At 36.8% G+C, this 72,089-nt stretch overlaps 1 long non-coding RNA gene across 3 annotated transcripts; it reads right to left on the bottom strand.

The window, feature by feature from the left end:
- Positions 1–14,584: 14,584 nt before the first annotated feature.
- LOC124247141 (uncharacterized) lies at positions 14,585–69,661 on the bottom strand. 3 transcript variants are annotated; one of them, XR_006890667.1, is made up of 5 exons: positions 69,613–69,661; positions 44,452–44,616; positions 42,067–42,162; positions 33,628–33,688; positions 14,585–16,726 (listed from the first exon to the last, which is right to left on the bottom strand). It is a non-coding gene; the product is annotated as an uncharacterized LOC124247141 (long non-coding RNA). The 3 variants fall into 3 exon arrangements; XR_006890668.1 differs by lacking the exon at positions 33,628–33,688 and having other exon boundaries at positions 44,445–44,616; XR_006890666.1 differs by lacking the exon at positions 33,628–33,688.
- Positions 69,662–72,089: the final 2,428 nt, after the last annotated feature.

The following is a 72,089-nucleotide window of genomic DNA, read 5'->3' as shown; positions in this document are numbered from 1 at the left end:
TTAATCTGTGGTAATTTATGAAACTGTAGTCCCCCAAGGCAAGCAAGCCTGCAGCCAATGATGATGTCATCTGTCATCTATCTTACCCGTAAAGGGCAATTTTTCCACCCAGCTGACTTCTTGATCCAATGACCATACTTTTTCACAGTACATCAAATTCTGGAATTAGCTGACTGACCTATTGGGTAACCCTCGCCTGGAAAATTAGGTCAGTATACTACTATATCTGTTTTTAGGATCTTAAGAAATTGCAAAGATGAGGGTAGACCTTTCCTAACTTCTCCGCCTTTGAAAACAAACAGTGCCTTCCAGTTAATAAATCACCAGGAAGGAGATGACAGCACAGAAATCTGTGTTCGCGTCTCTCAGTTGTTTTTGTCTGGTTCAGAAATCATTAGCACCTGATAGTGGTTTCAATGCTCTCCCAATGGGGAAGAACAATTCCCAGGCCAGGTTTCTGTCAGATAGAAGACAATCTATGGAGACAATACCTCGGAAGCAAAGAGACTTGCAAACTTTCACAGTGGCCTCGTGGATCTTAGACAGAATTACTTCTGTGAGTTTCATAGTAGGAGTTATATAATAACAGGACTCCCAATAAGGATAATTAATTACTTTTTTTTTAATTTAGAGAACATAGATCATACCCAAGAAAAGTAATCATGTTCTAAAGTTTCTATTAAAGAATTGCCTATTACAAGAGGGGTGTATGTTATTTACAATTGCTTTCATTAGCTGAACTAGGAAACAGAAAATCAAAATTGGCTGTAAATTCAAATACCACTTCTGATACAAAATGCAGCTATCACAGTTGGAAATAGATGTTACATTATATTTTCTTAGACAACTGACGCATCTCAGATATGGTTCTTTTTTCAAATACAATATGGACAATATTGAATGTTTTTATGTTGTTTTATGGTTTGCTTACTTGTTTATTTTTTTAAATAAGCCTTCAATCTATCTTTCCTTCCTTTAATATTTTTGTATATTTAATTTTACAAATACTCTGATATGTATGGTGAATACGGAGAGTAATAAATTGCAATCCCAGCAGCCAGCATGGTGGTGTAGTGGTTAAGTTCATGCACTCCATTCAGCAGCCCAGGGTGCACAGGTTCGGATCCTGGGTGTGGACCTACACACTGTTCATCAATGCCATGCTGTGGCAGCATCCCACATACAAAATAGAGGAAGATTGGCACAGATGTTAGCTCAGCAACAATTTTCCTCACCAAAAATTAAATAAATAAATAAATTGCATTCCCGGTTCTTAGGAAACTCAAAGTCCAAAAAGAGAGATAACATGTCACAGAGAAGGACAAAGAGGATGGTAAGTGAAAGCTTGTTATAAAAACAAAACTAAATGGAGAGGCGGGGAAATCTTCACTCAGTTAACACGGTGGTTCTTGAGGGTGAAGGAAGAATTATTTGGGTAGAGAGGGTGCAAGATTTCATTTCAGGTAAAGGGAAACCATGTACGAAAGCACAGAAGTATGAATAACTTTGAGTAGCCAGATTCTGTGGGAACTGTGAGGAAGAGAATTCAAGGAAAGCCTAGAGACATAGAAACATACAATCACAAACAGCTCTATGTGCCAAGATAAGGAGACCGAATTTATCCTCCAGGTAGTGGAAAAAGTTTTTTCTAACATTTTAGAATGTCAATCAGGCATCAGTGTAGAAGACGGATTTGAAAGTTCAGAAGGAGAAGACTTATGGACAGAAACTTGTAGGATACTACTGTGATAATAGAGAAGAGAAAATGGTGAGCACCATGGATGTATAGAGCAGAAGAACAATAATGAGAAATGTTTACAACAAAACTGTCCATTAGAAATGTAGTGACAGCCACACATGTAAGTTTAAATTTTCCAGTAGCCATATTAAAAGAGTAAGACAAAACATATGAAATTAATTTTGATAATACAATCTATTTAGCCCAATATATCAAAAATATTATCATTTTAAGGTATAACCAATATAAAGTTTTTTATGAGATATTTTACATTCTTTTTTGGTACTGTTTTTGAAATCCAGTGTGTGTTTTGAATTTACAGCACATCTCAATTTTGGCTAACCACATTTCAAGCACTCAGTTGCCAAATGCATTAGTGGCTGCCATTTTGGACAGTGAAGGTTTGGGAAATAGAATCTGCAAGACTCAATTGCCAGCTGGACAAATCACAATAATAAAAGAACAATAGCTTCCATTTAATGAGTACTAAATATGAGGCAGGGATAATAGCTATATATTATTTCACTCACACTTAAACAATCCTGTGAGTTGGAATTTTTTTGATACAACAAGCTTAGAGAGGTTAAGTAACTTGACCAAAGTCACACAGCTAGTAAGTGACAAATTTGAACCAAGGTCTGTAGGATGGTATAACCCAGACTCTTAACCATTAGGCTATACTGCCTTGCAAAGCAAAGTGGAAGAGGAATTGAGGTTGATTCTGATGATTCTAACATGAAAAAGCTGATGGATAATTATACCGTTCATGGCTATAGCATTTAAAGGAGGAATGATAGGTATAGAAAGGAAGATAATGAGCTTAGTTTTAGAGTTGTTGATTGAAAAATGCCATTTTCCCCTATTGTTCTTTATTGTTTTTCCCATCAAACTAAAGTGTAAAGTGTTTGAGAACAGATATTTTTGTCTCTTTTTTTATGCTGTATCACAAATGCCTAGACCAGTATCTGACAGGCATTCAGTTGGCACCCAATAAATATTAAATGAATGAATGAATGGATGGATGAATTAATATCCATAAGAAGATATCATTAATGAAGGAATCTAGTGAAAATTTCAAATAGGAGATAAAGATTTAGGAGTGACCATATTTAGGAGATAGTTAAAGATGTGACATTGACTAAGACCTCACAGGAAACAAAATGGAAACCGAGAAGAGGGAAACAAGGAGGAACATAAAAAGCATCAACATTTAAGTGGATTTTGGTGGAAGAGGAGATGGAGAAGCAAACTAAGAAAGAAAAGTCGGAGAAGTAGAAAATAAACAAAAGAATTCTATTGAGACATTCAAGACAGGTGAGAGTTTCAGAAGAAGGGAATACGTATCAACAGTGAATGGGGAATTGATGTCAAATATATAGAGATTAAGGTAAGTTCATTGTGTTTGACAAGATGGAGTTCATTGGTTACCTCCACAAGAGTAGTTTTGTTAGAATAGAGAACAAGAAATAGGTTGCACCAGGTTGAAAAATTAAGGAGGGCCAGCAATGGAGAGAATGAAAGAAGATGCTTGGCTGTGCATTTCTTATAATAATGACTTATTGGAAGCAAAAAAGTTTCCAAAAGTAGGAGATTGGTTAAATAAATTACAGTATACCCTTATCAGTAAAGTAGGCACAACTCTTGTAAGCCATTGCTCAGGTCTGCAAAGGAATCACTTTATTTCTTCAACTCAGTTTTTTTCCTCTTTCCAGAAGAAAGTAATCCGTTCAGGACGTTCTCCACCTTCTCCTTGCAGTGTCTTCTAAGTTGTAGAATATTTCAGTAAAATGGGTGAGAGAGGAGGGGATGGATAGAGGGTAAGGCATAGCTGACCATTGGTTGGCATCTGTCTATAGCATAATCCCTATGTTCTTCATTCAGCCTGACTCTTGGCTGTGCTTGCCCCTTCACCCTGCATCTACTGAGATGTCTACATGCCTATCAGGTCTTGGGTGTTGCCACCCATGCAGTTTTCCCATGTGGTGTGCCCTTGGCTCAAGTCTCTTTCAGTTCTCCCAGCACTTTCTAGCTCATCTAATACCCATAGCCTTTATAAAAGCATGGGTAAATTTGACGCTTCTCCCAAACCAGACTGGGGCTACTTTCAGAAAGCTTTCTGGGCCACATTAGGTCCTTTCTGCCTCACTTCTATTCTGCTCAACTCTTGATGTCATGGTGGTGCTTGGAATTTGGAGACACAGAATATTCTTAGATCATAGAATCTAGGGATTCTCTGCCTCTTCTACCCCTGGGTTTAGTTCAAAAGGGACAGAACACAAGCCTGATCATTTTCAACTCCCCTCTCAAACTTGTCCATGGAAACCCTACTCTTGGTGACCACGGACACTGCCCACAGTTGTGGCATAAACTTCAAAACCAGATTCCTGAAAGACTCCTGAATACAACATTTTTCTTTCTATTATCTCTAGTGCCTCTACCACGAGTTGTGAAAGTCTGCTTTTAAAATTTTGTTCTCATTTCTGCAGTAAAAACCCCAGGTTAGGCATAACTAAGGCTGGTATGCATAGTATCCCTTTGGGGGAAGCACTGGACAAAGGAGGCTGTGATAACCAGGTGCAAGAATATGAGAGGGTGTCAAGGAGGGCGTGCATGGAGAGAAACACACTAGTTACTACTTCAAAATATTATCCAGCTACACCATTCAGCCACTATGGATGGCATTGTAAATTAAAATGCAATGTCATCGAATGTTCTTCAAGACATACAATAATAAAAATGTAGCATTTGGATTATAAGAGTATGAACAGTGAAGATCCATTGTTATGCTTTTAAAGTACTTTTATGAATAGAAATACACTAGTAATATATACAAGTTGGTAATTATCATCTCTAGCTATTGATACTATGATTATGCCTTCTCTTTTCCTCTCTCTCTATGACTATTTTACTACCTCATTTTACAGAATGAGTATGTACCTCTTTTGCAAAAAAAACCAACCACCTTAGTGTTCGTTTTCTCAAAGCTTTGGAGGATAGGAGAGTGATAGGCAGTAGCTGGAGGGATATGTAAGGTCAAAGGAGAGTTTTGTTTGGAATGGCAGAAATTTGCTGGAGTTTGTAACTGAGGGGAAGGAGCCCATTGAGAAGGAAAGGCTGAAGATATGAAGGGAAGGGGGTCGCTGTTGGGGCGATGTCTTAGAGGGAAGCAGAGAGAAAGGAATCTAGGATCGAGGGTGCAATTGGAAGGATCGCCATAATCCAGAACAAGAACTCATTTTCTTTTAAGAAAAAAGATATGAGTGTGTCTAAATGTACAGGAGAGCATAAACAGGCCATGGAGAGAAAGGGGAGGCCATATGAGAGTTCATTTTCCTGGGCACAAGCAGTGCTGCCCCAATACTTTGCCGAATTACTCTTCACCACCCACTCTCCACTTACCCTCCAGACCTGTCTCAAGCCCACCCATTGTGTAAGGCCTCTGCAGTTTCCTGTCTTCAGTGATCAACTGACTTCTTTGGATGATTATAACACGAGCCTGTCAAAAAAAACACATTCTCAGGATCCCACACCTGGTGTGTCTAATTTCCATAGTCCAGACTAGTGCTTCCTCAACTTTGATGTGCATATGAATGGCCCAGGGAACTTATTAAAAATGCAGATTCTGATTCAGTGGGTCTAGGATGGGGTTGGAGGTCCTACGTTTCTAGCAAGTTTCCATGTAATGCGTGAGACCATCCTGAGAAGCAAGGGGCTAGAGTAGGACAAGGAATCTGTATTTTAATTTATTTTCCAAACAATTTTAATGCAACCAATTTAACAACATTTAATTGATAGCTATTCAGGAATTACCACTCACTACTCTTCTGGCTATTAGCATTTGCTCTCCTGTTTTATTGGCGGTTGTTTATCTATAGATGTGCTTGGTTTGTACCTTCCACTAAGCTGCAAATCAGTGAAAAACAATGATATTTAATAGCCCATTGCATCCCTCCATCTAGCCAAGTGTCCTGCAGAGCCAACACACAAGCAATGTATAGAATGAAAGAAAATGAACGACAACGCTGCTTTAATAAAAATGTATCATCGAGAAAGCAGGTCCAAAGTTGATGCTGTAATAAATGTGGAGTGAAAAGAAAGGATGATTTTAATTTTTGAGATTTCATTTGAATGTTAACGTATGTAGTTTCCATTAAGTATGACGGGATACACATTGAAATCCACTGCTCAGCCTCTCTGGTGACACTTCCCCCTGTTTCTCTGCCGTATTTATTATTCATCTGGGCTTGGATTTGCTTTAATTACCAGGTGTCTTGTTTCTTTCTGCCCACACCTGATTTCAGATGCTGAGGGCAGTTGCTCTCCTTTTCAAGTCCCCTGCACCACACGGTACCCTGTTTTGAACACCTGAAGTGTATAAAAATCTAAGGTTAACGTGGGTTTTATGTAGTCCTCTGGGACAGGAAAATATAAAACCTGAGCTCCAGCAATGGCCTATTTCCTGGTTTTATTGGTCATAAGATTTCATAGTGGGAGCAGGTGTCACAGACAGAGACACAGAATCTCCTAACTCCTAACAAGTCTCTTTCCTACATGAGGACTCGCCTCCCTTTCCATACTGAAACCATGCTAGAACACCTGCACGGAAAACCCACTGCAGTGCTCAACCCCATTTTAAGTGTACAATTTAACTATTTTTAGTAAATGTACCTAGTTGTGCATCTGTCACTATAATCCTAATTTAGAACATTTCTATCAGCCCAATAAGATCCCTCATGCCCCTTTATAGTTAATCCTCATTTCTGCCCCAGCCCCAAGGAACAGCTAATCTTTTTTCTGTCTCTATATATTTGTATTTTCTGGACACTCCATATAAGTGGAATCATACTATATGTGGTCTTTTGTGCCTGGCTTACTTTACTTAGCATAATGCTTCCAAGGTTCATCCATCTTGTAGAATGCATTAGTACTTTATCTTATTACTGCCAAGTAGTATTCCATTGTGTAGAAATATCATGTTTTATTTAGTCCTTCATTAGTTAATGGACACTTGAATGTTTCCATGTTTTGCCTATTATGAATAATGCTGCTATGAACATCCTTATATGTGTTTTTGTGTGGTCATAAGTTTTCATTTCTCTTGGGTTGATACCTAGGAGTAGAATTTCTGGGTTATGAGGTAAATTTATGTTTAACTTGTTAAGAAACTGCCCAACTGTTTCCCGAAGTGTTGAACCATCTTACATTTCCACCGGAGATGTATGAGAGTACCCATTTCTCTATATCCTCAACAATTATTATTGTCTATTTTTTTTTTTACTATCACCCTCCTGGGATGTAAAATAGTATCTCACTGTGGCTGAAATTTGCATTTCCCCAGTGAATAATGATATTGAGAATCTTTTCATGTATCTTTTTGGTGAAATGTTTCAATTGAGTTGGTTTCTTTTTAATGTAAAATGGTCTTAATGCTGCTTTTTCTAGACTGATCTCACTAATGCAGGTGACGTCAACGTAAAACTCTCAAAGACCAAGCACTCTGTAAAGAGAAAAAGACTTAATAATATTAATAGTAGATATAGCAACAAATACATTTTTAGGAAATTCAAGCTTCATTTTACAGTGTGTAATAAAAATGCTTTGCTAACTTGAGAATTTTCCATTAGTTAACTTGAATTTCATTTGGCATAGTTCATTTTTTTTTTCTTTTTCTTTACTTTCTTTGCCACCTCCCCCCCCCCCCCCCGGGAAAATTTGTGAGTATTGCTGTAAACCTAAACCCCATGGCAGGCTGTTATGGCATTGGGAACCGGTGGCAACGTTTTCTATAAAACAGAAAGGGCAACAGACCTGTCTAAGTGAAGCAGGTAAACACAGAGCACATGAATGGTGAGAACTGAAATGGAGTGTTAAATACAAATTAAAAATAGAAAGCATGACTACTAAACTTGTTTTGGAAAAAAAAATCTTCTTAGAATATGGCTAATAAAAAGCATGCATAAGCCGAATATTATTTTTATTTCCTTTGGAACATAGCCATACACAATTATTGGGGACAATAGGTAAAACATTCATCAATAGCAAAGTAGAGTAGAAGAGATTATCTGATAATTTAGTAACAATCCCAAGTTTTCTGCAATAATGCCTTTTGTTTTGTAGTGTCTTTATGAAAATAAAAAATGACTGTTTACCTGAACCAAATAAGGAGATAATTATTCTCTTCTCCAATTCTCTTTTTATAGACGGCCACAATAGCTAAAGGGAAGCCAGTGGATGTCCACTTCTTCCTCTTTGCATTTCTTCTATTAATAGAAAGAGTATATATGGAATAATTACCATTGTTACCTATCATACAGGTTACTGCGTTGGATTGAACCAGAAGACTCCTCGTTTTTTTTGTTGCTGTTGCGTTGCTGTGGCTTTTGTTCTTTGCTTCTTGTTTGGTTTCTGATTTAATATCCATATTTTGGAGAAAAAAAAACCTTAAGATTCACTCAAGTCCTCATTTCCTTTTCACAAAATAGAATGTAGAGGAAAATGCGAACTCTTTGTGATGGAAGGAAGTTATTTTTTTCATCTTTAGGGTCATGTGTTGTTTTTGTGCAGAACTTCAAAGTGGCTCCCCCATATGGATGTTCGTAATTACTCACAATGAGTATGACGTAGAAGAAAAGACAGGAGGAAGCAGACATGTCAAATTTGCTCACAAGTGTCTCCAATATGGAACAGTGTCTTGTAAATAGTCAGCAATCTATAAATATTTGTCGATGGATTATATGACGAAATGAGAGATAGATGAAGATAAGTTAGGTTCTTGAAAATTTTAAATAAGTTAGTTCTTGTTTTATTGGAAGGACACTGTTTAATATTAAAAATTAAATTATTAGGGCAAAAAAGAAAAATAATACATCCCAAATTTGAAACATTTAACTAGAACCCATAGAAAATCTCTTCAATGTAATCAATCTCTGTGCTGTGATTCAAGGCCCCTCATGTTGTGAGACAATTGTCCATTAGACAGTAGTCTGCAAAAGTCTTGCACCTCTTCCCTCCAATCCCCAGCCTTACCTCTACACGCACAGTGTAGCACACAGTCAATGTGGAATGCAGAGTAGAGAACATATGGAGGTCAATCAACTGGCAAGTTGCAATTTTTCTGTCTCCCAAGAATAATATTCCCTCTCCAAAATCCATCCTGGTCTGCAAAGCAAATTATTGGTATATATAGTAAAAGATAGTTATAAAAGTTTATATATTACTTTGGCCCACTGTCAAATAATAGCTAACAATGATATATACTAATCGTTTAAATAATTCAGTGCTTACAATACACCCAATATTCTGCTAAATTAGATTTCTAAAGCTCTGATTATCTAGTAAGCTACTATTATGCATCTGATATCCATTCATAGAGGATCAATATGTAATTGCACTAAGAGTGGGAAGAAGAATTAATTAGTGGGAATTAGAATTAATTCTAATTCTGAAAGAAAATAATTTTTTAAAATGTCAATTTGGCTTTGAATTCATATCAAGATGTTTCTTTTGTACTTGGCAAGGCTCCCTAATTATTTAATTAGGCCAATGTCAAGAACAAATTGACAGTATGTCATGTATGAACAGCATTACAATGATGGTTATTATTAACAATACTTTACACTTGTGAGCTTTCCAATGTACAATGTACTTTCATATACATTATCTCATGTAATAATATACACCTCATAGCATAATGATGAGAATTATTATACCCATTTACAGATTAGAAAATGGAGACTTGGCTAACTAGCCAAGGAAATATCACTAGTAAGCGAGGAAGCAAAGGCTTAAACCTTGCTTTATTTGATTCTAAATGCTACACACTTTTGAGATATATCTTTTGGTTCACAGGAGAGTTCTTAAGAAGTCTTTAGATTAATAACTCGATATTAATTAGTCATGTTATGGAAAACATTTACATAAAACAAATAATTGCATCTCTAAGAGGTGCAAATTAAGAAACATTTCTTACAGATGTTTCTCCCTGTTAAAATTCCTTAGCTGTTAACAGAATATTTTGAGACCGAAATCTAAGAGAGGAAGAGAGAGTGAGATTTAATATTTTCATGTCCCAAGACCCAACATGCCTTACTCCAATTCCTTTTTTTATATCAGCATAGTTTTTCCTCTAATAATATGTAAATGAAAAGTGATTAGTGGACACACAGGAAACAGCGATTAATCGTTTTACCTTGAACCTCAGACATGGTATAAATGCCTTGAAATTCCATGGTTTGGCTTATTTATTTTTGTCTTATTGAAGGCAGATTTCTCAATTCCATTCATGGCCACATTACTTCCAGCTATCAATAGGAACCACATGAATGGAGAGACCACAGGATAAGTTAACTTTCTTGGGTGGATGCTTTCTTCTCCAGTACCTAGAAGGTCCAACTCTCACAAATCACTTTAGATTTTCCCCTGTGGCAGTCAACAAAGAAAGTGAGGATCCCATAGCAAAGACTGGAAATGACTAGCAGATAGTCCTGCTGGCTTTATTACATGAGTTTGAGTTCAACCTTTCAGACAGCTTGGAATATAAGGTAAAGTCCACCACACAGTTTTCAGATAAGAGGAAGGAGGGTCCACTTCATCCTTGAGTCAGGGAGCATCTAGCTGGCAACGTGGCAGAGTAGAATGGGCACAGAATTTTTGGCCAAACAGCCCTAAACTGGAATCAGCTCCCCCACTTACTGTGTGACAAGTTAATTAACCTGAGCTCAATCTCAGAAGATAGCTGTAAAGATCAAATGGCAATATTCTTTGTGCAGTGGCTGGCACATTATCAATAAATGTTGGGTCTTTTTCCTTTCTCTGTAAAAAGAAGGTGTAAAAGAAGACCTCAAGCATGGTACCTTTGAAAAAGGAAGGGAAAGGAGAAAAAGAAAGGAGATAGAAGTAGTTGCTACAACATAGAAGTTGGTGACTCAGAGATCTCACGCTTACATACAGAGTATAAACATTTGGAATAAAATCCAGAGATCTAATCAAGGCCAACAGAAGCACATGATCTGGTCCTTGGTAACTTTCTTACCTCATCTTCTACCACTCACTCTCACTGTCTGAGCCCCTTCCCTTCTCTTCAAAGATGATATTCCTTAGGACAGCAAATTCAAAGACTTCTCTGTGTGGAAAATCCTACTCTCACTTGCCCACATGGCCTCTGTCTCACCAAATCTACATCTGACCTCTGATCACATAATATCTCTTCAAAACGATTACCTAGTCACCCATTTCACGTTAAAATCCCTGACCTCACTGGCAGTGTCTTATTCCTCTCCCTGATTCAGGTTTTTCAATGCTTTCATAATGATCTGATATTATATATTTATATTATAACATTTTAGTATTATATATGTATTTGTTCATCTTATTATCCATCTTCTTCTCCATCCTCTCAACATTATCCTAATATCCCGGGACTGAAAAAGAACACTGTTTTGTTCAATTTTATATCTCTAGACCCTAGAACAACATTTTTCACAGAGTAAACACCCAATACATACTTGCTGAATGAATGAACAAATACCCACATCTTCATTTCAAACTCCACACTAGGAAAAGTGTGCATTTCATCACGTGTGCATTTCATCACTATAATGACATATCAGTGAATTTCATACAGGTAGTGCATATTGAAATTCTTACTTGAAAGTGATTTCATGAAGTCATATAAATTTAAGGGAATCCAGTGCCTTTTAATTGGTTGTGGAATCCTGGCACAAAACTGACATTGTGTTTCCATGTTGAAGGCCTTCCTGTGTGGTCACCAGCTTCTATGTTATCAGCTCACAAGAGTCTACACCTTTTTCCTTTGAGTCACTTCCTATGAGCTGCAAACTTGATTACAGTAATTAAAGAAAATGTCTTCCTATGTGAAATAAGGTGTGAAAAAATAATCAAAAAAAGTAAAATGGTGAGAACATTTCTCCAAGCAAAAACAATTTCCCCTTTGAAAAAGCTCGCCTAGTATGATCTCTTTGGAGGCATCTATTTTCGGTCTATTACTTCTCCATGATGAAGAACCCAAACTCATCTCAGGGAACTAAAATACCAGGATAAATCATAATGACCACAATTTCTAGCCCTTGATAATCAAATTCATAAGATCTAATGTCATTAAAGTAAATTTAGAACAGCAACTTCTAGGTGGCTAGTAATGCTCTTTGGGAAGAAGACTGTTCTCCTCCCTCTGCATTGTGTTATATTGGCAGCGTAACGTGTGAATAAATCTCCCAAGTTTCTTAATCTATTTCTTGGTGGAACTTAGCTTATAAGATCCTGAGGACCCTACATTCAGAAACTTATGTAATTTCCAAACGGTTCTTTATCCTCAGAATCATGCTCATTCAACACACATTCTGAGGTTTTTTATCTGTATGGCACTCCATGTTGTTAAATTTTAATTATAGTGTTATATATGATTTTTGAAAGCCTGCTGCATACAAAGCACTACATCAACTACAACTGGAGAAACAAAGATGATCAGGGCATGGTCTCCTTCTGCAAAGCATACCCAACATATGTGGTCTGGACCATCAGAGAATCTGTCATCTAGAAAGAACAAGTGGGTGACAATAGTCAGTGAATGCCCCAGATAGAAGGCTAGAAAAATCAGGAAAAGAGAAAGAGATGTCACTATAGACTGTGATGGTAAGTGGTTTATCTTGGTTATCATTACAATTGTAGGTGGAGGGAAAGAAATTCCTTTTACCTTTTGACCATATTAGGCTCACATTAGCATAAATCATCAATGATTCTAGCTACTGTCTCCAGCAATTTTTCATATCTGACCACATCTTGCTTTGGGCACACAAATAAATGTTGTTACTTAACAGTAGACGCATGTGTGATTAATTTATCTTATAAGACTTTGTATGGGAGGATTTAGTGGTCCATATGTTCTCTACTTTTGTGGCCCATTAATAACAAAATTGCCTATAAATGAGATGAATTGCTTGACTGTGAAGAGAGCCAATCTTTGTACTTAGTTACATTGACATTTTGCTCTCCTCAAAGGGATGAAACTTGAAAGTACCTCAAGAGGTAGTGACACTGAAAAGCATGTCTCCATCCCTGTTGGCTTGGAAAAAATAATAGAGGAACATGGATTTCATTTGGTATCTTGGTGAAAGACAGGGAATATAAAATCTGATTTCCTAGCATCTAATTACCCTTTTAATAGGGGAGAAAATCCTTGGATAGGTAGGGCAAGTATATGGTTTTTCCTCTGTCTTAGTCCATTCAGGCTGCTATCCACAAAATATCATAGAGTGGGTGGCTTAAACAACATTTATTTCTCACAGTTCTAGAGGCTAGAAGTCCAAGATCAAGGTGCTGGTACAATTGGTGTCTGTTGAGAACCCACTTCCCAGTTCATTGAGGGCTGTCTTCTAACTGTGTCCTTACATGGCAGAAGAAAAGAGAAGAGCTCTCTAAGATCTTTTTCAATGGTACTAATCCCATTCATGAGGGCTCCACCCTCATGACCTAATCACCTCCCAAAGACCCCACCTCCTAATACTAACACATTGAGGGTTAGAATTTATATGTATGAATTTTGGGGAGACACAAACATTTATTCTATAACGTCATCCAAACCTGGCTACACTTTAGAATGAGAGGAGCACTATTAATCATTATATCTGAATAACAGGCTTAAATCTTGATTATTCTGGCAAACCAGGACTGTGGTCACCCAAAGATAGGTAGGAGATGGAATTCCACTTTCTACAATGAAGCAAATGGAGCATCAAATATGTCCTGTTCTTTGCCTCTTGGAAGCTAAACTCTAGAAATATTACTTAGCTCAGTCAGTCAGATGCTGTGACCTACATTTGACCTGTGAGTGAAAAAAAAGGAGGAATGGGTAGAAAGTCAGAAAATTTTCAATGTAATATGGGGAATCCAGTGGCATAGCAGTGAATGCCAGAGGCAGCACAGTCCGCAGAGCAGCAGCCAGTGTCCAGTGATATCCCGAAGTCCATTGGAGAGATTTTGGAGGCACATTTTCTTCCTTCTTTTCTGCCTGAGCCTGGTTCTCTGGCTTGAATCTGAGAGCTGCTACAGATCCCATAAACTGCTATTTTTCTGCTTAAGTTACCCAGAGTTGGTGTGTTGGTTTCCATTTCAAACAAGAACTTGGACTAGAACTAGTATATCAGATTCCTTAGATGATGACGATAATGATGATGATGATGATGATTTTACTTGATGACGGTGGTGATGATGATTTTACCTTGAGTGCCTCAGTTATTAACTAGGGATCTCATTGGCAACATAATAGCATTCCCTTTTTCAAAAAAAAATTTCAAAATACATCTTTTGATTTTTAAATACTTTTCTAAAAATAGCCAAGAATTCTGTAATCCAAATCTTTTTTCTTTCTAGTCTCATGAAAAATCAATAAGGGCATTCATATAAGTTCTATGAAAGAAAGAGCCTGAGATATTTTAAGAAGTCATACACTTCTCAGTTGAAAGAACACATTCAAGGCTTTTGAGGTCCTTGTCAAATTATTTACCTTCATTTTTAGACGTTGCAGCTGAAGTATTGAAATAAACAAATATTCATTTAGAAGATTACAGATGGTGAATATTAATTGCTGTGTGTACCAAATTGTGATGGAGCTTTGTAATTATAGTTAATGGATTTCATAATTGCTAGAGGCATAAGGAAGGGGATAAATATAAAAGATGCTAGAAAACCGAGGAAGATAAATATTTATCGGGATGGAGATGTATAAAGCATTTATTAAAGTTTTCTAATTTAGGAGAACATGAAAGAAAAGCACATGGTACCTATATACGAATTACATATACTGTGATAATAAAGCAAAAGTGACAACCTTATACCAAAAGACAATTGCCAGAATGCCTCAGTTGGACCAGTAATCAGAACTTACTTCTATCAATTTGGTTTAGCAGTAAATAAATTATTGGGAATCACCTGATACTACTGCAACAAACATGAGGGAAGCTCTAGCAGTATGAGCAGGCTCTGTTTTTGAGGAGGATAACACTAAAGAGCCTGGACTTGGATTTGAACCACCTTAAGATACCTCTTGCTTATTCAGATGACAGCTTAGGACCCAAATCAACCATTTGGCTTCTGCCTTGCAAATACCTACTGAAGACTAGGAATGAAGCAGCTGCCAAACCATGGTCCAAGATAAATGACCAAACATTCCTCCCATCACATATCAAGTCCAGATCAAGGGAGAAAAACTAGAATGTAGTGAGCATTTGGAACCACTTGTGCTTTCCCAATCCACCAAAGCTACATAAATAGGAATTCTTTTTCTTCTTCTTTTTTTTTAAGAGACTGACGTTAAGAGTGCTGAATTTGACCCATAAGGGTCAGTTAAGAAGTGGAGAAAATTATTTCCTCGCCACTTATTCCTCTAGTTAACTTAAACTTCATTTGAAATAAAAAATCATTGGTTACTACCTTATCACATACATTTCTGGACATAATTAATAGTCATAAGACTTGAATAGTTCACTTCTCTTATATCTTTCCAATGAATAAGAGATACTGTGATATAGTATCTCTGTGATATGGTATACTGTGATATGCTATACTGTGATATGGTGTGGTAGGAAGAAAACTGGATTAGAATATAAAGTCTTGCATTCCTGTCCCTGCTCTGCCCCACACTAGTCAGGCAGCCTCTGTCAGCTGTAGTGTCCATATTTATAAAATGAGGGGTTCATTTGTTTTACAATGACTCCTAATACCCTGCTTTCCTTTGTTTTCCTTATCGAAGATATCAAAAACTCTTCCCATATCTTTATTTTTATTTGCATGTTGCCACTAGACTACAACCCCCTTGAAGTTAGAAATTATGTCTATTTTCTTCATCCCAGATATTCAGTAACTCTCATCTAGTATATAGGAAGCACTCAAATTTTATTAAATGAATGAATGGATTAAAGAATGAAGGAGTATTTTCTAAAAAGAAATATATATTCTTTTCTTTATCTTTAAAAGATACTTTATTGATTTTTTTCCCCTCTTATTGGGTCCTTCCAGAAGGTGATTTTAAGATATGGATTAGAGTTCAAGTAGTTTATTTGGAATGTGATCCCAGGAAACACAGAGAGTGCCAAAGTGAGATAGGGAGGACAAGAAGCTAACTGAGTGTTATCACTGTGGGAAACTGGTTGATCCAAATGGGAAAGTATAGAAAACAGTATGGGGCATGCACCTAGAGTCACCCATCTGAGGAGCAAGGGAGCTGGGGTATTTGTACAGTAACGCTTACCTGTCCTTGGTCAAGGGATGAATAGCCTGGATGACCAAAGAAAGCCCTTTTAGGTAAAGAGATAAAGGTACTGGTTGTTGAAAGATAGAACAGCATGCACTGATATGGTAAAGGCCAAGTGGTTTACATCAACAGTGCCTTCTGGGTCTCAAAACATTGTTATCTCTCTTATGCTTTCCCATGGAGCCCTGTTATAGCAGTTATTTCCCTATAATACAATTGCTCATTTACATATCTTTATTCTTCACTGGCCTATAATCTCCTTGAAGGCAGAGAACATCACTTCTTCAAAACTGTGTCCTCAATATCTAGCTTAGCATGGCTCACTTCTGTTTGGTGGATAAATGATGAATCTACAATAAGAGCATATTACAGCAAGTTTGTACAAGAATCAAATTAGATAATGTAGATGAGATTGTATTGAGAAGTGTAAAATCCCAGCTATATCTAAGATAAGAATTACATGGAGAAGACTGAATACCATCCCCAAGCTAACCATGCAAGATAGGATACTTCCATCCTTGAACACCCACACATCTTATTTAGTTGGCATAGACCAAGATGTAACCAAGCATGCTTGAGAAAAGATCGAGTCCAGCAGTGAAGGGTCAATGGGGAGCCTCTGCCTGGTGAGGCCTTACTGGTTGAGAAGTATGTGAAAAACTGGGACCAGTAAAACGACATCTTCTAGATAGCACTTGAGGGTAAACTGGGCTAGAGTTGACCTGGGAAGAGAGAAAAGAACATTTTTATGTAGAGATTCTTCTCTTAAACACCAACTCCTTCAATTTTAAAGTAGTGAGAATAAAGTAAAACACAATGCTAAGGGAATTTGTGGCTCTGATGCTGTTTTGATCCTTAACAAGCTTATTTATGAAACCAAAGGCCAAAGAACAAGGCGAGTGTTTTTCTCAGTGATACGAAAAGATCATTTCCCAGTTTTCTTTGACCACCAAGAATTGAATTCTTTCCATTTCCCACACCAGATTTAAGAAACCTCTCAATTTCTCATACCACTCCAAACAAGCTAGAAGCTGGTTACAAATGGTTCAGGAGCTGAGAACATTCTGACAGATAGTAAGATTTATAAGTAACAGTGTGTTTTACTAAGAGAGAATGGGCTTTGGGAAATCAGGACTGGAATTTTACATAATTTGTGTAGAATCCATGAAGACTGGCTCTCTGAGACCAAGAACCAGGATCAGCTGGTTCTCAGTACGCCTGAGACAACACTGTAGAAATACTAAGTCATGGATGGCCTTCTCATGAATATGCCTGAGCTTCCAGTGTTACAGATCCCAGAGCCACTTCACCCTTCCTTGACATGCAGCATTAATCAAGGCCATCCATCTTGGTCCAACCTAGCTAGTTTCACTACCAGGGAATTTCAGAGAAGAGATAAGTCCTTAATCCCTTTGACTCTAGGATACCTCTGTGTTTCTCACGTAAATTTTCTACATAGCCCTACCCAACCAGCAGAATTTTATTACACCTATGGTTATGAAAAGGTCATATCTCCAGAGAACTTGGATCCTAATTTAATCAAAATTCAATTGTTTCTTCTCACCAAGAACAGTAGATTGATACCTGTGTGTATCTTAAGCAACGTTCTAGGGAATCTCTCAGATCAATAGGTATCATCCCTAAGGATTGAAACCTGTATAAATTCCAAAAATGATGGTTACCTCACATAAAAATTCCAATCTTCACTCAGTACATCGCCATACATGCTACACTATTTAAATCTTCATGATAATATATCTAATAATTATTATCAACTTCAATTAACGAGAAGTTTGGGGGGAGTAGGGAGGCAGGTACTTAAGTTTGACAAGATACATAATTGTCCAAGATTATACAGCCTATAAATGCAGAAGATAGAATTCAGATATAGGTATGAGCTAAGGCCACAGTCTTTCTACTAGAACATACTGCTCAATCGATTTTTTTTCCTTGGAAGCTTTAAAATAAAGAAGGTTTTAATTTCTCTAAGAGGGGTTAGATGCATATAACCTTGCTCAGGGTGAGGGGATGGATCAGAGAGGCCTTAACCATTCTCTTACTACTGTAATTTCATTACTCAGCTAGGCTGATTAAAAAATGGGAAGTTCTATAAACTCGCATCCTGGGTATTTCCAAGCAAGTCACGTAATTTCATTTGTAATATACAGGTTTTAGCAGTCCTTGCAATTTTTTTCCTATGGAAAATGCCACATAATGAAGCCTTAACTTGATAAAGGGGAACCTACTGAAAGCAAGAACCATTTAAAATGACATGACATTAACAGAATTGTAAACAGACCTATCGGTATGATAACTTTAGTTTAAAGAATGACAAGATATGAATGGAGCAAACCCTATTTTTGTATCAGTGATAGTACACCATATGAGAATGAACCTCATTCTGCTTCCAATCTCTTGTATCTGTCCCGCAAAGGGAGAGGTTGTTTTGTGTGACTCGTTTAGCTTTGGAATTAGTACAGTTTTTGGTTTCTTTTGTTTTTTGAGGAAAGGAAATATATCCGTATTTCTCCCTATGTTATTGTTCTTATTTTCCCCAACTCTAGATAGACAAAGCATACATTATAGAAAAGACAATTGGAACCACCAACATGCCCTAGATAAGAAATGATAATGTCTCTTCGAGATCAAAGCAATTGCACAAGACTGAAAATTAGACTTAGCTAGCATATTGGGAAACCCCAATCCAAAATTACTGTTTATCTTATTCTAAAACAAGTCCTATTTGTTATTTTTGTAGTGAATACAAATAAAAAGTAGCCATTTTGAACATATAGCTTCTCTCTGACAGATTTCTTATCTCACTAGGCTAAGGGTATTACAAGAGTGGTGTATTGTGAGAAATCAGCATGACTGCCCACTGATGTTCAGCAACCTGGGAAAGAAGCACATACTTAACTTAGAAAATAAAGTTTGCCTGGACTCTGCCGAGACCTGCCAGCTCTCTTCCATCACAGATTGTGACAGGGCACTGGAGGCCTGTACTGATGCATGGGACAGTAGAGGTGTTTGAACATCCAACATTGCCTTTGTCATTCTGTGTGCAACATTTGTGCATCTCTCACTCCTTCTCCAGTGTTCTAAAATTGCATATTTCGAGCTGCATTATGAAATCAGATTTGCTACAGATATACCTTCCCAATTATGCAAAAAAACTAATGTTGCAGATAACTCAGGAGATCCCAAGTTTTAAATTGCTGTCTTATATGGACTCTCAATGTTTCTTTATAAATTTATAAGATGTACTTTATAGATGTAAACTTAAAAAGATGATTTTTTTCTCCTATAAAATAGAAAATCATTCAAACAAAAAAGAGTACCTCTATCATTTTCTGTAGCTATACCTCTATCTGCTTACAAATTGAAAATATGATTGAAAGACACAGCTCTAGAAAGGGCATGTTAAGGACTAACTGTTGTCTGAAGGCAATGAAACAGGAAGACCAAGCTGGAAATCCCTGAGTGTTTTTAAATCTGTTCAGTTTGGGGTCAAGTGGATGCTAAAGACCCTGCTTTCAGAGAAGTGGTTATTTCTGCCAAGAATTACACTTCTTGTCTGGCTCACTGCTATCTTTCTCGGAACATTTATGGCAGATGATTATTTTCTGAGGGATTCCAAAACGTTTATGCTTTTAGTGCAGCGTGTAAAGTTCTATAACTACTGCAGGTGATAAAAGGATAATGCAGTTTCTATCGGATAAATTCACCACCTGTGTGGCCACGCATTTTATATAGCATTACTGCATTTTATATAGTATTGCCCTGAAGGCGTACATCAAAAGCTTATCGTTCAAAATTTATACTTTTTAAAAAACTTTAAAATGACTCCTAACTGTCTATTGTTTTAGGACTTGAACCAGCTTGAACAGTTATAAAATAGATTGATCCAGATTGCTTCCTGAATCTTTACATTGAACAATAATTTTTTTAAAGTCTCAGAAGTCATCCAGCCCAAGTTCTTTATTCTACATGTGAGGAAACCAAGACCATGTAGGTCAACTGCCTTGCTCAAGGTCAAAGAGTGAAGCTAAACAGTGGTCACATTACCTCTTATTCACACGGCTCCTGTCAAAATTCAAATGTGATGTGAGATGGGAATAAATGGGAAGAAGAAAGCTCATGCCTTTCTGATGCACAGGCATACCGTTTTTCTCATGTTGGCCATTCTGTACAATTTAGCAACATAAAATCAGTTGTTGTTAGCTTCATACTAATCCTTCAATTTCCTTGAATCCCTCAATTCAAGGAACTGAAATTACGGTTCCTCAACTGAATCTTGGAAGTAGATGTGTAGTAAAAAACCCTCAAATTAGCAAAATGTAGTCAAGATGCTATCAAGGACTCTGGCATGAATACTTGCAGGTAGCTCCCTAAATGTCTTTGTTTGGTGAGGAAGATTCTCCCTGAGCTAACCTCTGCTGCCAATCTTCCTTTTCTTGCTTAAGGAAAATTGTTGCTGAGCTAACATCTGTGATGGTCCTCCTCCATTTTGTATGTGGGACACCACCACAGCATGGTCTGATGAATGATGTAGGTCAGCACCTGGGATCTGAACTTGCAAACCCCGGGTGGCCAAAGCAGAGTGCACGAACTCAGCCACTATGCCACCAGGCCAGCCCCACTTGCTCTTTTTTTTGCTTGAGGAAGATGAGCTCTGAGCTAACATCTGTGCCAGTCTTCCTCTATTTTGTAGGTGGGATGCCACCACAGCATGGCTGATGAGTGGTATAGTTCCACACTAGGGATCTGAACCTGCAAACCCTGCGCAGCTGAAGCAGAGTGTGCAAACTTAACCACTACACCACGGGGCCCGCCCACTTACATGTCATTTTAAGAATCCTAAAATGGGATGAGACTAGAGAAAAATATTTTACAAGAAAACATTCTTCTGGAAGATGTTATTAAGAAGACAAGTTATCAGAAAACTGTGCCAGAAAGAATCAGATTTAAGAAATGGAGGGTCAAATACATTTGCAGCAGAGAGTATTTGTTATCTACAGTAACTACAGGATCAGTACGCAGCAATTTAAAACTAGCTTATGGTTAACTTTTCTAGGCAAATCATAATTAAGTTGTAAAGCTCTTAATGTTAAAACTTGATGGACAAAACTAATGTGAGGAAATTCATCCAATGCTTTGTGAAAGTCAAGATGGATCATATTTATCTTACATCCTTGGCAACCGAGTCTGTCAGTCAGTCACAGAAGATTAGAATCACGCAGTTACAGAAATTTAGAACTGGCAGAAACTTGGAGATTAGTCTGGATGCTTTGAACTTATTCAGTGCAAAGAGACAAGGAAAATGCCATATCTGTCAATGGAGCTGCTGTTGAGCAGGGCTTGGGAATTACTGCACTAAGTTAGAGAACAAGGCAACTATATAAAAGAGAATTAATTATGCCATGATTCATAGTCACTGGCTGTGCTATAAATACTTTTATGGAAGTGTTTTTCTTTTCCTTTTTCCTTCCTTTTTTTCCAAAAAGGTTGAGTGGATGAGCATTGCTTCCAGGACTCACATAATTGTACTTAAAATCATAGAATGTTGGAGCTGGAGGAATCCTTAGAGTTTGCCCAAGATCCTTCAACAGCATTTCACACGTGAGAAGACTGAAGCCCAAAGAGATTAAAGAACTTTCTGGAGGTCACAGAGATAGTGCTTGGCAGGCTTCGAGCTGGACCCCTGGTCTCCTGAATCCCAGAGCAGAGCACATTCCACCACATCTGGTCATTTTTCAGTGCAGGCAAGGGAAGCGCCCCGGACAGGGCACTATTTCCTATAGTTAGACCTTAGCCCCAAAGCCGTATATAGCCAGAGAACCTGAAGAATTTCTCTTCCCAGAGTTCGCTAGTATTTCTGATCATTGCTTTAATGAGAAGGTATTTTTAGCTCTTCTCTTCCCATGAGCATTCTTCCAACCCACTTTCAGAGCTGCTGGGTTCAAGCTTAGAGGCCAGAATAACTTTGGTTATTTTTTTTTTTAATTTAAGAAATTCAATTCAATAATCCTTTAGTGAATGTTTTTAATGCATAAGGCATTGAACTAAATGCTTTGTGTATGTAGACTTTAATAAAACAGATCCCTATTTCTAAGTAGCTTAAAAGTGATGTGGAATGGAAAGAGGTGGGCTTCATCAAGGAAGGTGGTGTTAGAGACACATTGGAAACTAGAAGAACAATGTCCTAGCATCACACCTGATTAAGAGTCAGACAGAGTTAGGTTCCAGGTGTTGCTCTCCCATTTACCAGTTACAGGACAATGAAAAAGTTACTTAAATATGCTATGCCTCAATGTTTTCTCCTGTAAAATAGGGTAACTGGTACCTACTCTCTGGGGTTTTCATGAAGGTTAAATGAGGTGATGCATGAAATCACTTGCACACGACACATAGTAAAAATGCAGTGAGTAGTTATTATTACTGTTGTTATTTACACACATCTAGAATGAAAAGGTAACTGAAGAAAGTCCAAGCAGAGGATTGTGGAGCAGAGTAGATAGGGAAGTTGACTATAACTGTTGGGAAGGCTCAAAAGAGGAGGTGACCTTGAATGATGGTTTGGATGTCAACAGGTAGAGATGTGGGAGAAAGACGTTCCAAACAGATTTAACAGCAGAGTCCAGTACTGAGTCAGGGCATCTCAGGACGCAATTAGAGAATGGAGACTACTGCAGATGCCTGGATCTCAAGGCAAGAGAAGGGAAACAGAAAGAAATGAGGCTGGAAAGGGAGGCTGGGACCAGAATCTGGAGCTATAGAAAGTTTTTGTACTTCTTGCAGATATGAAATTATATTCTTTGTTGTTTCAACGTTAACCAAGTCTAATCAAATGCCGATCATCTAGCATTCTCCTTGTGTACCCACAGAGAGCAAAACTTTGGTTCTTGCTTCTCATCCATAGTCACCATTAGTGCTCTGCCCTGAAGGGTTACCCAACGCCTGTTGATTTAGGAGGCCTGGATTAAAAAGGATGCTACAAACTGTCACAGTCAAGAATTGCCTGAGGACACATGATGACTAAACATAATGTGGTATCCTGATGGGATCCTAGAACAGAAAAGGGACATCAGGAAAAACTAAAGACATCTGAATAAAGTATAGCCTTCAGTTAATAATAAAGTATCAATATAGTTTCATTAATTGTGACAAATGTACCATACAAATGGAAGATTTAATAACAGGGATGACAGAGGGTGTGGTATATGGGAACCATCTGTACTACCTTTGTAATTTTTCTGTAAATCTAAAATTATTCTAAAATTAATAGTTTATTTTGAAAAAAAAGATGTAACATTTGAAAGGGAAAAAGTTCTTCCTGGACAGACATACTATCTTCATTAATTTTCTGGTCCGGTGTACGCTTACCAAAGGAAACATTCTAAAGTACTCTTTAAACTGTTCCTTTTTAAATGAGGAGCATTTTAATGTGGAGAAAAACACGTAAAAAATATTTTTAAACATACTACATTGTAGCAAACTATTTGAGTACTCCCTTTATATTTTTTCAGAAGATTCTTTTATTTAACTGCTCTTAATTGCATCCAGTTGTGTTGGCCCTATCAAGTTGTTTTTAATAGCGCTTCTAGTAAACAGAGCAGCAGAGAAAAATCTTGGTTGGTACAGGTCACTAGGACGGGGTTGTAGCCATAGGTATGAGCTGTTGGTGTGCACAGGCTAGTAGAACAGTCACAGGGGTCAGTGGTTGGGGGTTGAGGAGTAAATGGAAAGGGAAGGTAGGAGAGACATTGCAATTCTATTAGGTCAGTGATTCTCTACTGGGGGCAACGGCCTATCCCCTGGATATATCTAGCAATGTCTGGAGACATTTTCTGTTGTCACAACTTGGGACTAACATGGGATGGTGGTTGGGAGATTGCTACTGGAATTTAGTAGGCAGAAAGTAGAGATACTGCTAAACATGCTACAGTGCACAGGACAGCCCCTTGCACACAAAGAATACATATCTGTCCCAAAATGTGAATAGTGTCAAGGTCGAAAAATTGCTTTAGATAGAAGAGGGAAAATAATGTATTTGAGTCCATTTCCTATCCCCTAAGGAAATTAACAATTATCTGAACTTATAAGCACTTTTATATTCTTTTGAATTCTACTAAAGGATAACTACTAACCCATTGTTATTACTAACCCATTGTCAGGGAAAATGCTTGTAGAAGATTCCTCTTGGGCTCAGCCTCACATCCTCTTGGCCCATCCTTTACTAAGACCATTGCTCAGGCAGCCAGCTGCTAGCTGCCGGCAGTGCAGCCTGACAGCCCCTTGCTTCAGCTTCAATGAGTATCTCTCACTTTCTGTCCTGGGGCCTCTCTGACACCCACTCAGAGGAATGATTACAAGAACCTTCTAGGCATTAATACATGTGCATCCTGGAAGCCCTAAGGAATTACTGCCCCATGGATCAACACTTAAACATTGGAGGATGGAAGCTACTGCATAAATACCCTCTTCTTCCTTCTTTCTGATGGGCAATTCTAGGTTGTATTAAACCAGTTCTTCAGAGGAAGGAAGAACCCTATGGGGATAGGCAATCAAGCAATTAAGCTCAGTGGAAACCAACTGGACAATGTGCCTATTAATTGGTTTTCCCACCATGCTTGTTTCACTTTCTCTGAGTCCTCCTCTCCTCATATCTGAGATTACTTCCCGGGATAAACTACCCACACAGAAGCCCTGGCCTCAGGCTTTTCTTTCTGAGGAACCTGGGCTAACAACGTGCTCTTTAAGATTTTTGTCGAAGATTTTCCTCCTGAGTGGTAGACATGAATTATTATGGGTCTCAGAGACTCTCAGCCCTAATTTCAAATAATAACAATAATATTAACAATAACAAAAGTATTTATTTATGGTAGTCTTCCTTACAGAAAAGGAAACTGAGATTCAGAGAGATTGAAACTTATAGAAATCCCTTGTAGAAAGCCAGGATTTGATCCCAGTCCACCGGAGCTCAAACTTCTTACCACACTCAATGGCCAGAAGTCTTCCTAGAAGCAGTACAAAGTCTGGGTACAATGTTTGAGAACAAAATATTTTACTCTGAAAAACAACCTTGTCACCATGTCCTAACCCACTGAACCTGTCATGAAGATAATGCAATGTCTTATAGAGCAAGATATTCAAGAGTATGTTGGAATTCCAGGTGTGGCATGTTCACAAAGAGTTAAATATTGATTAGGAGTGGATCATCTACAACAGTGGTAGGGCACCAAAGTGGGTGTAAGAGAGAAGAGGTCAATATAGGGAAAGCTGTGCATGCATATCTAATGTGTTTGTGTATGTGAGACAGAGAGAGAGAGAGAGAAAAGGGGAGGGAGGGAGGGAGAGAGAGACTTTGAACCTCCAGCCCTAGAGCCAAAAGCCAAATTGTAATTAGTTTTTTGTAGCTCATTGTTTTATATTTTCAAAACTGTCACACTCCATTTGTGCAAACACTTGGGAGCCTCCTCCAGCTGCTGATTCCAAGCCAGCTTCACTGTGAATGGGATTGTACCGGAAAGGAAATAACTTTACCTTTACAAAATTATGAGCTGCCAATGCCCTGACCGTTACCTCCTTTCATATTGTGATGGTGGATGATGGTGGTTGTCTGCATATAACGCACTGTTGGATTTTTCGTTGTTGTTTTTTTTTTTGCTGAAAGAAGCATAGTTTAAGGCTGCCAGGGCACAAGTTTTTGAATCAGAAAAGCTAAGTTTAATTTCTCTCAACTGCTTAGCATAGCTCTGAATAACAATAACAGTGGAGACAGTCATTATTGTTGTTATTGTTGTAGTAATAGGAGTAGTAGTTACAAGTTTATTACATTACAAGTAATATTATATTATATTACAATATTATATTACAAGTAATACAAGTTTATTACATTAATGTCACAAACAAATGTTTTTTGACTATATATTCTGTGCCAAGCATTCTGTTAAATGCATTACATGCATTACATTATTTAAGTTCCCTCCATAATGTTATGTGGTAAATATTATTATTATGACCACTTTTAGATGATTTTTTAGATGAAACTAAGGGTAAAGATATTAACTCATCCAAAGTCACACGGCCAACAATAGGGATACTCAGGACCCAAGTCAGTCTTCATGCCCCTAAACATTTTTTATTCTGTGGCCCTTAGAAAACTGAGCCTCAGTTTTCTCACCCATAAAATGGAGTTGGGGATACTTTCTCCTTGTGGGTGTTGTAGTAGGGGTGTTTCTTTCCTGGAGGGTGTGGAGGGGAAAAAATTATACCTACCAGACACTTGACTGGAAGCTCTTCCTTGAAATCCACAAGCCAAACTGGTATCATGGAACATCATTTTTTAACACAGATAAAAATGCTAATACAAGATACATGTGAAGCATAGCAGATTATGCTCAAATTGATAACTTTCCACTACACTGGGGAAAAATTAACTGCTCAACATGGCCTAAAAGTCCCTGTTGGTTCTGGCTCCTGCTTTTCTCTCTACTTCGTCTCCTAACACTCTCCTCCTTGCTCACTCCATTCAAGGAAGACTGACCTTTCTGATTTTTCTGAAATATCTCAATCACAGTCACCGCTCAAGAGCTTTACACTCAGAACCGTTGGACTCTTCCCAAAAAAGGGGGTGGGGAAGACTTTTAGTAAAGTCAGATTGGTTGAAAATTTTGGCAGGCACTCCCTAGGCCCAAGAGGTTGCCAAGGAGTAGCTGAGAGTGGGGGCGTGGACAGAGCTTGGATGTATTCTGGGGTGTCCATATATGAGCATGGGGGCTCCTCACATTGTGGGTGGGAGCCAGGGGTGGGAAGAGAAGGAGAAACAGGCCTGGAGATGGGGTTGGCTCTCCCCCTGCTGCCTGAGTCAGAGAAGAATGTCGAGGAGTCCAAGAATTCTAAATTCAAAGCAGGCCTTTCAGGTTGTTAGGAAAGTTTATTTGTCAAGGTGGAAGGATAGAAAATACCATATTAATGGTTTGTTATATACAAAAGATTGATTTATAATTTAAAAATATTTAGATGGGGGGCCTACACACTGCCATTTGTACTATTATCCTAGAACCCGAAAAATATTAGAGGACGGCCTAGTCCTGTTTACTTGCTATTAATGCCTTCTCTCAGTCTTCACACAGGAGGCTACCTTTTGTCCTTCAGATATCTGCATAAATGTTATTTTCTGAGAAAGGCGATCTCTGATCCTCCTGTCCTAAATAGCTCTTCCAATACAAGCCAGTCCCTATTTCTTTCCTGTATTTTATCCATAGCACTTGTATTATTTGCTTAGTTTCACTTCTTCATGGTTGCGTTTCTGGTGCCTGGAACGCAATATAAGTGTTCCATAAACTTGATGAGAGAATAGTGGAATATATTGAATATAATGGATAAATTGATAAATGAAATATGTTGATTTATATCCACTTTATCTTAAATAATAATAATAAACAGATGTATTGTGTCTGATGTTTTTCTAATGTCAGTGCACAACCCCTCCTATTTCTTTTGGACCTAAAAGGTAGCCAGCTAATTAAGAAGTTAACACCACTACAAAATTATTGTGAGAATGGAGCAGGAGAAAGAAGCAGAAGATACAGGAGTAATTAGTTTGTCCTGTGTTAAACAAAATGGTAATCCCACTGTTTTATCCATCCCCTTCCTAGGTGCATCTGGATCCAAGGCAAAGAAACTATGGCAAAGAAGCCAACCATGACTTCTTCTTGGCTCTGTAAGAGGATGTTACACTTGCTACAAGTATTACACATATTCCCATTCTTTTCTAAGACTAAAGAAAGTATCAAAGATGCAAATTTCAATAATAACATGTTCAAGATCCAGAATTTCTTATGTTAATAATTTAAAGTTCATTTTCTGAGAAGATATACACATTGTTTAAGATTTTAAAATAGTTTATGTATTCCAATTCCTCTGTAATAATTGACTTATTTTTAAATGCCAAAAATTATACTTGTAATATTTAACATCAATATTCCTACAAATTATATTTAGGTAAATAAATACATTTAGAAGGGAGGGAGACGCAGGGTATGTTTAATATCTGTTTGTTTTTCTCATTGTCGATACAAAAACCTTCCATTTAAAATCTTTGTAAAAGGATACACAGGGAGCAACCTATTAATTTATGCTTCAGTCAAAATTAAAACTGGTGTATAACTGTCATGTCTTTAATTCTTATAAAATAGAGCTTTGAGCATATACCAATTATCTTCTATTGAAATGAAATTAACTGAGATTCAGTAAAGATGCTTCACACACAGAGAGTTAAATCTGCCTTAAATACACTAGTTTTCTCATGCTCCTTCTTTCCCTTCCTACCCCCTTAACTCTCTCTCTGCTTTTGAACTGCTGACCCAAGTTAGTAGCCAAACATAATAATACAGTGTTTGATCCTCTGAAAACCCATAAAATTACAAACCAGCAACCACCAGGATGTTGGCAGAATTTCTGTGGACAGCAACCAGCATGGTACTTTTTCTTTTGGAAATGAAGCAGTACGTTGTGATTGTTGATACGTTAGTAACGAAGGTAACACCTTCCGCCATCTCCTCGCCCACACGTAACCCTAACCACTTGAGACGGGGAGAGAGAATTCATCTATTTAAAATATTAAGGAGTTCTCTTTTTTACTATTTACAGCTGCCTCCTTTCATTCATTTTTATATTCATTCTGCCTATTTTTATTAAGCATTAATGGAGTTTTATAGCGCTGTGCTAAGTACTACGAAGGACAAACAAAGAAACAAAACACACCCTCTACATGCCTTTAAGAATAATAAAATCTAAAATCTAACAGGAACTGTAAATTCTATTGGGGATTAGGGACTCTTTTTCACGTCAACAGAAATATCGATTAATCTGAATTAAGCTGAACCCAAATGAAAGAAAGGGAAATTCCCAGGTTCCAGAAATAAACAGGCTACTGAAGCTAGGGAGGCAAGCTTATATATGGATGCCCTAGGAACCCCAGAAACAAACAGAACAGAGTTAGACAACAGAGACTAGGAACTGATATTTTAATTCATATACAGGAACAGGAGAGGTTGCTTTCAACTTGCTTTAGATTGAGATTTAGAACTGAAATCCTTCTAACAGGCTGAGACTGGTCTGGTTCTGAACCTACTATAAGGGGTGGTCTAACTAAGTCCATCCACTGACCTGTGTGTATGGCAATAAGAACGTACATCTCTGCGTATGCTCCTCTCAATGAAGGAGACAATAAATTCTTCCGTTGGAAATCAAACATTTCAAGCTAACGTTACATGTTGGTGTGTAGCAAAGTTTCTGTTACCCACATGGTGCTTGTAACCCCAAGATGAGAAATCAGTGTAAAAGCAGATCATTAGTCCTTGAAACCCCAGAAACAAACCACAGAGAAAACTGAAAGTACACAGTTTCACTGAGAAAAAATCAACCGCTGCTGAAGATGCCCTCACAGTCACAATGATACACCATACAAGGAAATAACTTATGACATAAGGTCAGCAAACAGTAAGATTAGTATCCCAAACTTGAATAATAGAATAAATGTAAAAAGTCTATCACATAGGTATGTGTCAAATAATCAAGAATATAAAATGAAGGATTGAAATATGAGAAAAAAGGCAGATTTAGGGAGGGAGGAGGAAGATCAGAATTAAAATACACAATAAAAGAAAAAAAAAGATCATTGGACAATTAAGCTGCCATTGAAATGAGAATTAGTAATCTGGAAGATAGATGTGAGGAAATTACCCAGAATGCTGCATAAAGAGAAAAGGAGATTCAAAATATGACATCAAGAGAGATAAAGAGAGAATAAGAAAGCACAAAAATGTCTAGTAGGAATTACAAAAGGAGAAAATAGAATAGAGAGCAAAAGGAATATTTAAAGAGAGAGTAGCTGAAAAATTTCCATAATTGCTGAAAGAGATGAATCCTTACATTTTAAAAGCACAGTCTGACTTGTGGTTTTAGTAAGGGATTCAAGAGTTCTGAGCCCAGTAGTGGAATCAACTAATATTCCTACATATAACAATTACAAGGTAAGCAACTATACAACCAACTTTGAAGGCACTGAAGAGGGGTGGAAAAGAGCAGAGAGTTGGAGGCATTGGATCTTTGAAAGAAGGGAACCTTAATGGGTGAATCCCCATTTATACATTTATATTTTCCCCTGAGGGCATTCCCCATTGTGTGAGGTAGAAAGTAGCTAGGACTCATCACACTCTATGCAAAAATTAATTCAAGATAAAACATAGACCTGAATGTAAAAGCTAAATCTAAAACAGCTCTGGAAGGAGACACAAGAGAACTATGTTCTCTACCTTAGAGTAGGCAAGACAGGATGCAAAAACACTAACCACAAAAGAAAAAACAATTGATAAATTGGACTTCATCAAAATTAAAACATTTTTTCTTCAGACAACACCAGTAAGAAAACAAAAGGGCAAGCCACAGGCCACGAGAAAACATTTACAATTAATTTATCTGAAAAAAGCACTATATCTAGAATACATAAAGAACTGTTTATATCTATACAGATTTTTCTATTATGTCTTATGCTAGTTTTGGTGGTTTGTGTCTTTCAAGGAATTTGTCTGTTTCATCTAAGTTGTCAAATTTACTGGCATAAAGCTGTTCATGATATTCTATGATTATTATGATTTCCCTTTACATCCCCAAACTGTACAATACAGTCTTTTCAAGTGCACATGAAGTGTTTACCAAGATAAACTATATGCTAGATCATATGGACCAAATATCATATGTGGGATCATAAAATGAGTTGTAACAACTTTCAAGGATTTGAAATCATACATTGCATGTTCTGTGACCACAGTTAGACCAAACTGAAAGCAACAGCAATAAAATATGTAGATATCTAGAAAAGTCAAAATATTTGGTAATTAATCAACATCCTTCGAAACAGCCTATGGATCAAATTAAAAAATAAAAAAAGAAATTAGAAAACATCTTGAACTGAACAGTAAAGAACACATAGTATATCAAAGATTGAGAGATGCAGCTAAAGCAGTGCTTGCAGGGAAATGTATACATTTAAATGCTTGAAATCAATGTTTAAGCACTTAATACTTAAAATCAACCTCTACAGATTAGAATGTTTAAAATCTGTGATCTAGCTTCTAGCTTAAGAATCTAGAAAAAGAACAAATAGAACACAAGGTAAGTAGAAGAAAGAAAATAATAAATATAAGGATGAAAATCAATGTAATAGGAAAAAAAAGAAGAAATTGACAAAGCCAAAAGTTTGTTCTTTGAAAAATGTAATAAAATAATAAACCTCTAGCTAACCACCTATCTATTAAAAAAATTGAGTTCTAACCAAAAATATTCCCATACAGAAATTTCCAGGCTCAAGTCATCTTACTTATCAATTCTGAATAGAGAACTATTCCATATTCATATATGGAAAAATTCAATATTATTACATTTTCCACCCGATTGATTCATAGACTTCAATGCTATCTCAATAGAAATTCCAGTAGATTTTTCTGAGAAATTAAAAAACTGATTCTAACATTTAGTTGGGCATGAGAAAAACCCAGGATAGACAAAAATCTTAAAAAACAAGTAAGTTCAAATATTTAATTTATCTGATTTTAAATCTTACCATAAAGCTACAATAACTCAGGCAATGTGGTATTGGCATGAGGACAGACAAATAGATCAACAAGACAAAAGAGAGTCTAAAAATAGATCTATATATGCAGTCGATTGATTTTCTACAAAAGAGCCAAGGAAATTTATTGGAGGAAAAGATGGTCTTTCCCACAAATTGTGCCAGAACAAACAGCTATATATATAAAAAATGAAAGAGAAAGAAAAGAACCCCAAGCCTTTCCTCACATCATATGCAAAAAAAAAAAAAAAAAAATTCTCAAAATAAATCATAGAACTAAATGCTAAGAACCAAAACTAAAACTTCTGGAAGAACAGTTGTCAAATCTCAGTGGCAAGAGCATAGGTGATACAATTTTCTGTACTATTCTGAATATTTGAAGCATTCTATTTTGTAACTTTAAAAAAATTTCTTATCTTCCTCAATTTCTGAACCAACTTTTGGAGTGTCTTTCTGACTTTTCTCTTAAAGAATGTATTCCCCAGGCTTCTGTCTTTAACCTTTGTGTCTTGTTTCAAAAGTACTTTTTCTGAAAGTTCACAATTACTAGGTCTCACTCTTTCCCTATATGGTGACAACTACCTCATACAACTCTGGAATTATTAGCTCTGAACTCCAGATTCATTTAGCTAACTGCCAATTGAATATCTCCACCTAGATGTCACATGGACAAATAAAATTCACCATATCCTAGTTGAGCGAAAAATCCTCTTGTTTCATATCTGCTTCTTTTCTATTTTGCTTAATGGTGTCATGTTACTGAGCTAATCTAGAATTTCAAGACATTTCTAGACTTATTTGTTCCCTTTATCACAACATCTGAAGAGTCATTAAATAACGACTTCGTCTCCAATGTTTTATTGAATTTTTTCACCTCTTCCATGTCTGCTGAAATAGTAGTAGTTTTTAATCAAATTGGGAAAATGTACCCTAAATAGTCTTTTGGGGCCATATCTTCCACACCTATGGCCTTATAATACATCCTCCACACCACCATTAGGCCTATCTTTGGTCGCAATCTGATGCTAACCTACACTTCAGTCCTATCTCAGGATGCTTCATGTCTAACCCTCCAGCCTTGCAAAACTACTCCATTATCCAGTACATACAGTATGCATTTCATGCCCTGATATGCTGTTCCCTCTACTTAAAAACTTTTCCTTCCCTTCCCTATCTATGAAATATTAACTCATCTTTTAGTTCCTTGTTGAAATGTCTCCTTCATAAAATCTTCCCAGCTTTCTTGGACAGACTGAGACACTTTCTTCTCTATTCTCATGGTATTTTTGTGAATATTTCTAGCTATAATACTCATCACACTGTATCTTCATTACTGCTTCTCTGCCTCACTTTTCTGATAGAAGTTCAGGTTACCACAGACAAAACCTAAATATTACTTACAATGACAATCCCAAGTACAGTGCCTAGGGCCTAATCAGTACTCCAAACATGTTGAATAAATTAATACAAAAGAGTGAATTAGGAAACAGAAATTCTTTTAGTGTTCTTCTAGAGGCATCTCTACCTCATAGTAAAAAATGTTTCTTTGCCATTAACTTTAAAGATCAAACTCACTGAGATATTTTCATGGATGAAAGTCTTTAGACCTATAGTTATCATGGAAAGGAGAAGGAAATTAACCTTCTATCTTACCTTCTATAGACAAGCCATTGTAGTAGACACTTTGCCTATATTATCTTATTTAATCCTCACAGCAACCTTTTAAGATATTATTAGTTTCAAAGTAGTTCATGGAATTAGATTAGCTTTGGCCATGTGTAACAGAGAATGTAATGGTGGCTTAAACAATCATCATGGACTCAAGATCCTTCAATCTGCTACACTACCATCCTCTATACCTTGGGCCAAGATGATTACTCCAGCCCCAGAAGGAAGGAAAAAAGAAGGAGAAAGGAACATGTTCCCTCCTTCCAGGAAATTGCACCACCACCTTCACTTATATACTACTGATTGGAACTTTCTTACCTGGACACATTAACTGTAAGACTGTCTTGGAATTGTAGTGTTTTTCTAGACGTGCATGAGCCTAGATAAAAATTGGCATAGGTATAGAGATTTTATTTTTATAGAAGAAAGAAAAAAACAGACTTTTGGTGGTTAAATTACAGTATCTATCCTGATAAAGCCAGCATTCAAACATATATCTGTCAGACTTCAGAACACATGCTTCATGGTCTTTGGTGGTCTTTACCAGTCTCATCTATTCAAAGTCATCCCTTTTTGCCAAGCCCTTTCCTCTTTTGTTGAATAGTGCATATTTATTTTAATCAGTATGTTTCAGATCCATGTACACTTAGCACATGAAAATATTTATGAGGTCAGAGATGAAAAAACCCAAACTGTTTGATGTCTAGAAAACCTTGAGTTAATTTTATAAACATTTTTCATCTTCTTTAAATCATGAAGTCACTCTTTGCTAAGTTTTTTTAAGTCACAAAATTAAAGGATTCCAACACAGTTTTAAGGCCCTCAAGTGGTCTCCCTTAGGATGAGAGAAACTGGTAATTGGCTAAGAAATCCACACTGAACTTAAGTAATTCTGATTTGATTATGAAACTTTCATCTTTTCATGAATTCTTCACACAAAGTAAAACAGTGAGTGCTTATAGTTCTCACTTGTGTTGCTCTAAGTCACTATTTAGAAAAATGAAAATCAAAAAAGATAAATCCAGTCCAAATTTCCCCAAACCAGAAAATCCCATTCATGGATGAAAGACATAAACTCTAAAAAATCATGTTTTATCTTAGACTTAGAGGTCCTTGAAATTCTTGCTGGAAAGATGTTAGAAAGACCTGTTTATCAGTGTCAGCACAAAGAAATAGTGGTTCCAGATGTGAACAGACCCATTAACATGGCTTTGAATGAGGACAAAATGGAGTTGGGGGCCAATAACTGTGTTTTGGTGGTGATGTTACTTAGGACGAGCTCCCAGGGAAGGACCAGAGAATAGACAAACAGCTTTAAGCTGTCTGTATTTCTCTGTCCATTGGCTTATTTGCTTCTTGGAAGGGTGACCTACATGAGAAGTGTCTTAGGATATCTTGTACAGTGTTAAATAAAACAGAAGACCCTCATGAAGCCAATCAACATGCAGATATTATTTTTAACTTTATTTCTAGTTAGGATTAGGATTTGGGCCAATTGTACATGTATGCTATCAGAGGGAGTGGTAATTCTTAACCAAATGTTTACCCCTGCAGTATCCAGAATAATGTACTCCCAATGATGTCAATGTCCTAATCCCCAGAATTGGTAAATATGTTACATTACAAGGTAAAGGAGAATTAAGATAGCAGATAGAACTAAGGTTGCTCATCAACTAATTATCCTGGGTCATCCAGGTGGACTCACTATAATCATTGTGTCCTTAAATATGGAAGAGGAAGACGGAAGAGTCAGCATCTGAGTGATAGGATGTGAGAAAGACTTGACCAGCCATTGCTGGCTTTAAAGATGGAAGGAGGCCATGAGTCAAGGAATGTGGGTGGCCTCTAGAAGCTGAAAAGGCAAGAAGACAAATTATCCCCTATAGCCTTCAGAAAAGAATGCAACCCTGCCAACACCTTGATTTTAGCCCAGTGGATCCATTTTAAACTTTTGACCTCCAGAATTGTAAAATAATAAATTTGTGTTGTTTTAGGCCACTGAATTTGTAGTAATTTGTTATAGCAGCAATAGAAAATTAATAAGCTCCTTTGGTGTTTTTATCAATTCTTGGACACAGCCTCATCTAGGATGGAAAGATTGCTTCTTGTTACTGCAGGTCTTTCTCAGAATTCTAGAGAACTCCTAACTCCAGTACATTGAGAATATTTTTTTCTTATTTAAATAATTGTTAGCATATCTGTCATGTATTCATACTTCATTCCTAAAAGACAGACTGGTTTACCTGGTGTCCCAGGATCTGACAAGCAGCGCTACTCATTTCTATGTGTTACTTTCAAATGAACAAATTAGTATTTGTTACCTAAAATTTTATAGCTAAGCGAAAATGCCAATTAGTTTCCAGAATCTCAACTTACAGAGGACATAAGTTCTTTTGAGTTATGAATCAGAAAAACAATACTGGAAATGACTGATGCCACTGTGGGGGATCAGAATTTGCCACCCCAAAATGTCTCTTTGGCTGGATTATTTTTAAAAACAAAAGACTCAGAAAGAAACTTTGACCTTCCCCCTAACTGCCTAAAAGAATTTAAGATAGAAGGCCTGTTTCAGGAAGGAGCTAATTCCGTGGATAACTATAGTATATGAAACTAGCTCTGGTAGGCCAGGAGGAACCTAGCAAGGCCCATTGTCTTTGTGAAGCATGGCAAACATTTGTTTACCAACCATTTGTTTTTCCATCTCCATGTGAATTGCTTTCCTCCCCTTTGAAGTCCCAAACCACTACCCCCAACAGCCTCCTTTATCTTTAGCTGAAGATGGTATTCAAGGTGGTAGCTTCGGCCGTTTTGGTGAGTGACTCAGCTTTCCTGAGTTTCTCCCATGGATACATGATATTAAATTTTTTTATTTTCTCCTGTTATTCTATCTCCTGTCAATTTAATTCTTAGACCAGCCAGAAGAATCTAGAGGATAGAGAAATACTTCTTCCTCCTCCACACCACCAAATTGAGGCTGTTTTTTGATACTGCCTTTTTACACCTTCAAAATCAACTTTAATTACTAGCTGAAATTCAACAAAATTTGGAAGTTTGCAGTAACTGTAAATAGACAAGTGGAAGGTGAAGATTTTTGACTGCTGAACACTATAAATTCCAAATTAAAATTTCTAGTTGAAGGATGAATTCTATACCTTTAAGCTGATGAATCCCCATTGCCTAGAAGAGCATTAGAAATGTGGTAGACCCTGAATAAATATTTGCTAAATTAATTAAGTGAAGTATGATTGTTTCTCTCCTGAGATCTGGTGGTTCCTTGATCATCATTGAGTTGAAGTGATAAAGCAAGTGGAGGTACTTAAGGCATGTGCTGCAAAAAGTAGGTACAAGAACCAGAGACCTGTGTAAGTATACAGAAAAATCCCTCAAAAGGGTACTTTATCTCAGACTGATATATTTAATAAAGCAAGCTCAGTATTCCTCTGCTCTTCGTAGCATCAACTTCTCTTCTGGGTTCATAAAAATAATTGTAGAAGTTAACTGAATCTATTTTACTGGATTTCACTTCTAATCTAAAACAGAGATATTGTGGAATAAGTCTGTAGTATTTCTTTCTGTATATATATTTTTTTATTTTAAAATTTACATCGAGTAAAATTCACTCTCTGTGGTGCACACTTCTATGAGATTTGATGCACAACAGTATGGCCACACCCAAAATTCCCTTACTCGCTGTTTTGTGGTCAACCACTCCCCCACTCATAACCACAGGCAACCATTGGTCTGTTCTTCCTTACTTTGCCTTTTCCAGAATGTCATATAAATTGAATCATACAGTATGTATGTATATGTAGCATTTGGGGTCTGGCTTCTTTCAAGCAGCAAAAAGTATCTGAGATTCATCTGTCTTGTTCAGTGAATCAATTTAATTGCATGGATGTACCACAGTTTGCTTATGCAATCACTAAATGAAAAACATCTGGATTGCATCCAAGTTTTGGCAATTATGAATAAAGCTGCTGCACCATTCATGTATAGGTATTTATGTAAACTAAATTTTCATTTTGGAGGGGGGTAAATATCAAGGAGTAAAACTGCTGAGTCATGCATTGAATGTATGACTTTATAAGAAACTGCCAAACTATTTCCCAAAGGGACGGTATCATTTTTCATTCCCATCAGCAATATATGAGCATTCATATGCTCCACATCCTCTCCATCCATTGGTGTTATCAGTTTTTGTTTGTTTGTTTTAATCATTCTAATTGGCAAAGAATGGTAAGGGTATTTCTTTAGATAATTCTAAAGAAAAATAATTCAGTTGATTCTCACATACCTTGCAAGATCATCCATGCTCAGACTCTGACAGAAAGAACGTCTCAAAGACATGTCTCAAATGATTAGTTATAAATCTATAACAATGGTTGCAGTTTTACCCTAACTGTATTCCAGGATATACGCATTTAGAAATACTCCCTCACTTGAGTGACAAGTTCAATAGCACTTAACTGATGATCAAAGTCAAGGATTTGATTCTTGAATGGTCAAGTATCATCTCTTTCCCATTTGGCATAGCCCTGAACCCAGTCTACTATTTGCAAATACATCCTTTTTGGTATCAAGGGCATTAGGAAGGTCTGTCAATAGTTTACAGGAAAAACAGTCCATTATTTAAAAAAATAAACTAAAAGTGTACCTTTCTGTTCATGGCTGCATCTTCTTAATATCTGAAGAGGAGCAACACTCAAAACGAGAATGGTTGAAAACTTTAAGAAAGTGGAACACTTTTGAAGTGCCAAACATGATCACAAGACATTTCAATTTCCATTCAACATGATTCACTTAATTCTACCCAGTCAATGCCACATGAATTACCCTTCAGTTCTTTTTCTTAAAAGGCCTATCTCGAGTAAGTCGTTTTCTCCCAGCTTTGAACTTTTAAGGCAAAAGAGAAAGATAAAATCTGTGGGTTACTTTTGTAACAGTTACGTTCTTTCTCAATGAATTTTCCATGACATTTGTTTAGGAAAATCTCAGAATATACCAAAACGAGATAATGATGGGGTTTTATATTTATCAAAGGCTGCCTTACCCCCATGCACAAATAAGCTAACTCCCCATTGCACGGAAGGACACTTGTGCATGCCCAGAGGCAGTCAGTGAAAGGCACACCGGTTCTGATGAAAAAGACCTCCCTGAGTCCTCACTGAAAGCTGGAGCCATCTGAACTTAGCATTTCTGACATTTCTATCAATGTGTTTTCCCTTTTGATACTTATTTTCCTTACTTGTTCAGCTTCTAGGTTGAATTTGAAAATGAATTTTAGGAAAGTTCTGGATGACGAAGTATTTTCAGAGGAAGACTCCATGATTCAGAAAGATAAGACTTTCCTTTTGAATGTTTCCTAGTTGGTCCCAAACAGTAGCTGATTCAGGTAGAGGTCATCCCCACCAGTGAGAATGTGCTAAGAACCCTTTAAGCCAGGAGTGCTATGTCTGACACTCTGGGAATAAAGTAGCTTTGGTCAGATATGTGCTTTGCTCTCTAGATGTTTTCAAATGCTACTTAATGTATTAACGTGATGTCAAGAGGGATAAAATTTGTTTCCATCTTCACGGTCGCCATAGCAGGAAATTATTTGATCTTCATTCTAACCCTAAGTTCTTTGGAAATGCAAGTTTGTAGTATTGGGCACTGGTAATATTTGGTACATGTATGTGTATTTCTCTCACCCCTGTTTAAGAAGAGAATATACCTAAGATTAACTTCAGGCTATATTTTTGTCCAGCTCCTCTTGAGAATAAAGTGTACTTTTTCCCATAAATCTCTTCTCCTCAATAGCAATGAAGGTATTACCAGGTGCTTGTTTCTCTAACTCTCTAGGTATTCTCATTCACTCCCTTACCTTCAGCGTTCTCCTTCTATTAGTAATGTCTGACACATTTAAACCAATACCTCAAGCTGTGACATTTTATCTTTGATTCTGTCTTGAATTTCCAACTGCCCATTGGGCCCAAAGATCTGTGTCTTGCTGGCATGACAAATACATGTAAAAGGGAACTCTCCACCATCTGCCATTAAACCAGTGCTTTCCCATGATTCACCTCTTCCTGTTCATAATGCTCCATCATTCCAGGCACTCAGATATCTATCCAAGCTCCTGTGTCTCTGAGTATTCCATATCATCAAGTGGTATTTCACACATTCAGGCATTAAGAGCCTCAGCTAAGTAAGTTCTTGCCAATCTATCCACATCCCAGCCATCCTAATGGCTACTACACTAACTTGCCTAAAATTCTGCTTTAATAAGCTATTTTCCTGTCCAAAAAGGCCAAATGGCTCCATTTGATTGTCCAATATAAGTCCAATGTCCTAAAAACATTATACAAGGTCAAAGCAGATTGACCTATACTTTTTCAAGACCTGTCCTTGTATCTTGCTATTTCTTTATGTACCCCCCTACACACCTGCTAAATGTTTGCTTTCAAACCCGTGGAATAGTTTATCTTTGGATGCCATACCTACGTCCATATTCTTTCCACCTAGAATTGTTGTTCCACTTATTCACCTATTGAAATCTAATCTTTCCCTTTAGAAATACCTGTCAACTTTAAGGTACATCACAAGAAACCTAAGTGATTGTTAAAAAGCTGGGTTTCCTTGTCCAATATTAGAATTTTGATTTAATAGGTCTGGGATAGGACCCAGGAATCTATACTTTTAACAAGATCACCTAAGTGATTCTCATACAGATGGTCTTGGGATCAAAACACTTTCAGAAATATTATGAAGGCCCAAAAGATAGAATACATATAGACTTCTCTGATATCACTTGTTGAAAATATTTCACTTTCATTGGAATACATCATGCATTTTGATTGTATCTGAAAAGGTGGGGGTTCGTTGTCAGACAGTAGCCCCAATTTGCATCTTGATTCCATCACTGTCTACTTCTGTGGCCTTATTATCTGTGATACCCTTTTCTAATACTATGTAGAATGGGGCAAATAACAGAACCCACTCAATAACTTTGTTTTGACCTATGAGAAGCACTTGGCCCAAGTTCTGGCACACAGTAAACAAGTACTTATTAGCTATTATTGTATTTCTTACCATGGTTCCTAGGTACACAATGACTCTTATAGCTTTGGATTCTGGCCCCATCCTCCCTTTTCACCCACTGCCAAACATCATATTTATTTGTGAACATGGCCCTTCTCTTTAATAGATCATAAGTTCCCTAAAACTAATGATCACATTTATAGGGAGAGGATTTAAAAAAAGGTTCAATAACTATGTTACTTTATTCTGCTTATATTGCAATGTCTAACTCCCTGAATAGAGAAAATTTTCAAAAAATATTTTGAATGGGTTCATTCAGAAGTTTTTTGAAAATGAACTATTAGACAAATGTATTTTGATCAAGTAAAAATCAGAGTACACATTAGAGAATCTTAAAACTGTACAAATCACAATTATCATGCAGGCAAACTTATTGCTTTTGTATGTTAACTTTTCAAAAGATGAAAATGAAGCTTAGAGAGATAAAGTGCTCAGTTTTGCACAGTCAGTTGATGGCCAAGCTGAGACCAGAACACACGTGTCTGACATCTGTTGTAACTCTGCCACAACTGCCACCAGAACCTTCTGGAGAAGATTTAAAAATAGGAATGGAGAATTAGTAAAAGTCCTCTGAAGATATTCATAGACAAAATATGGTGTGCATATTTACTATTCGGAGTAACTAATTGAGTTCTGGTAGTTAGTTTTGGTAGAGCTAAGTAGACACATGAATTCCCTATAAAATTCCCTCATGGAAAATTACATAGAGTCAAAGGTACAGAGTAGAACTTAAAACAGGATGTCTATGAAGAGCACCAGAGCCAGGCCCTCAGTCTGTTAAAACTCAGACTGCTCTGCCTATGGAGTAGCAGATTTTTATTCTTGACATGCTGTGTCCTACTTTTCTAATAGTACAGGAAATAGACTAAGAGACAGAAACTCTGTGGGGCCCATGAGCTGGCGAACAAACAAACAAAAAGGCTCTATGTCTAGAAACGGGTTTCAAACTCTAAAGTCCTCTGTCCATCCAGGATATCTTGTGTCTGTAATGTCAAAACTAATATGAGAAAAGAATGTCGACAAAACCCAGAAGTCTGGCAGCTGCTTATTTCCTGTTTGAAGCTATGATAACTCATATGTGTGGGGCTAAAACAAATGTTTGAGACGTCTCAGTGATATCTCATTGATCAGACACCACTGAGCAAACACTGACACCAGAATATGATGAAATAGTCCCGTAATCAGTTGTAATAAAACTTCAAAATTATTGATTTAATCCCAACTAGTTTCCCAATTTTCATCCATAATCTAGGATTGGATATCCACTGAATTTCCTTTTAATCATCTTTAGAAATCAAGCACTTCACACTTCCTTGAGTGTTTATTTCACAATCTCACATATTTTACTTAGATTTTCCATACATGTTTTTTTATTTTAGTTTTAAGATTTTATTTTTTTTAATTTTAGCTTTATCCAATATTCGTACTTATTTTATCTTTTTCTAAGATATTATAATAATTATTTAATATTACAACATTTGCTTCTGCATTGTTACTTCTTCTACTAAAGACAGATGTGGATGATGACATCATTGAACACAGAAATCAGCACTGAGATTCCGTTGCAAACATACATATCTTGCTTCCCAACTCCCCCTCCCCACCCCGCCCGCACCCCGGCCCATACTTGTCTCCTGGATAAAAGTAAGAGAGAAAGTAGAAAATCAATGCCCTTACCTGTTCTGGAACAGGCAATATTTATCATCTCAGGCCTCTAGGAAGATTTTCCAGGAAATATGGATTATCACATTCACTCCCCTTACTAGGAGAACTCTAGAAGGCAGAGGAAGCCCCTTAAGACACACTGAATTATCAAATGGGAAAAAGGCCACATTCACTGGCAAAGGGTTGTTCTTTTTCTCATTCATTCAATGTCAATTTTTGATTGCTTCTTATTCACAAACCCCTGAATTCATAAAACTTAATTTCTCTGGGTGATGTACCTGCCTGAGTCCCAGCCAGAAAAAACGACACACTCAGTTCATAGTAATTTGAGGGAGATTTAATAGAGGAACTATTAGCAAAATTGTGGGGAGGGTTCAAGAGGATAATGTGGCAGCAGGGGCAGGGGGTATGTGCGTGGAGAGACACAGGCAGCTGATCCTATAGAGAGAGGATCAGGGGATGGATAAAGTGACCTCACTCTTCCCTCTTCACTCCCACTGTGGCCTCCCATTGGCTGAACACAACCGGAATTCAGGAGACTGGATAGAATCTATTTAGGTCAGCCTCCCAAGGCACAGAGCAAGATGGAGAATGCTTGCAGAAGGGCAATCACAGGATAACTGGCCAAGTGGCGACACTCACTGTGACTACTCAACCTCATTGAAACTAAAATAAATTTCTTCTTGTTTCAGAGGACAATAGTAAGGTCAGACACTCAGTATTCGCCGATAAGTAGAATACTCTGTATGTTTTGCACTTTGCAGGGATGTGACATGTTCTATTTTTGTATTAAGTGCTAGTTTCTATAGTAGGATCTGTTAAAAAAAAAAAAAAAAAAAAAAGGAAAGGTGATGCCTAAAGTCTGTATTCTATGAACTGAAGAAATGCCCTGAGGTATATATTTAACATCTAGAGACCCGAAAATGAATAGTTTGCTGGACAGACTCTAAGGCAGCCTCAAGACCCTTGCTTTCAGGTGTTCACGCCTATGTGAAATCTGCTTCCCTTGAGCGTGGGCAGGACCTGTGACTTGCTTCTAACCACAGAAAATGCAGAGGATGGCTGTCACTCCTGTGATTATGTCAATTATATGACAAAGCTGATTACATCACTCCCATGATTGCTTTATATTATATGAAACTGCCCTGCTAGCAGACTCGTGCTATCAGACTTTCTTGCTTGCTGGCTCTGAAGGAATAAGCTGTTGTGAGAGGGTCTGATGAGAGGGTCACATGGCAAGGAACTGTGGCAATCTCTTGGAGCTGAGAGTAGCCCCTGGCAAACAGCCAGCGAGAAGCAAAGGACCTTAGTTCTACAACCACACAGAGATGAAGTGTGCCAACAACCTGAGTGAGTTTGGTAGCAGACCTATCCTCAGTCAAGCCTCCAGATGAGAACCCAGCTCTGGCTGACATCTTGACTGGAGCTTTCCAGCTAAGTAACGCCCGGATTCCTGAACCACAGAACTTGTGAGAAAATCAGTGTGTGTTGTTTTAAGCCACAAAGTTTGTGGTAATTTGTTATACAGCAATAGAAAACTAATACAAATAAGTATTTCATTTTTCCCTATTGTGATATTTAATAAATCTTTATAATACTCTCCCAACTTCCCTATAACTTGGGCCCTGTGGTTCAGTCATTATTTTAGTCAACATCTATGCAGGATTTACCATTTATAAATGACTCTCATAAGTTTTAAATCAGCTGTTCATTGAAATAAACTAATGTTATTAGTCTCAGATAAGAGGTGAAACTGAGTCTGTGAGGTGTGAATTGACTTATCCAGGTTAACCAGCTAACAAATGGCAAATTTTGGCTTTGGTCTCAGGATCTCAACTACAAATCCCAGGTCATTACTCTCTACCTCTTGGCCTTCCTCAATTTCGTCTTGGATAATTAAAGCATAGTGCAAATGACCCACACTTTCTCCCCTTATAAGGCCCAGTTACATTCATTCTATCCCCCATGATGGCAAAATGCCTTCATTTTACCTCAAAAATATATGTGTTACTGGCCCCAAGATTAAAAATGTGTGCAAGAGGAAAAATCCTGTGGAAAAATGATTAAAAGGACTCTTCCTACTGACCATGGCTCAGTAGCAGCATCCTTATCTAAAATCAGGTTTTCAATTGCAGAAAGGAGTATTATTATCATCAGTAGCAAAGGCATAAAGCCAACCTTTAAAAATATTTTTTACAATGTCTACCCAGGCTTAATTTTTTATTCCTTAAATAGCTGAAAATAAAAGGGATTTGGCAAAACACTTTATGATTAAGGCCCAAACTCTAAGGCTTATTAGTAACCAAAGCAGATGGCAATATTAGCTAATAGATTTTTTAAAAGCTGTTCTCTGTTGAAAGAAATATTTGGAAGTGATGTGAAGGACTTACAGTTTACCTCTTTGTGAATGGCCAATGGTGGATTTCTATCTGTGAGGTCTGTCGCTGGTTTGCTCCAAAGGCCGGAGAATGGGGCACATGGCAATCTGTTCTGAAATGGAGCAGAGCATTTTCTACAGTGGAGATCAAAGGCACTAGGGTAACAAGTCATCAAAGTAGGCACCTGTAATAATATAAATGAGTGATTAAAGTTGTCCCACCCTGTGTTTCACATTAGTCAATTTGAACAGTGGTCATTAACATTTTCCCCCACATTTGTCTCTTTATTTAAACCTATTAGTATCATTAAAGCTGTGAGAGCTTAAGAATAATTTTATAACAAATAAAACATTGTTTAATGTTTGCCAAGCATTTAATAAGCTTCTAGCAAATATTCTGTTTTAGTTCAGCTCTGAATTTGGCGCAAGATGAGAGAATTTTGTTTGATTATTGGTTGCTTATTTTTCTGAACCTACATTTTAAATGACAGCAGGTTTGGAAATAAATGTGATTCAACCTTGGAATGCTCTCGCTATGTGTCTGTGTGTCTTTTATCAGGGCCCTTGATTAGAAGGAGAAGAGAAAGGAGTCCTTTTTGTTCCATCTCTCCCTGTTATTATATTCATTATGAATCTTTCCCTTGCTTTCCGCCAATTAGGACCTGTCCCAATATGGCGGGACCTCCAGAGTGCTAGAGCTGCCTCACTCGCATGACTCTTTCCAGAAATCACTTGGCTTGAAATTCAATCCCTTTTTTTTTACAAGGAAACACAGTTCCACTGAATTCCAAAGCATTTATATTTAGAGTTTGGATGATTCAAGGATTTATTATCAAGAGAAAATGAGAGTGATTCTATTTTCACCCTTACCTAAACAAACAGGCTCACTGGGTGCCAAAATATCCAACATACTTAGCTCTTGTTTGTTCTGCTACAGAGAAGCTTCTTTTCATAGTCAGCTCAGGAGGATAAGCAGAGATGGACAGTATGGACTTGGATTCTAATCCTGACTCCACTATTTACCAGCTCTATAGGTTTCAATAGATTAAGTAACCTCTTTAAGTCTGTTTCCTAACCCGTAACATAGGCATAATCATCATGACTTCTTGAGACTATTCAAAGAGTTAAATGAAGAGTATCCAAGGCTTTTTCCCAACATCTGGGATGTGGGGAGTCATTTAAAAGTGCTAATATTTCAAGACTGAAAACTTCGTGTTTTCCTCTGATTGCTTTTTTCAATTGCTCCATCAGTTTCCTTTGGTTTGTCCTCATCCTTATTTGATTAGCTCTATGCCAAAGATGTAGGAGTTTTATCTACACGGTACCAAAGGAGATGTGAAGAGCTGAAAAAGTACTAGTTTATTCTGACCATAAATTTGCTTTTGAACTTAGGTTTATCTTTATTGATCGCACTACATTTAACTTCATTCAAACTAATTAATTCAAACTCAAAATAATATTGAGGATTGCTATCAGGGTAGAGGAGCAATTTGACATACAACTCTTCATTCTTGAAGACTGTTTCTGCAAAGCACCTGGTACGTAAGGCATTCAGTGCATGTTTCTTCATGAAATGATGACATTTAGTTAATAATTATGGTGACTGGTACACGAAACCTTTCATTAAAAGTATTTTATAATTAATCATTCACATTTAAATTAAATTTACTATACTTCATTTTTAAATTTTATTACTCAAAGGTAAATAAATTGGCAATATGAGGACAACTTTGCTGTCACGGTTGCAATTTAGGGAGAATTGACATCTCTATAATATTTCTGCTAAAGAATGAACTTGTTATATGCTTCCATTTATTGAGATCTTTATTATCTTTCAATAAAGTTTTTTTTTGTTTAAAGATTGGCACCTTTACTAACATCTGTTACCAATCTTTTTTCTTCTTCTTCTTCTCCCCAAAGACCCCTGGTACATAGTTGTATATTCTAGTTATGAGTGCCTCTGGTTGTGCTATATGGGACGCTGCCTCATCATGGCCTGGCCAGCAGTGCCATGTCCGCACCCAGGATCCAAACGGACAAAACCCTGGGCCACTGAAGCAGAGTGCATGAACTTAACCACTAGGCCACGGGGCCGGCCCCATCTTTCAATAAAGTTTTAAATTTTCTTCTTGCACATTATTTCATTTACTCTTGGGAACTTTACAATTTTTGCTTAAATTTAAAATAATCTTTGTCAAATATACTTTTTATTTTGGAATAATTTTGAATTTATAGAAGAGTTGCAAAGATAGTACAGAGAGTTCCCATATACCCCTCACAGAGTTTCAGTTTCCCCTAACGTTATCATCTTACATTATTGTGGTACATTTGCCAAAACGAAGAAACCAACATTGGAACATTACTATTAACTACACTCCAGACTTTATTCAGATTTCAGCAGGGGTTTTTTTCTATTAATTTTTTTGTTCTGTTCCAGGATCTCATCCAGGATACCACATTACATTTAGTTGTCATGTCCCCTTAGTCTCCTCTGTTTTGTGGCATTCTCAATCTTTTCTTGTTTTTCATGATCTTGATAGTTTTGAGGAGTCTTGCTCAAGTATTTTGTAGAACGTTCTAGAGTTTGAGTGTGTCTGATATCTTCCTCATAATTAGACCTAAGTGAGGGATTTTTGGAAAGAATATTATAGAGATAAAAAGTGCCCTTGTCATTACATAATATCAGTGGGTCCATGGAATCCACATGACATCACTATGATATTAACCTTGATCATCTAGTCAAGGAAGTATAAAGCTAATATTTTTCCTTTTCCATACTCTATTCTTTGGTAACAATCTGTTACATTCACCTCTGGGGAAGAGGGAGTAATCTATATGTGATATTCAGAATTATTTTGTGAGGAAAATTTATCTCTTCTCTTTATTTTTTCCTGTGATATTTATATCAGTATAGATTCATGTGTATTTATTTTATACTTTGGGCTATAATCTAACACTATGTTACTTATTTTGTAGCTCAAGTTGTTCCAGATTTGTCTATTAACTATTTCATCATTGGATTTTTTTCAAAGTTGTTCTAATAGATGTGTAGTCATATTGCATTGTGATTTAATTTGCATTTCCCTATAGCTAATAATGACAAACATGTCTTCCTGTGTTTATTTGCCATCTACATTTCCTTTTTGGTGAAATTTCTGTTCATTTAATTTGCACATTTTCTAATTGAATTGCTTATTTTTTCCCTTTTTTTAAATGTTGGGGTATGGGAGTCCTTTATATATTCTAAATACAAGTCCTATGTTGGATATTGTGATGTGCAAATATTTTCTGCCAGTCTTTAGATTAAACTCTCATCCTCTTAATGTGGTCTTTCACAGAACAAAAGTTTTTAATTTTAATAAAGTCCAATATAGCCATTATTTTCTTTTATGGGTCATGCTTTTAGCGTCATGTATAAGAACTCTTCCCTGAGAACTCTAGGTCCTGAAAATTTTCTCCTATGTTTTGTTTTCAAAGTTTTTAGTTTTACATTTAAATCCCTGATCCACTTTGACTTAATTTTTGCATAAACTATTAGATTTAGATTGAGATTCATTTATTTGGCTTTGGATGACCAATAGCTTTAGCACCATTTGTTGAAAAGACTATCCTCCTATTGAACTGCTTTTGCAATTTTTTCAAAAATCAGTTGGACATATTTGTCTAGTTCTGGGTTCTCTCTTCTGTTCCATTGATCTATGGGTCTATGACTCCACCAAAATCACACTCTCTTATTATTGTAAACATACAGTAAGTCTTAACTTTGGGTAGAACGACCCTTCTCACTTTATTCTTTTTCAAAATTATTTTAGCTATTCTTGAGCCTGTGCTTTTCCATACAAATTTTAGAATGAGTTTATCAATATTTGTAAAAAGTATTGCTGGAATGTTGATATGAATTGCATTAACCCAACAGGTCAAACAGGGAAGAACTGACATTTTTACAATGTTGAGCCTTCCTATTCATGACATGGTTGTCTCTCCATTTATTTAGATGTTCTCAATTTTTTTATCAGTGTTTTATAATTTTCAGCATGTAACTCCTATGCATATATTATTAGATTTATACATAATTTTATCTTTTTTTTGGAGTGATTGTAAATAGCCTCATATTTTTAATTTTGGTTTCCACATATTCATTGCAAATATACAGAAATATAATTGATTTTTATGTGTTGATTTTGCATCCTATGATCTTGCTAAACTTGTTTATTAATTCTAGGAGTTTGGGGGTTTTTTTCTGTAGATTCTTTGGCATTTTCTACATATATAATCATATCATCTGGAAATAGGGACAGTTTTATTTTTTTCCTCTCCAATCTATATGCTTTTTACTTACTTTTTGTTTTGTTTTGTTTTGTCTTATTGCGCTGGCTAGAACTTCTAGTATTCTGTTGAATAAGTGATGTGAGCAAACATTCTTGTCTTGTTCTTGATATTGGGTGAACTCATTCAGCTTTCCACCGTTAAGTATGATGCTAGCTGTTGGGTTTTTTTGTAGATGCTCTTTATTCAGTTGAAAATGTTCCTTGCTATTTCTTGTTTTTGGAGAGTTTTTTCAAATACATGTATTATAAATGAGTGTTAAATTTTGTCATATGTTTCATCTCTATCAATTGAAATGATCATATGATGTTTCTTCTTTAGTATGTTGTTATGATAGAGTACACTGACAGATTTTCAAATATTTAACTAGCATTACATAACTGGAATAAACTCTGTTTGGCTGTGGTACATAATTCTTTCTATATATTGCTAGGTTCAAATTGCTAAGATTTTTATGGAATTTTATGTCTAAGTTCATATGAGATATTGGTATGAGGTTTTTTCTCTTGTACTGTCCTTGTCTAGTTTTGATATCAAGGTAATTTTGGCCTCGTTAAATGAGCTGGACAGTGTTTCTTCATCTTTTATTTTCTGGAAAAGTTTGTGAAGAATTGTGCTAACTCTTGTTTAATTGTTAAGGGAATTCTAAATATTGGAGTGACCTGGATCTTGGTCATAGAACCTTGATTCCTTTCTATCTAAATTCTATTCTTAGGAAAGTTAATTTTAGCCCCTTTAAAAATACCTTTCACATACCAATAAATTCCAAATTTACACCTCCAACTTGGGCTATTCTATTGAGTTCCAAACTCATATATACAACTTTCTCATTTAATATCTCCACTACAACAAAATGGAACTCTCAATCCTTGCCCTCTCCATTCTGAAAGCCTATTCCTCCACAGATAAGAAAACATCATCTCAGTAAAGTCCCCCTACTGCCATTTGATCAATCCAAAATTGTTTGAGGATTTCTCCCATATCCTCACATACCATATCCAGTCTACTATCTAGTTCTGTTCATTCTACCCTCGAAATATATCTTGAATTCTACCATTTTTCATAATCTCCAAACTGACCCTCTTAGTCCAAGCCAGTATCATTTCTTCCCTGAGAGTCTCAACTGGTCTCTCTCTTGCTACACTCCCTACTCCTGCCAATTCTTTACTCACTCAACAGCCAGAGTGACATCTTCAAAATATAAATCAGACCACATCAACTTTCCTTTTAAAAACACTCTAATGGCATTCCATTGCACTTAGAATAAATCAAAACTTCCTAACCATAGTGTAACATATTTACATCAACTAGAAATTGGCCTCATTTTCAACTAATCCCCAGGTTAGGTCCCTGTATTAGTCTGTGGATTTGTTGTACAAAATATCACATACTGGGAGGGATAAACAACAGAACCTCATTTTCTAACAGTTCTGGAGGCTAGAAGTTCAAGATCAAGGTATTGGCAGGTTTGGTTTCCAGTGAGGTCTTTCTTCCTGCCTTGCAGACAGCTGTCTTCTTGCTGTGTCCTTACATGACCTATTCTGTGCACACGTGGAAAGAGAGAGATCTCTGGTCTCTTTCTATTCTTATAAGGACACGTGTTCTGTCAGATGAGGACTCCACCCTTATGACCTCATTTAACTTCAATTACCTCCTCAAAGGCTTTATCTCCAAATATAGTAACACTGGGGGTTATGGCTTCAACATATGAATTGTGAGCTGGGGACACAATTCAGTCTGTAATGGTACCTAATCTCACTCCCTAAAACCTAGACACGTAGATTTTCTTCTATACATAAAGGAGACCAAACTCATTCCTGTCTTAAGGCCTTGATTGCAATTCCATTCATCTGAAATCGTCTTCTCCTAAGTCCACATGTTTTCATGATTCTTACCCTTTTTGTCTAAATTCAAATGTGACCTCCCAAAAGTCATGCCTTGACAACTCAATCTAAAATCTCCTCTACATCCTGGTTATGACTTCCTGTCCCATTACCCTGTTTAATTTTCTCTATAGAACTAATCACTGTCTAAATTATGTTTTTCTACTTATTGGTTTACTTTTTTACTATCTGTCTTCCCTTACCCTGCACTACAATATAAGCTCCATGATGGCAGAGAACTGTTTCTATGGTTCACAGCTATATTGTTGGTTCTTAGGACACTCCCTGGTACACAACAAATGGCTAAAATTATTTTTTGAATGTTGAATAAATGGCTTTCGTTTAGTCAATGCTGGCAGATTACATGGGACCTACTCAATGATGGGGTGCTAGTGTGGTTGGCGGCTTTATGAAGGTTCAAAAGATGATCCATGGGTAAGAAGGTCTGTTCCAGTTTCATATTTTCAAAAGAATTGGCCATAATCACCTCAGAATATAATGGCTGTAGAGGAGAAATTTAAATGGCTTTGGGTTCCTAAGCCTAGGGTCCAGGGCAAAAAGAAAGCAATACTAACCACCAAAATCCCCTCTAGTTTCTCAGATCAGAAATGGGGGCAAATTAGACAAATTAGTCTTCAGATTCTTCTTTTCTAACTGCTCACCCAGAAAGTAGCCAATGGATGTTGATCTCCATGTATAGAATCTAAATAGTGCTAATGAAAGGAGAAAAGAAGGAGAATATATACATGTACCGTACATCTTCAAAAGGGAATTGTATTCTTACTCACACACAATTTCCCCCACAGTGAATTTTATGGTTGATAACCCATCCATCTGAACATACTTAGCCTGTTAGTACACTCCTTACATTAGGCTTCCCTTTGTAGCCAATATAGTTATTAATGGATGAAATTGGTTCCAAGTTAAAGTAATGGGGGTTCAATTTTTGGACAAAGTAGAGAGTCATAAGAAATTTGCATCTTTCACAGTTATCAAATATTCAGGAGCTTGTAAAGAGCACAGAACACTGTTTAAGTAGAAGTCAAGAATTAGTCTTTGGTCTGTGACTGAGTTTATTTTTGTCATTCTTCATAATAGATCCAAACTTCTAAGTGATCATCTACATAAAAGCTTTGTGCAAATTTCAATGCTTTCTTGAAAATATGTGATTAGAAACACTGAAGAAAGGTTTAGTGACTTGATTGGATGGTTATTTTCAAGTTATCAAACTCTTAAATCATGCAGTTTAAAAGGAATTTCAAGTTGTGCAGATTTCACTAAAGAGATAAAATTCAGAAACTAATGCTTCAGCAAGTAAATTCTCTTGAATTCAGAAAACTCAAATAATTAATCTGTGGGCTAAATTCCACATTCAAATATTTCTTATTTCAAATGTAAATTAAGTATAGCACTTGGGCGATTACAAAAAAGGGAACTTGGCCCACAGAAAGCTGCCGCATTAACTCAACATTCTTTCTTAGATTGAAATTTGGTCCATGTTCCTGAGTAAAGCACCCCTGACAACATAGGTCATTGTGAGATTTCCCAAAATCAGGAGTCTTTTGCATGATACCTTCTCCCAATGTGAATAATGCTCGACCTCCTGAGCCAGAGTTTTTGAGGATGACTTTTTCTAACACATCATAAAAATGCAACCCTATCTTCTTATTTAACTTAAACACCTTTTTGTCAGATTCATGGCTTTGTTTTCAATATATTGCTTTCTTGACTACTTGTCTGGGTGAGTTCTCTCATCAAGATCAATATACCTGTAGCACGGACGGGAGGGAAAATGGTGTTGGGAGAGGAGGATGGAAAACCTGCCCTAAAGAGGCACTTGCTGGCCAGCTCTTGGAGACAGCTGCACATAAGACTATACTACCAGCAAATGTGTTTAAAAGCAGTGATACGGTCACATATGAAGCAGCCCAGCAACATACTCTTCTTAGCTAAGATCTGAGATCCCTTGGATGACACATAGAAGGGAAGAAATGATTTCTATCAATAATGAACAGGCAGGCCCACATTAAAATCACTTACCAAACTACACACGTCTTGCATATTGCAGCAGTTATAAGACAGAGAAGAAAATTATCTTAAGTTAATCCTTATTTTCTTTAAGGACACCAATCAAAGAACTTAGAGAATTGTATGTGAAATTGTATATGCAGTTATCTTTTTGTGTCTTCCATATACAATTCTCTAAGCTCTTAGATATATAAATAATCATATAAGACTAAATATATACCTATACTAAATATATATATCTATACTAAATATATATATCTATACTAAATAATATATATACCTATACTATACAATAATATATATACCTATACAATATAATATAAACCTATACTAAATATATATGACTAAATATATACCTATACTAAACATATATATATGTAGTATATATGGACAGTCATAAGACTAAAATAATATATTATGTACTATATATGTATATATATATATATACCTAATATATATCTAAATATACCGTATATCTATATCTAGCATAGATAGACATATAATAATATAATATAATATTCTAGGATGTTATCTAGAATATTAAGTATTAAAGTGTTAAAAGTGTTAAAGTGTTAAAGTCGTCAGGTTATTTTTGCAAAATTTACAGCAATGGTACTCAATCAAGAGCAAGTTGCTCCTTAGGGGCCATTTGGCAATGAGATATGTTTGGTTGTTATAATTGGGGGGAAGGAAGGCCACTGGTATCTAGTGGGTAAAAGCCAAGGATGCTATTAGACATTCCACAATGCACAGGACAACCAGCCCCTACCCCCAGTAAAGAATTATTTGACCCGTAATGTCAACAGAGCCAAGGCTCAGAAAACCTGATTTAGAATTACAAACTGAGCAGGCAGACAATGAACTTTTAAGAAGTCTTGGGTCTATCACTGAGTTTATGTGGGGGGAAACATCAGATACCAGCAGCTGAATAAAGGACATTCTTGCCACCTCACTTCTTTAACAGATCAGTCAATCCATTCCAGTGTTCTCACTGCCACATCATAAGATAAATGCTTATTTCATTTCCTGGATGAGCAAGAATGAGAAAGTTGCAAGTTGTCTCAATAATTTCCAGAGGATCTCAGTAACTAGGACATCATACCCTTAGTCTGAGAAAAATCGCAAACATTTCAGGAAATTTCCCTTTTTTGGCAAAACTGAAAGGCTACAAATAAATTCACTTTCAAATTGATTCTTAAGGGCATTTTATGAGTCTTTTGGACGTCTCTCCAAGTCTTGCTGCAGTTGCTGTGTTGAAAAGCTGTAAACTTAGTGGCAATAAAATACACATTATTTTTCATTGTTTCCTCTCAGTATTATCACATATATGTCGAGAAGAAAAAGCAGCATGGAAAATCAGTATTTACAGTTCCAAAGGGCTTTCCTACTGTCATCTGTCATTAGTCTATATTCTAAGGTGTTTCTGCATTGAAAGAAAATATATTAGCAGAGAACTATGAGGGAGGAGAAACTAAAAACCACCAGATGTTCTTGAAAGCTTGGAACAGATCATTTGTATCCTTTGTAACTTCACTGCTTCCAGGTATTACCATCCATGTGGAAGATTAGACCAGAAGAGCTAGTCTCCAGTTCTGAAGGTCCATGTTAGCCTCATCACATCCAGGACATCTGAACACTGAAGCTCTGTAAAAAACAGTTCCAGTAACTCATCCAATTTTATTTGCTTTTCCAAAATTAAAATTTGGATAATTAAAAAAAGCTAAAAATAGAACATGCCAATCCCTATAAATTAGCATGAAAAAATTGAAAATTGGGGCTACTTGACACTAAATATCTGGGGATGCTGAACATGTCCACCATGGGCCAAATATCCCAGTGTATGATGCTTCATAAACAAATAATCGCCTGGCTGGGGTGATTTTTTTTTTACTTCTCTTGATTTCACCTAGACTTTGTGTACTCTAAATGTACATGGTACATATGATTTTACTTGATAATAATGATTGCACTTCACTTTTTATTTGTTTTGTTCTGTACCAATAGAAATTGTATGAATGTTCCATTATCAGCCACTATATTCACAAGAGCACTACTGGGGTAAGAATTCAATTGTAAGTACAAGATAAGAAATTTTACTGCTGTAAGGAATTGGAAATTGGAGAAATTCAGGGATCTCAAACTATGAGATCTGGCATCATGTCTTCTCTGTTTTCATTAAAACAAAAAAACTTTTAGAAGAAAATTACTTAATATAAACAAACATAGTAAACAAATAATTTCGTATTTCTTTGGCATTGTCACTTCTTCCTTTACCTTTGTTTTACTATTAAAAAGGATACTTTGTTCCTTGTTTTCCTCCTAAGTGATGTGAGGTACAGATAATACCCTATCTTACAATATGTGAAAAGCATTTTACAATGATTGGTTTCTTTTCATTCAGATTTCAAAACAGGCACCAAACCAGATCCTTTCAAGGTTCAAGGCAAAGTCAGGTTTACTATTAAAGGATAATAAAACTTTTTCATTACTGAGATATGAAGGAATATGAAAGTGAACATTCATGTTAGAATTTTTCAAAAACAGAAAGATCGTATTCAGAGTTATTATTGTTAATTTATTTCTATAGGTTTTTCACGTACAATTTGTATCTTTGTTACTGATTTTAAACTGACTGAAAAATAGCTAGAATCAATTTTGCAAACCACTCATTAAGAACCCTTCATATCAGAAGCAAACAATCTAATAATGACTTTCTAGCATAAACTCCATTCAAAGATATGTCCACTTGGCCTCCTACTCTACATGTGACCAGTAATATCGCCCTCAAAAATGTGTCTTTGGTCTCTTGGAACAGCCACAAGGAGCACCAGGTTGAAATATGTGAATGGTTCATCCAAAACATATTTTCACTCCTGGAAACACAATCAAAATGATACAACATGAGCTATTTGGGGAGCTGCCGTCATCTCTATGTAAGCAAAACAACACATCAATCTGATATTGAAACACATGAGACTAATAAAGCCCTTTTCTGCAGGAACTTGCTAAGTAGAGGAGAACAGATTAGGACTTGTACATAGCAACTTGAAAAGAGAAGTAAAACATGTTGATATATACATGATTGTATCAAAGACATTGGACAGAAGAATCCATCCAGTTATTGGGCTATAACAGGATAATTAGTAGAGATGCTTGTAACAAGGAACAATGAGAAAAAAAAATAATGTAGTGTTAATATATATTATGCGGGGAAGAGTGAAAACAGAGACAAGAGCATAGGCACATTGAAGAGCTAAGGTATCTTTGCTCATTCTATGCTAAAAAATCTATCAGGAGGAGAAGTGTCGTTCATTTTCATTGAATGATATTAATTTTTATTTTATTCTTCACAATGGACTTTAATTAAACATCTACTATGTTCTAGACACTTTTGAATAGTTTATTTCACTAAATTGTTGTATCCTCCCTGCCAGGTAGACATCTGCTTCATCACACAGATGAGGCAGCTAAGGATCTGATGGGGTTGGAATTGCATGAGTATTGTTCTTTCAACTATTTGACAACTTCTTTCAAACAGGTTAAAATTTATCTTAAGTCCTTTGTATTATTCTTGTATGTTCTGTATAATTATTGAGCTTGTGTGTGCACAGAGAATTCTGTAACCCACAATGTGGATACCTTCTGGTGAATTACATTTACAAATTAAATATAAACCCACACAGACACCAATACCAAGTAAAAGATAATTAACCTTGGTGAGCCGCATCAGATACTTTGCTTCCCAACATCCCTTTAATTTCTGTCCTTATTTCAGAAAGAAGAAAACAGATGTTTGGAGAGATTCAGAAATCTGTTAAAGATAAAGCTGTTAATAATTTGTACCCATGTCTGCCTCATTCCAAAGTCTTTTCTCTTCTTTCTGCATCACAATCTCTGCCTTGTAAAACTACGAGAGAGATACACTACCTCCTGGATGCTCTGTTCTGGTAGAGGTACTAACTTGCATTCATACAGCATCCCATTATTTGGCTGTCTCTTGGGGTTTCAGAAGCTTGCTCTTCCTTTGTCCAATTCACAGTATTTATGTCTGCACTATGAAAATCTTATAAAATTTTTCCCCATTTGTGGAAATTTTGAGGATTTTAACACCTACATTTCATTTAATGTAGATGGGATCATGGCATGTGATTACAAAATGTTAAAAAGAAGAGGAGTTTCTTTGGGTTTACTCATCATTTTCCTGTAGAATTTTTCCCCCAGAAATTCAGCAGTAGAACCTAGTCTTTCTTTGAGAGGTGCCCATTGCCCATTTAGTATTTGTTCTTTACCAAGGAACATCCATTAAGTGTAATAAGAAGGAGACTAACTGTCCTCTATGAAAAGATTCTGGAGAAGGTATCACTGATTATTTAGGTTCATATTTTTAAAGGCAACAACTTATGCCATTTGAAGCAAAATTGTAGTGAAAAATTTTCATTTTGTTATCTTCTTAAAATTCAGGAGAGGTAAAGACAACCACTAAAAACAGAGTCAAACTCATCAATGCGTATAGCTATGGCTTAAAATTCTAATGAAAACAGTTTTTGTCATGTTGGGTAAGCTAATATTAATCTTATAAATGTTCTTGATCTAAGTCTAAATAAAAATAAAGGGCTCCTAGAAAAAACCCACCCAGCATTAATAGCTCTTCTAAAACATTTTTAATTTTTTCCATCTGGTCACTTCCAAGAAAAACTATTCAGGATTTCCAAGTAATGAAGAATCAAACTAGGTAAGTTCTACTCACAGAATTTTAGAAAGACTACCAGAGGGAATAAAAAATACTCTTAAATTTCAGACACTAGTTTTTCTCCACCAACTCTGGCACATTTCATGACGTTATAACTGAGGTCATGCAAGTAGATGGTCTACCAAAATGAATGATCACAATGGCTATGCAACATCTCTAGCTTTTTATGACAATCTTGGCCAAAGTCAGGTTAAACGTCAATAAGAAAGACTAGTATTTTTGAATGGCTATTTTTCAATCATATCGAGACACTGCTACCTTGACAAGCACAAATGTCCAAGCACTAAATTATTTCCCTTCTCATTTATACTCTTCAGAGAATTAAAGACATTTGTTTAACTAAGAGAAAGAATACTCCTTGATTTTCTATTATAACCTCAAATGTTGGGAATAAACAACCAAAAAGAAATGTTCATCCAAATATCTGATGGAATTCCCTGTGTCCAAAACTGTCACCCTCTTCCACCCATACAGGCAACTGATGTCATTGTTGTCACAACTAACAGGCTTTCAGGGAGAGATGAAGCCAGAGGTCTCTTCTTCACAACCAGGGAATCACCACAGTTCCCAGTCTAGTTTAGCTGCAATTGCTTAGGGTAACGGCTACTCACAGAGTTTCATAGAGAGGAAGACAACTGTAGGGTTCAGTGGAGTCATCCCAGATGTTACTAAGCCCCCCTCTTTCTCTGACTCTTTTCTAGTGACTTGTTTTCTACTCACTTCAATCAGGTCAAATCTATAGAGCATATTTTGACCTTCCAGGGAATTTAGGCCATCTACAGCATCGCTAAAGGATTATTATCCCCTTGCTTTGTACATTCCTAGAGTTAAATAAAATATTAGCCTTCTCTTTATTGATATATATTGTGTTCTACAGTTCCACTTCTCCAGGTCTCTACTTTGTCCTTTTTATTTCATGCAGACTCACTGCTCTCCCACATCTTGGTTGGGACTGCAAGTAGGAATCTGGCAATCATTAGCAGAAATTCACAGTGCAGGGAGAAATAAAAAGGTGGCCAAATCTCCCCAGTGGATGATTCCTAATTCTCTTCAAAGGTATTGACTGACATACAAAGTTGTTACAGGAACATCCCTGACCCCACACAATCTTTTCCTGAAGCATGAGGGGGTTTACTGAAATGGTACTATGCTATTGTAAATTAATTTTAAAGAGGGTCCCAGGAACTGATACATGCACACACAGTGACCAATCCAAAGATTCAATCTAGGATCACAGGATCTGGAATGAAAAAATTCTGCATGGGCTTCAGAGGATATAGCTCTATATTTGTCACTATCTCTACTCCCTTATTTCTGTCCCTCTGGTTATTAAACTTGCCCATGGAGACTCTTCCAAGAGTCCCCTAAATTTTGTCAGAACAAAAGCCACCATGATAATAGTCAAAACTGAATTCTCAACATGTACTTACTTAAATGTGATTATTTTGGTTAAAACATTTTTCTCCAAAGTAGTATTTTTTAAAAATAGTACACTTTATTTTTTTACAGCAGTTTTAGATTCTCAGCAAAATTGAAAGGAGAGTACGAGTTCCCATATACCTCCTGTCCTCACACAAGCACAGCCTCTCCCACTGTCAACATCCTCCACCAGAGTGGTACATTTGTTACAATTGATGAACCTACACTGACATATCATTATCACCCAAAGTCCATAGTTTACATTAGGGTTCACTCTTGGTGCTGTACATTTTATCGATTTTGACAAATGTACAATAACACATACCTGCCATTGTAGTATCGTATGGAATAGTTTCCATGCCCTAACAATTTTGGTTAAATTTTTATTGATTCATTTAGTTAGTTTTATTCAAGTCTCTTTCTCCTATGTGTTAAACCCTGTATGAGACCCTAGGAATCTTCAAAACAACATATATTTTAAAAATTCAATAGTTTTTCTTTTAGCTTTTCTCTCTTTTCTTGCATCTTACTAGAAACAGCAAGAAGAAAACAGGTGGCACTTTCAATACCCTGGTTGAAAATATTCTTAGCTAGATCTTCAAGAAACTGAGATAAGGGTTTGTTGTTTTAGGCTTCTAAGTTTTGCAGTAATTTATCACACAGCGATATATAACTAAAACATACATTAATATCAACAGTGGGACATTGCCAGAATACAACCCAAAATTTGGGAGTGGCTTTGGAACTAGGAGCGGGCTTTAAGAAAAGTGTTGGTGACAGCCGGAGCACCTAGAAGAAACTGTCTGTAGAAGCCTTGTGCTCATTCATAAACCTTCAGGCGAAGACTGGCAGGTAAATGAGATAAATATTATTGGAAACCGGAGGAACAGAGGAAGAAGGATCTTTGTTATATCGTGGCAGAAAGTTGAGTAACACTGTTGCCTGAAGATAAGTGGAAAATAGAAAATGTAGCCAATGAACTAGGTATCAATAAAGACCCATATACTATTCCTTTAAATAAATAATGTATATATTAATTGTTGTTGTTACATAGTACAAAGAATCTTTATGTCTAATAGGAAGACAAAAGGACAGTTTCTGTGGTATATTTTCTTATCCTTCAAAATATTTATTGGCTCACAGTGAGGTGTCCCTCTCTGAGGAAGAGTTTTCCATGTCCATCCTATTGAACTCTGACTTAGGTATGTGACTTGCTTTAGTCAATGAAATAGGAGTGGCATGGAGCACTGCCAAGCAGAAGTTTTAAGAGCTAGTACATGGTTCACCATTTTTATTTCTCCTGTGGTGAAATATCTCAAGAGCTACTCCATCAATCAGCGTCCTGGAATGAAAAGATTTAAAACCAACAGCAGTGGACATATATTGTGAACAGGAAATAAACCTTTGAAGTTACGAGCCACTGTCATTTTTTACTGATTTATAAATTAGACTTGTCTGATTGATACAGCTTCAGACAAGAGCTAGCATTGAAAGATGAGGAAGACTCTGACCCATGGACCAGTGGAAGAGGGCACTACACACAGATGGTATGGCAGATGCAGGGGCATGGTGGTGTGAGAGAGCACAGGAAGATTGTGGAGGTCTAAAATGTAATGCGGAAATTGGGTAGAGAGGGAGCTAAGAAGAAAGGAGTAAATTAGATCAACGGGGTCATTTATTCCATGTTAAGAAAATTTGCCCACCTGTCATGATAAGGAGTCATTGAATTATGAGGGGAGAAACAATATGCCCACACTTTTTGCTAAAAAGTTAACAATGACAGAATTATAGAAGATGAAGTTAAGTGGCATGAAATACAGGAAAGGAGGCCAGTGTAATAGTTTAAGGAAAATACGTTGTACACATAATCGAGAAATGGGAGGCAGTGAAGAGATATGAGAGATAGTAAAGGGAAAAAAAGCCAGAGAATTTAGTGATTAGGTTGACGTGTTTGTGACATTGTTATAGGAACATGAAGAAAAATGTGTACTGCTTATGTTAGATTAGATTGTTATTCAGGAACAGTCACTGTATTCTTCCCCAATCTCTATGGGAGGAGTATATTTCTCTACCACGTTAGCATGTAATGTACAATAATAGGGGTGGAAATGACGGTGTGAAAGTTCAAAACCTAGACCTTGAGAGGTATCATTTGTTTTTTCTCATTCTCTTTGGGACCTTCCATGCCCCTTCATCAGAATATTTCTCTTCCAGTCTACTGGTCCCAGAACATGAGAACACATGAAACAAACCTGTTCTGAATCTGTGGCTGGAGCCAAGTCCAGCTGATCCCAGCCAAGACCAGCAAAGTCCCCCCACCCCATCCAGCTGCCGTGCAGACACATAAATGAGAAATCAGTGCTTATAGTTGTATACCACTGAGTTCTTGTGGTTGTTTGCTAGTAAAAATTAATTGATACACCACTGGATTCAATTTTCTAAAAATCTGAAATATCAGTGAGCTACTATCCCCAACTCTATGTTTATTTTAAAAATAGTTGACCACAAGTTTCCAGTGAAAAATTCACCATCTTTTCTTTAAATAACAAAGGATCAATGGGGACCAGCCCTGTTGCCTAGTGGTTAAATTCAGCATACTCCACTTGGGCGGCCCAGGTTCAGTTCCTGCATGCGGACCTGGACCACTTGTCAGGGGACATGCTGTGCCGGTGACTCACATATAAAGTAGAGGAAGATTGGCACAGATGTTAGCTCAGGGTGAATCTCCAAGCCAAAAAAAAAAGAGGAAGATTAGCAACAGATGCTAGCTCAGGGTGAATCTTCCTCAGCAAATAAATGAAAAATGAAAAATCAATGGAAGAGAATTCTTTTTTTTTTTTGGAAGATTAGCCCTGAGCTCAGTGCTGCCAATCCTCCACTTTTTGCTGAGGAAGACTGGCCCTGAGCTAACATCCATGCCCATCTTCCTCTACTTTATATATGGGATGCCTACCATAGCATGGCATGCCAAGCGGTGCCATGTCCACACCCAGGATCTGAACTGCTGAACTCTGGGCCGCCAAAGTGGAACAAGCAAACTTAACCGCTGTGCCACCAGGCCGGCCCCTCGAAGAGAATTCTTAAATATTCTGTTTGATATCTTTCTATTTGGGAGGTTATTTTTAATAATTTATCCCTATATAACTACGAAGCAAGACCTATAGTTGTAGTTGTTCAAATTTTGTCTCAAATATGAAAATATGAATTTCTTTGTTATTGATTGAGCAAGTTGACTAGTTCTCACTAGAAGCAGGAGTGTAAAGCCATGTAAGAAGTAAATGTGTAAAAGTCAGCTTCACTGAGTCCTTAAGAGACCAGCTTAGGTTAATCAATTATATGTTTCTGGGGTATGGTCAAGGTCTTAATCCAAAATCCACTCAGCAAAGATCTTTTAAGTTTTTAACCTCCCATCCTTCTTAAATGCTATTGTTGGCTCTCTTCTTGATTGGAAATAATGCATGTAATATTTTTATTAGGGCATATAGTAGTAAATAAAAGAGTGATAATGCATAGGGCGAGAGTTTATTTGCAAACTTTCAAAAGCAGTTTACTTTAATACCCAAGGTATATGCAGATTATAGTCCAGATAATGAGCACATATAATAAACTGAAATAAAAATCATTGAAAGGTTTGCCAAGATACAATCTCTTGTTTGAATTAAACCTACTTCAAGAGATTGTAATTTTCTCTCTTTTATCAAATGACCAAAAACTGGATATAAACCTTGGTTTATTTCAGAAATATTTTATTTTGGTTTTATTATTTGACATAAGTGGACTGGGAAGAAAGCAAGATGAACCATTGTAGATTGTATCTGAGGTCTAAGGGAGTGATACTCAAGTGACTCAAAGGTTGCCAGAGAATGCTAATTGATTGGGATGAGCATAGTCTTTTTTAGATTGGTTGACACAAGATGTTGAGAAAACAGAATTGTCCAGAAAATGTAAGGAAGCCTCAGTTTGGTGCAAGCTGCTGTTTAGGAGTTACCCTAGAGTTTATGGACTGGCAGCATTACCAAATGTATTGGCCCCCTACTGCTTGGTTTCTTTGTGTCTGTTTTTAATTATGGAAGTAAGATAACATCACTAAAGGAAGATTACAAATAAAGTATAAGAGATCTTACCTTTTTAACCTCACCCCTATCTTCATTTTTGTGTGTCCTTTCCAGAATTTTAATGGAGCTGTTTATGAGTAATTATTAAATGCCCAGTAACACTTTCTCTGAATTCGCTCATGTAAGTCTCACAACAACAATAGCAAGTTTTATCTTCCTTTTAGAGAAAAGAGTTAGAATTTTAAATAACTTTCTCAAGATTACCAAACTACCAAGTCACAGAGGTGTGATTAGAAAGCTAGTTTGATTTCCTAGCCCAAACCTCTTAATAAGCATCTTACATGGTTGTAAACATAGTTGGAATACAATTTTGTGTCCTGCTTTTCCCACTTAACATGGAATCCTATTTTCCCACATGAGAACATAGTTTGCTACCATAGTTTTGGTAGCATAGTCTCCCTTAATATAGATATGCCTTAACTTCCTTAACCGTTCTCCTATCATGGGATGTTGGAGTGCTTCCAAATTATTATTTAGGGATTTTATAGTTTTATAGCTAATACCATAAGGACTATCTTAATGCATTTAGCTTTTACATAATTTAGAGGGTTTTTTCCCCTATAGTCTAAAACATTCAGAAAATTTTGGAGATTTTCTTTACATATGCAAAGTTTAAGTGAGACGTTTTCCATTGTTTCAGTTTTGGGTGGGATTTCAAAGCTGAAAAGTTGTGTAACAAATATCCCTACCTTCTAGAGAGAGATGTCTGATCATTTATACGTAACCTGCCAAGGGGGTTGCCGAAACCAGGTTCAGCTCCTCTTAGCCTATCATCTACCTTCCATTATATAACAGAAGTTAAGAATGCATTAGGAAGATTGACAAATAATCTTTTAGAACAATTGTCAATAAATTCAACACTTCTTTTCCCTTCCTTTATGCTTTCTCAACCAATCTCAAGACAAGTGAGAAAACTCAGATCTTGGTATGTGAGGAATTTGGAAAACAAAGAGGCTAGCTCTCACCTGAAAACTTTGAAGGCAAGAGGTTGGCTGGAAGTAATCCTAATGGTAGAACACAGAAAGAAAGTGGAGCCAGCGTGGACACTACAGAGGGCAGGAGCTGGTGTGGACACCACAGAAGTCAGGGAGGCATGAGTCACTTGGAGAGGATTTCATCACATGGTTTGCCTGTAAGGGCTGAGAGCCAATAAGAGTAAGAGGCTATAGAAAGATTACCACCAGAAGCTGGAGTTGGATAGATGTCATACATAGCCAGTCAGTTGGGGCATTGCCCAAGTCTGAATAGTATGTGCGTGGTTTTCACCGGGTTCTTTGAAGAACCCATAAAAATACTCTGAGGCAGAAAGACCTCAATAGTTATTAATCCCAGGCATGGACCTACACTTGCTCATCAAGCCATGCTGTGGTGGCGTCCCATATACAAAATAGAGGAAGATTGGCACAGATATTAGCTCAGCAACAATCTTCCTCAAGCAAAAAGTGGAAGATTGGCAAGAGATGTTAACTCAGGGTTGATCTTCCTTACCAAAAAAAAGAAAAAAAGAAAGATACAGGATTACATAATTAAGGATTTTTGTGTTCTGTTTTGTTTTGTTTCTTAAGCTTGAACTGGACTATTATACACCTGAGAATGAGTTTACCTGAAGTTTTTGTCCAAAGAGAAGGAAGGAAGATTCAACACAGAATTTTAACAAGCTATTATGGAAGAAAAATACAGTTATTTCATAATTTCACCCTGTGAAGCCGGCTCATTAAATCAACAAGTACCCAAAATTTCAAGTTGCGTTCCAAAACATTTTTACCAATTTACAATATTATCAGCAATGAAGGAAAATCAGTTCCATGATACACTTGCTAGCTTAAAAAATTCTCTTTTGATGTTTATTATTATTTAATATGTGAAATGTGACCTCAGTTTAATGATAATTTTATTACTAACATAATTAAGCTTTTTTCATTTGCATATCTATTATTTATATTTGCTCACTTATGAGTAGCTATAACATTGGCCAGTATGTCTATTAGTTAATTATTTTCTTATAAGTTTGCATGAGACATTCAGAAAAGAAACAAATCCATTCCCTTATTTGATGAAACTCTTGTGGTAATCTGTAGTTTGCCTTTCAATATAAAATTATTTTTTTACATTTGAAATTTTAAAAATGTATCGAAACTCCAATTGTCAACTTTTTCCTTTTAATTTCTCTCCTTTTTAAAATTTGGGGGAAAATGTCTTTTTTTCTTTGTCCTTTTGTCATGGAATTTCTAATGTTTAAATGTTTGACTGTTTCTCCCATCTGGAGTTTATTTGTATAAGGCTCAGATTCTGATACGCATGAGTTGAATGTAACAAGTTGGCTGGAAAAAACCTGCTGTTTGTATAGATATACCACTTTCAGAAATATTCATAATCTAGTTTAAAGCACAGCCATTGTTCTCACTCTCTAGTAAAGGCTGAAGAGACTTTCATAATAAATTTTCCTTACAAAAAGAATCCAAAGAGTTTCTCCCTTTATAAATATCAAGCTGCCTGAGCTTAGTTTTTTTTTTCTGTCACAGCCCCTTCCTATTAGAATTTACACACCATCCCTTGTCAGAGATGCAAACTGCTTACAGTTTGTTAATGTCCAAAAAGGCCATCACCTCTGAATCATTTTTTCCCCAAACATAAATCCTTGGGCCAACAAAGAAAAGTGGTATTTTTCCATCTCCATAATTCCTGTTATTTTAAGTCTATCCTTTAACCAAAGTGGCTTTGTGTTTCTTTTTCCTTGATAACTCACAGGTTCAAATGTAAAAATTTATTATTACAAGGAACAATTATGAGGTTCAAAGCATGCTGTGTGCATTCCATGCTTCTAGCTTCTGGTACTGATATATGGAATGAAATACTTGTGGTTGTCTACTCGCATGAAGTGGATGGGTTCCAACTGCTGGTGGTGAGAGGCTTAACGAATGTCTGCCTTCGTCAGACCCAATGGGGACCTAGCATCATGGGAGGTTGCCCAAGTGCCATATTACAGGCATCTCAAAAACAAACTTTTGACCATTAAGTTATTCATTCCAGTTCCTCTTCAACGTCAACAATGGCAACCACCAAAGTGGAGGAAATGGCTTTAATGATTTTCTTAGTTTGAACATTATTATAGATTTTAAGATTTCTTCCCCAAAACACAGCACTAGGAAAACCACTGGCCTCTTTTAACACCTTTGGGTTTTACTTCTTCAGTGCAGCATGGATAGCATTTGATATCTCCCTATTCATAAAGTCTTCCTTTTTTAATGAGATAGTATGTTTACATAGCAAAACAAAAAACAAAACACGACACACTTAATAACTGTTCAATTTTTCCTCACTGTCCCTCTCTACTTATCTATAAGACCAAGACATAGTAGTTTCCTTTGCTGTGCTTCTGTAGCACACTTATAATTTTATTATAGGAAAAAAATTGCATTTTAGTTATATATGTAATATGCTTGTCTTTCCTGGAATACTGAAAGCTTTTTGAGGACAAGAAATTACCCTGTTGATTTCCATTTGTTTGGCACAATGTCTGGTGAGTACTCAATAATGTACTTATGCAAATGAAAGACTTTTGATCTATGACACTTTGAACACCCCAAGATTTTTAAATCATTTGCATCAATATCATGCTATCAACAGTGCTTTTGCTGCTAAATGTTCGATACCTATCATTAGTGGTTCATGGATCCCTAAGCAACACCATATTAACATAGCGCAGTTGGCTTTTGGTACACCCATATACTGAATTCTATACCCTCTGATGTGACAGACTGCATATGCACACCCAAATCCATTACCTTTTCCCACTGGAAACACACAACAAGAATGTATTTCCCACCACCCTTTGCAATTAGATGTGTCTGTGTAACTTAATTCTGGCCAATAGAAAGTGGGCAAAAATGACGTTCACCTGTTTCTGGCTCAGTTCATAACAAAATCCCACAAGTGATCCTTGCTCTTTTTCCTCATCTGTTCCTGAAAGGAGAAGGATCTAAGAACTTTCAATAAGGTAGAACTACAATATGGGAGGAACTTGAGTCCTTGTAAAGTTGCCTGATCAAAAATAGGCACAACAGACCATGATAGGAGCTAGAAATAAATAATCATAATGCTAAGGCTCTAAGATTACAAGGTTGTTTTTATTTTACTACCTAATATTACCTTAACTAATTTCGAAATTGGTACTTTTAAGTTGGAGGCTAACATAGCACAAACCTAAAATCTGTGGCATTAGCTTACTGATCAGTCAGCAAGAAGTAGAGAAACTGATAGGTGAACCTGGAAAGATGTAGGTCCTGTCCGTGTTATTCTATGGCAAAATATATGGCAGAACTACTGATTACAGTAAATAGAAAGGCAGACCAGACCTCATGTGACTACTGAGTCTGTAGTTCTTGTTAAAAAAGGTTGATAAGAATGAAAGTAATAGTGTCTCTTTGCTACTATTGGCTACTCTTAGCAATATATAACAAGAAAGAGATGAGCACAGAGAAAAACCAGCTGGTTTTGAAGCAGAAATCAAGGTGGATATAGTAACCCAAGAGCAACAACTTTTAGGGTTGGAAAATCTGCTTTTTACCCCAGGTAATAAAGATAAATTGAAAAAGCTCCGAATGACAAAAATAAAATGATTCTTAGTAAAACACACACCCTCAAAACCCTAAGATAAAAATCTGTCACACCTATGATCTTCAAACATATTGTTTCTGATGGCTTTGAGTAGGCTGAGATTGGCTTGGAGGGGAGTGGATAAGGAAGCAGATAAATCAGAAATGAGAAATATCACCATGAAAACACTTCAAATATAGTTACTGGAACATGGAATTGACTAGAAACAAAAAGATTTAAAAGCACATCAATTTTGGAGAAAATTGTATCTCTAAAGATACCATGAGTGTGGACTAAAAAGACTGACTTCTTGAGCTTCAAGATTATTGCTGGGTCCCCTAACTTTCACCAGGACCAAGTATAGTCCCCAACACCCACTTCATTATGGCCATGGGGGATAGTGGACAAAGAAGGACCTCTCAGAGGAACCACGGAGAACAATGGAGAGGGGAGGTTTTAGAGAGCAGACTTCAGGACTAAATGAAGAATTTTCCCTACCATATGGACCTTCATAATATCTGTCCAGAAGAGTTTCAAAATTGCCATGGCCTGGTAATGGCTGTGTGTTTCTTGTTCTTTCCTTTTCCAAACAAGAGTTTAAAATATGGGTTTTCTGTCTATATATCACTATTGGATATTGAGAGTGTACGTGTATAAGTATATATGGTTCGTAGGTTCAAGGAACCTTCATCAGTCCTGATTTTCTGAAAGTCTGAACATAACCCAAGTATCTTGACTTTGAGCTTGATGCAATGACTAGTGATGACCTTGGATTTTCTCCTTTCAGGAAAGACAAGTGTGTTCCATGTGTAATAGGAGAATGAGACGGTTGTTTGGTGACTAGGGACAGACTGGGCAAGGGCTGAATAGTTCTTCATCAAATACATTTCCTTTCTTTCACAAGCACATAGATAGACTACATTTCCCAACTTCCTTTTTCTTAGGTATAGTTACATATCTGAGTACTGCCAATGGAATATGGGAGGAAACAATGTTCACTATTTCCAGGTCTGACCCATAAAATGACACACACAAGAGCCTTGCTGCCTTTCCCCACATGTGAACTGAATGGAGAAGACCATGAAACTCTGTAGGAGGGCATACCCAGAAGATGGAAGGAGCCTGGGTCCCTGAATAGTCACTTGGAAGACTGTCCCAGAAGAAACACCTGATGTGAGTAAGAAATAAGCTTTTATTTAGTTAAGACTTTGAGATTTGTTTTATTTTGTTACAGCCTGTGTTAGGTAGAATGATGATGCCCTCCAAAGATATCCATTTCCTAATCCATGGAACCTGTGAATATGCTAGGATATATGGCAGAGGAAAATTAAGGTTTCAGATGGAATTTAAATTGTTTGTCAGCTGACCTTAGTGACAAATAAAAATGGCAAGCAATAGGATATATTGGAGAATATGAGGAAGCCATTTGGTATAAACCTAATTTGGCCTGACCTTGTCTTTCCAAAAGGGCCTGACCTTGGCTGTTGAGCATGCATTGTATATCTGCTTTAGATATTCCCTATGGCAAGAACAAAGGCCCTTGAGATAAAGGTGCAACTTCCCTACCCCTCCCAACATGGCGTCTCCTTAAGGATTAAGCATCTTTCCTTAGGCTAGAAACTGATTGCTGCGCTCACCTGTGACTGCCCAGCTCGAGACAATAGACTTGCCTCCTGCTACACCCACCGAGATAGCAGACCCACTACCTGCTGTGTCCATCAAGTGCTGTGCCGACAGGGCAATCTTGTGACTATTGTGGGAGGGACATTTCAATCATGTGTGAAAGACCCTGTTTGGGGGTATATAACCACTCTGTGTACCCCACTTCTTCGGTGCCCTTTGTTCCTTTGGGAAAAAAGGCCCCGGGCCATGGTCCTCAGATTTCAGCTCAGAATAAACTCACCCAAATTTTCATTTATAGATTGGTTATGGATTATTTTCATCGACATTAGATAGATAATCTAGATTATGTGGGTAGGCCCAATGTAAGTACAAGAGTCCTTAAAAGCAGAAGGGAGGGGAGGAGAGGAAGTCAGAGTGATGCAATGTGGGGACTTGACTCACCGTTGCTGGCTTTGAGGATGGGGGACAGGGATACAAACCAAGGAATGCAGGTGGCTTCCAGAATCTGGAAAAGACAAGGAAATAGATTCTCCCCTGGAGTCTCTAGAAGGGAACACAGCCTTACCAACATCTTGATTTTAGCCCAGTGAAACCCATTTCAGACTTCTAATCTATAGAACTAGACAATAATAAGTTTGTGTTATTTAATTCACTAAATTTGTGGGAATTTGCTACAGCAGCAATAGAAAACTAATACACGGTCATTAATATTACATTATGAAGTTTAAATTAAATGGCATTTAAAAAATTTCTCATACATCTCTCACCCTATCAAAACCTACACTTAGATTGTTCATTCATGCAGTTAGTGCATAAATCTCTACCAGATGGAACTTCAGTCTGATCTAGAGAGTGGGAGAATTATTATTCTGGCCAACAGAAAGACAACATATAGTTCTCTTAGTTTACCTTCCAATGTTCTAGAACCTTCCTTTTTCTGATTTCAGATGAACATTTGTTAAAGAGCAAGGAAGCTACTAAAACTGGGGACTTGAGCTCAAGGATAGCTAAGCTATACCAGGCACTAGTTATTTGACTCAAAAAAATTAACTTTACCACTCTACCCTGGTTTTCTTTCTCCAAAATGAAAGGAGTTAGACTAACTAATCTTTTAGATCCCTCTCTAAGCTGCCATCAGTCAAATGAGCCTATATTTCTCTATTGCTTCTCACGCAATCTGTTCATTAGTAAATACAAATTTTTGCATATTTGAATTTTTCCCATTGCAGTTGTTCCTCTGACTAGCATGCAACTATGAGGAAATGTGAAAATAGTGGATTATATCAGAATAACCACTTGGGAATTAAAATATTTTCTTCACTGAATTATTAAGTGGTTAGGAGAAGTGGTATAACTTTCTATGTTGACTCAGGGAGAAACTGACAGAGGACCTTAAATAAAGTTTCATCAGCAGACATCAGATTTAGTTGGAATCACACATATGGTGTCAATAGTCAAGAAAGATGAAGAAAGGAGGAACGTCCTAAAACTGGTACTGGAAAAGAAGTGAAACACAAAATCTCCATTACTGGAGAGATGAGAATAGTCTCCCTGCTTGGTTGAATTCTGAATAGGAATTTTGTTTTACAGCTGTTAAAGGAGAATTGAAATACAACTGTGACCAATGATTGAGCGGCAGCTGTTCATTCTCCACGTCAATGATACAGGAGGAATTGGCTTGGCAGTACATCAAAAAGGGTTTAATTTAAGGAAAAATTGTCAAAGAAAGGAAGCAATGTGACAGTGGAATAGGAAACTGTAAGAGGTCATGAAATCTGCTTTTCTGAGAGTTGAAAAATGGTTAAAATTTTCTCTGCCTGGTATACTCTCTGAAGGCAGGAAGGAGTCCCAGTTAATCTCTTACAGACTCTTGCAAGGAACATTCTGATGCCAGTCTCAGTTTTTGTTTCTTCTCCAGAAATATATACCTATCTATTGTGCACATTACTGATACAGTTTTTCTTCAGACTTCCCTTTACAGTAATTATTTCCCACTCTTCTCTGGACCAATGGGAACAGAAAACTAGAGGGAAGTCAGTGTGGGTCCTGTAAGTTCTGCCCCTGAAGGAGGAGCTCTCCGTGAAAGACAGAGAGGACTCAAATATGCAACTTCACAAATTGCCATTTACGAAGGCTTCTCTTTTATCATAATTCATGGATAAAACTCACTAACCAAGAATATGATTAGATAGTTCTTTAGCACTCTGCAGTACATCTGAACTCCAGGCAACTAGGTGTAAAGAATTTTTCACCAAGGGCCATGAGCAAAAGTAGCCTGCATCCTTCTGTGAAGATCTGGTCATTCTGAGTAGTCAAGAAGTTATGGGAAGTTTGCTTAGGGAGCAGCTCCTTCAGCTATGTATGCCCTGCTTGCTTTCTATCAAAGGAAAGCATTTTGATTCTGTCCAAATTCAAAAACCAAACCCAAAATTCACCGGTTAAAGAAAACAGTCCTGTAAACAGATGGGACAGACATGTTAATACATTGGAAACATGCTATTTAAATTCAGACTAGTTAAACAGGATGCCCTTTTGTCACTGACCAAATTGTTAAATTGGTGCCTTGGCAGGAGCCTTTTGTACTTCTCTGAAGATTCCCTGGATCCAAACCTCTGTGGTATTAAAACAAACAGAGTAAATATTTTCCTTGCAGTTTACATCCCAGATCTAAATATTTCCAAGCATGTCAAACTCACTTTTCTCCGCCGCTCCCTGCTGGGTCCGTGTAGACTTCAGCTGCCAAAGAACCCAGTTGAACTTGCCTTGGGCGGGGCTCCATCCCAGAAGACAGGCAGAGCTCAGAGCAGCCGGCCAGAAGCAGTGTCTTGCAGCTGTGCTGCTCTGCTTGGCAGAGGGAGCTTGAGCAGCAGCAGGTGTGCTATCTGCTGATTTCTACAGACAGGGAGGGAGGGACGCTC

This window comes from Equus quagga, chromosome 11, assembly GCF_021613505.1.
Source record: "Equus quagga isolate Etosha38 chromosome 11, UCLA_HA_Equagga_1.0, whole genome shotgun sequence".
NCBI classification, from domain to species: Eukaryota; Metazoa; Chordata; class Mammalia; order Perissodactyla; family Equidae; genus Equus; species Equus quagga.
Note: the sequence above shows the minus strand (reverse complement) of the source record. Positions and strands in the feature narration are given on the sequence as shown.